Source organism: Carassius carassius, chromosome 35, assembly GCF_963082965.1.
Source record: "Carassius carassius chromosome 35, fCarCar2.1, whole genome shotgun sequence".
Taxonomy (NCBI): Eukaryota; Metazoa; Chordata; class Actinopteri; order Cypriniformes; family Cyprinidae; genus Carassius; species Carassius carassius.
This window is the reverse complement of record NC_081789.1, coordinates 15,022,098-15,094,186: the sequence shown is the minus strand read 5'-3', so window position 1 is coordinate 15,094,186 and position 72,089 is coordinate 15,022,098. Positions and strand designations below refer to the sequence as shown.

The following is a 72,089-nucleotide window of genomic DNA, read 5'->3' as shown; positions in this document are numbered from 1 at the left end:
CCTGTCTGATTGATAAGACTTTTGTTCAGAATAGAATTATGCAACTCAGGAATAACAGTACAAGACATTTCATGGCTAAGTGAGCGACATCGCTGATAGGAAGTTCTATCTTCACTGCAAAAATCTTGTATTAGCTGCAGTTAAAACCTAAATTAGGGGTCAGACTGGAGTCCTATACATTGATCACACTCCAACTGTGGCCAAATTTGATGATATTTGCATAGTCACAGTTTAAAATGAGAGTTTAACACCCTGCAGCTGGGGCAGTAGTCTATGTAGTAGTATGAGTGGTTTTAATGATTAAGTCATTAATTTAAAATGATGCTCTGAATAACTTGAGTTTGACTCAATTGATCTTTTCCAAAATGTCCTGTAATATCCTGCAAGCATACGGTTAAGATCCCTGACATTTTTCGACATATTGTCTGGTTGCAGTTATAGAAAATGGCTTAATTTGGGGATAGAGATACTTACCGGGGAAAACAAAATCATTTGAGCTGTTTTGTCCCCTCAATTCCCAGCTCCCTGAGCCCAAAATACCATAAAATAAGCTGAAGTCAAAAACTCTCACATTGCTAGCTTAGTATTTAACCAGAGATGATGCAAACAGGAGAGCTGCAGGTATACAGCTCATCAAAAATAGCATTGATTCCAACTAGATAGACCAGTAAATTATCATCAGCGATGAGGATGTTCAGTGTTGCTTAGTTACTGAATCACTGGGCCATGATGATGCTCTCTGTGCTGTTTCTCATGCATTTGTGATTGGTTTGCACCTGGAGACTAATGAAGGACTAATTCTGGATGTGATATGTGTTGTATGCCCAAATTGCCTTTACTTAATATCACAATGAAGGCTGTTGTTTGCAGGTTTTATACAGTAGGCAAGATTAACAGGGGTTAGCCGTCACATTTTACTCCAGAGAATATTTCTCAGATAGGTTTATTTTCAAAAGGCATGTTATTTTTTAGGTTCTCTTTCATATTTCCACTACTAATGTCCAGAAAAAAATACATTTTATTTTATTTAATTTTATATATAAAAAAAAATACTTTTCAGCAAAGATGCATTAAATTGATTAAAGGTGACAGTAAGGATTTTTACATTGTTATTATTTCAAAAAAATTACATTTACATTTAGTCATTTAGCAGACGCTTTTATCCAAAGCAACTTACAAATGTGGACAATGGAAGCAATCAAAAACAACAAGAGAGCAATGATAGACAAGTGCTATAACAAGTCTCAGTTAGCTTAAACGCAGTACAAGTAGCAAGGGCTTTTTAAATAATATAATAAATAAAAAGAAAACAGATAGAATAGAAAAAGAATAGAGCAAGCTAGTGTTAGAGGACTTTTTTATATAATTGTACAATAAATGAAAAGAAAATAGAATACAAAAAGATAAGAAAGATAGATTTTTTTTTTAGAATAGAAGTGTAAAATAGAAAATAGAATACAAAAAATAAGACAGATAGTTTTTTTTAGAATAGAATAGTGTAAAATAGAAAATAGAATACAAAAAGATAAGAAAGATAGTTAGATTATTATTATTTTTTTTTTTTGAATAGAATAGTGTAGAATAGTCAGTGCTAAAGTCAGAGGATCAAATAAAGATGGAAGAGATGTGTTTTAAGCCGATTCTTGAAGATGGCTAAGGACTCAGCTGCTCGGATTGAGTTGGGCAGGTCATTCCACCAGGAGGGAACATTTCATTTAAAAGTCCGTAAAAGTAACTTTGTGCTTCTTTGGGATGGCACAATCAAGCGACGTTCACTTACAGAATGCAAGCTTCTAGAGGGCACATAAGTCTGAAGTAATAAATTTAGGTAAATGGGTGCAGAGCCAGTGGTGGTTTTGTAGGCAAACATCAATACCTTGAATTTTATGCGAGCAGCTATTGGTAGCCAGTGCAAATTGATAAACAGAGGAGTGACGTGTATTCTTTTTGATTCATTAAAAATTAATCTTGCTGTCGCGTTTTGGATTAATTGTAAAGGTTTGATAAAACTGGCTGGAAGACCTGCCAAGAGAGCATTGCAATAGTCTAGCTTGGACAAAACAAGAGCTTGAACAAGGAGTTGTGCAGCATGTTCCAAAAGAAAGGGCCTGATCTTCTTGATGTTGAATAAAGCAAATCTGCAGGACCAGACAGTTTTAGCAATGTGGTCTGAGAAAGTCAGCTGATCATCAATCATAACTCCAAGGTTTCTGGCTGTTTTTGAAGGAGTTATGGTTGATGTGCCTAACTTGATGGTGAAATTGTGATGAAACGATGGGTAAATAAATGATGCTCTTTTGAACTTTCTATTTATCAAATAATCCAGAATGTATCATGGTATCCTAAATATATATATTATTGTAAAATATAAATACAATTTAAAATAACTGTTTTATATTTTAATATATTTTAAAATGTTATTCCTTGTGATGGAAATCTGATTTTTTTACCAAATAAATGCAAACTTGAGACTGGCAGCATATGAGACTTTTCAAAAAGATGTATTGGCATTTTATATGCTTTGCAGCAAAATTTAAAGAGAAAAACTATTATGAAATACAAAATAATTCCTGAAAGAGCTAAAATGTAAATAGTAACGTGGAAAAATATCTAATTATTTTTTGGCCAATTCCATTAATAAACTGTATTAAATATGAAAAAAAAAAGTGACCCAGACCTTAAGTACTGTCTCTTCTTCAGTACGTATATGATATTTATCTATAAAATAATAAATTACAGAGATGCACTGCTTCTGACAACTGGTTCCATCTCCTCTATTTATTTTGTTACCATTAGACTAGTTATGACTCAGATCAGCAGTCCTGATTTTTAAATTAATGTGATATTTACTTTCCTAAATCGTTCCATTTTTTTTTTTAAATCATCCTATTTATTTTGCATTTAGATTGACAAATGATTTCCATTATAGGCCTGGTTTGTAGACTGTGAATGTTCCCTGCTAGATGAAAAGAACTCATCTGTGCCATATAATTTTAAAGGATCTCTTCAGAGCTGTTGACACAGAAAAGTTTCAGTAGGTGCTTGCTAACAACTCAGAAGTACACCTGACATTTGACAGCTTCGCAATTCATGAGAAAAAAGTTCATCCCATTCATAAGTTGAATCAGCAGGGGTTCATCTCCTCTTTAGAAAATAGAAAAGAAAAGAAAATACTTCTGTTCTTTGGGCTTGTTTATCTTCACTGCCAAAGTTTGCCAATCAAGTTTTTTGCAGTAGTGTGCAAACCATTTTTATTCACATTAATGAGCTCATGGGTAATTTGAAGTACAACTGGTTGCTGTCCACCTGCCGTAGACCCAGACAAAGGTTAACTATCGTAGTTAATGAGACGAGTGGAAAAATCTGACAATGTTCTGCTCAATTCATCCCTGTGCCATGACTAAACACTTTTTAATGACCTCTGATCCAGCCATCTATTGTAAAAGTGCCATCTGGTGGACTGGAAAACACAACATATCTTGTCAATAATAGATGAGCAGCCAAATTAATTCTGGGGTTTAGCTGGATTTGAACGTTGTAAATTCTGCTTCTGAGATTATGTCTCACTGAGTCTTATAAGGGCTTTAAATCTAGTGTTTCAAATCTTGATTTTCGTGCAGCTCAGTCCGACATGATTAATTTATAATCAAAATATGACATTTATGATTTCACAAACTCTCCAGAATTGTCCAGCTATGTTCTGTGGTCAGTTTTAGGTCAATTTAGTGTGTCAAAAATGTCAGGAACAGACATGTTTTAGCTTGCACAAATCTTCACATTCTAACCTTCTGTCTGTGTGAGCATTGCTGCAGTCTTAGGCCCACTCCCAATGCTCTCATTGGTTGAGAGGCGTGATGACACCCATCTGAAACCAGTACTGATTAACATCCCACCCTCCTGTGACCCATGGTTTCTCTGTGTGTATCAAGAGGCATTGAGCAACACACTTTCATATTAATAAAAAAATGTGTTAATGCGTGATAAAATAATTGTCTGCATTAATCGATTAATGTGTTAACGTGATAATAACGCATTACCTTGCCCAGCCCTAGTATTGAAGTATGAAAATATTTTTCTTCATTATTATTATTATTAAAAATATTTGTAATTTTAATGATCATCATCATCAGGGTTTGAGGGTTATGCTTCTTACCACTGTGAGATTGCCTTATTATATGTGCCATTGTAAAAATGTTAAAAGGTCTGGACGCATCACTGCTTTGCTGTTGTTTATAAGTATGGCTCATGCGGCTGGTATACTATATTAGGGCTGCCTACTCTACATTTGCCTGTTAAGACAAGGAGACAGAAAGTGAGGAAGTTGGCTTTAAAGAAAGAGCAAGTGCTCAGTTAATGTCAGATATAAAGCGTGTGTGACGAAGACTGGCCTTTGTGTTGGTCTCAATGGAGCCTACTGTTTAATACAGGCCTGAGAGAGCTTGTGATCATCCAGCCAGCACAGGAGTGGTCTAATATGCGCCCACTCACCACTGTGGCATCAACACGGCTGCAATTATGAAAGCGGGTTGAATCAAACACTGGTGTGTGTTTTGCTTTACCTCATGCTGAGCGTTTGGCTTTACTGTCACGAGTGCTCATGCTCAGATGCAGAAGCGAAAATGGAAACACTGAGTCAAGTGAATGGTCCTCACAGCTGCAGTTCAAATGTCTTGTTTCAATAAGATGGAAATGTAATTGTGTTGCAGATGCATGAATGCCACTGATGATGATGTGGTGCAATAACCTTAACACCTAGATAGACATTTAGACGACAATTTTGTTTTTTTTAAATGACCATGCAATGAAAGTTATTGGTGTGCCAGTGCATTAACTTGCTTTATACTGATGACAGAAACACACTATTTAAAAAACATAAAAAAAAAAAAATTAACATTATTACTTCTCATGCATAACAAAAATGTAAACATGAGAACTTATGATTATAAAAACTATTTAAAGACTTTTTATATATATTTGTTGTTCACAAAATAATGTGTTGCAGGTCATTGATTAATGAAAATATAAAACAATCTTTTTGGTTATTGTTGATTTTTCTGAACCCTTCTTGAACAGAGTATCAGCAGATGCATCTGACTTTCCGGTGACTTTAGTTGGGCTGAACATATTTGGACCCCTTTATTTCCCTCATTTGGCAGCTGTTGACACATTTCATAGCCGTCACACTCCTGGGGTCTGTAGTAACACAGTAATTCCATAGTTATTCATTTTTTATTTTAAATGTTCACACAACAACTCTTTAAAAGCAACAACCTGAAGGATACAGTAGAAAACAATAGAGAAGGATTAAGATCTCACATCAAGGAAAAGCAGTTATAGTGTTTTCATTTTAGGTTTGGCAAAGTTAGAAAAGATTGTGGGCTATTTACACAAAGAGTGGGTATATGGCATATAAGTTTATATATAGATATATATATATATGATCATTTACAGCCTACAACCGCCAGGGGGGGGGGGGGCTGTCCGATGTTTTCCCGCCACTCCCGGTTGCTGAGCAATGCGCGTGAGTTTGATGTCAGCTGTCAGAGTGACTCAGTCGTTTTTTAGGATTGTAAATCTAGTAAAAGAAATGGACAAATACAAGCAGTGTGTGGTCAGTGCACAGTAAAAGTGTACAGCGTGTGCGCAGCTTTCATAATATGATACATACATTTGATAAACTTTTTTTTTTTAATTCTGCAATTTTGCGCCCCGTCCAAACACTCCCTGTTCCTGCTGAAGAGAAAAACAAGATGCTGTTATCCCTACGCTTCACTGTAAAAATGCTGCTTTTTGGAGTGTAAGATATTTTGGGCCTTTGCTTGATGTACGCTTTAGCAAAACACTCCAGTTGCTGAATTTTGTAGTACTTTAGCACAGCATACATATGTGGTAAATAACACTCAACACCATTGTGATATTGCTTACACAAAGACCTGTGCTTTACTATAAAGGATGCAGCTGCTTCAGAACTACTATCAGTCTGTTTGTTGGAGACCTTATAACGCTGCATTATGTTCCACCACTTTAAACCATTGAAGTGATTTTATTCTCTCGTTTTTTATTTTAAATTTTTGCATCTATCCAGGTGTAGCAGATAGTATGCTTCAAAACAAACTTCCAAGCTGTGAAATCCTTTAGAAAGCTGCTATTTTTTGCATGTTTCACAAAATTATACACTACTGTTCAAAAGTTTGGGGTCAGTAAGATGTTTTGAAAGAAGTCTCTTATGCTCACCCAGCTACATTTATTAGATACAGTAAAAAAAATATATATATAATAAATAAATAAATAAATAAGAAAAATTAATAATTTGAAATATTATTACAATTTAAAATATTTTAGCAAAGCTAAATTTTCAGTAGCCATTACATTCACAAATCATTCTAATATGCTGAAGAAATATTACTTATTTTTATCAATGTTAAAAACAGTTGTGCTGGGATATCATATAGGTATATTGATATATAAATAGATAATCTTTTTAAAATTAAATATTTAATTAGTTAGAAATTGCTTTTCACTCTTTGCGTTCTCAATAAGATTTTTAATCATTCTTATATCAATATACATGTCAAGTATCAATAAGCATATGGCATGTTATTTTATTTGTTTTAGTTGATTATTAGACTATTACATCCCCATTTAAAGGCAAATCTACTCTAAAGCGATGACTCATGTTGGTTCCTCAGAGGAACAGTTTTCTTCTGTGTGGTCCAAAAGAACTGCTGTAATGTCCAGCTTTACAAGTTTTGCTCTTTGGCGTTGGGAACATGCTACTGTAGCTGAATGAAGCATTGGCAAACAGTAATGATCAGTCAGAATTAATAATCAGCATGCATTTGTCATCCGTAATATACTTTGCATGTCTACATGATTCCTTACCAGTGTCTGTTGTTGAAAGTAGTAGAATCTAAAACAGACTCAAGAGACTAAGCTTCCATAAAATCCAGTTCTCATTTATTTGACGTTATGCATCAATGTAAATCTGATTGAAGTGCTTCACGGCCGAACACCTCTACTGTTGTTGTCCTTGACTCTGTTAAAGCTTAATGCTCAAGGAACATCCAAACATTCATTCACCCTTTTCACAGCTCAAGAACACTCCAAATCTTGTTGAATTGGTTAAAAAAGTCACATCTGGACATCACTCAAAACTCCTAACCAGAGAAAAAAAAAAAAAACCTAACCAGAAGTGACACACCTGAAATTGAGATGCTTTGAAACAATCCGTGTAACATTCCATTTAAAAACACAAAATTGTAATCCTTCACTGAGGAAGGACAGCGAGGCTCATCTAAGGGTGAACGGTGACTGTTTCACTGCCTGGCAGGAGCAATATTTAATCAGCCACACCTACCGCCTTATTAGCCTGATTTAAAAACACCCCACGTCGTTCCAAAAAACACCAGCACCCATTGAAAATTCTGCAAATTGGCGAATAATTAAATGAGTATGCGCTGGAACATTGTGTGTTAATGGATGGAGCTTTAAGGACACACTGAGAGTCTTGCATTCAGCAAGCTTGAATAAAAGAGCTGTTCCTGTGCTGCTGTGATAAGCCCAGACCTCCCTTATGGCCACGTGAATGTCTCAGCTTCTACTCCTACTCCAGTCTGAAACACATAGGTGAATTATTCGCAGAACAAGTGAGAACAGGGACAAATAAGCATTGGGTGAAGTTTAGTAAGTTTTTTGTTTGTTTGTTGGTTTTGTTTTTTTATAGAAAGAGAACTATGGGATTTAGGTGGCTGTGAGAAAGAAAAGGAACAGGGCCTTGACTTCCCTGGCATTCAGTGCTGGTGGAATGAACATTTTTTGCAGGTACACACCAGTAGCTTTATACTGCAGTAATGCTGAATCTGCAAAAATTTAACTACTTGCATTCTGAATTTGTGTGATATGGATATAAACATTTTTTATTGCATTTTCTTTACTGGATGCATGCAAGGACTAACTTGTGGCTTGAGCAGTGTAGTACTATTCACAATAAATCATTATGAGCCAGTTCTTTTAATAAATCAGTCGAAGACATGCTGAAACGGTCCAAATTAATCACTCACTTTATCTGACAGTGTTTCCTAGCCTTTTATATAAAGATATAGTTCCCCCCAAAATTACAATTCTGTAATTAATTTTTTACCCTCATGTGGTTTGAAACCAGTAAGAGCTTTGTTCAACTTCTGAACACAAATTAAGACATTTTTGATGAAATCCGAGAGTTTTCTGACCCTACATAGACATCAAGAGAACTACCACATTCAAGGCCCAGAAAGGTAGTAAGGACATCTTTAAAATAGTCCATGTGACATCAGTTTTTTGTGCACAGAGAAAACTAAAATAATGACTTTATTCAACAATTTCTTCTCTTCAGACAAACTGGAACATGTTGTGTGCATGTGTGCATGTGTGGCGCTGGCACAATCTAGTCATACCAACGCTGGTTGGTTATAAAGATAAAAGCAAAATTAAAACTGACTAGATTTGCAAAATAAATAAAACTGTAAAATAAATAAAACTGTAAAGCTTTTGCAAAATAAAGAAAACTATTTACTGCTGCCTCGTTTTCCCTTTCATGAACTTTGGATCACGTCACAATAAGCCGAAACCGAAATTTAATCTGTCAATGATTTAAGTGATATACATTTTGTATAGACCAATATAGGCTATTACTTTTTATGTAAACCTATAGTTTTTTTCCGTTTTCTCCGTTCACAAGTGCTGCAGGTTTTTTACACTATCCTCAGTTAAACTCTAATGCAATGCCATTGCGACTTACCTATGATGAATTTCCTGCTGAACGCGGGTATTTCACACTTTGGATGCATCAGCATCACATTTGCTAAATTCCTGATTGATTGACAGCAATTTCAAATATTAAATGGAATGGCCATTTAAAATTTTTGATTCTTTTCTGTAAAATTTGATTTCGTTTCTGGTTCTGGTTCCTATGTTCCTGTCAAAAATTTTGGTTTTCTTTTTCGTTCCTTGAACGGGTTCAGAACCCTGGTTGGCACATACATTGAGTGGAAAATCAGTCAAAGTAGCAGAGCCGGATTATCCATAAGGGCACTTGGGCCAGTGCCCAGGGGCACCAACCATTCACATCAACTAGGGGGGCACCACATGACACAAGCTTTAAAAATATTTTAATTAATAATAAATATTTTTATTATTAACTTGAAGTTCTTGAAAGACCATACATAACTCGTTTATGAACACTAACTTAACAACAATAATAATAATAAACTATAAATAAATAAAGATTACCAATCTGTCCCCAAATCATCCCCAACCTGTCAGAGTTGAGTTGGTCCACAAACAAGTACGCGCAAATTTGTCATTTTTTTAAGGGCTACATAAAATGAATCAAAATAGACAGACGTCAGTTGAGTGGTTTTGTAAAAAGAAAGTTAAAGAAAGACAAGGACGTTAGACGTTTAGCTACAATTCAAAATGTTCCAGGGATCGAAAGTTTTTTTTAAAACGAGTGAAGAATGAGCTCAGGACGACAATGTCACAGAAGCGATTGACTGCACTCTCCCTGTTTACCATTGAAGTTAAAGTTAAAACATTACCTACAGCTACAGCCGCGAGAGGGTGCTCTGTGCTGCTCAGTGCTCCTGTAATCTACCACTGAAAACATAGAGTGCCCTCTCGCGGCTGTAGACGGTAATGTTTTCTCTTGGTTCTTGGTTCAAAATAAATGCGACTTATAGTCCAGTGCGACTTATATATGTTTTTTTCCTTGTCATGACGTATTTTTGGACTGATGCAACTTATTGAGTTATAGTGCCCAGGGGCACCACACTTTCTTAATACGGCCCTGCCAAGTAGGCTACACTATCATTCAAAAGTTTGGGGTCAGTAAGATATTTTTATGTTTTTGCCATAAAACCTTTGACCCCAAATGCATTATAAATATGACTGGATATTTGTTTTTTGTTTGTTTGCAGTTAAATTTTACTATATATTATTTGGGTAGTTTTTGGAATTAATTTTTTTTAATTTGCATCAAGCTTTGTGACATCTTAACCCGCACAAAAAGCAAATTTTCAGGGTTTTCAGTTAGTTACTTTAGCCCTAATCATTAATTTCTGTTTTTTTTTTTCTAAAGAAGCAGGTGAAAGCATTTTCTTATGCAAAAAACAGCAAAAGCCAACATCCAAAACACAGCATACTTGTCAGCAGGAATTGTACGCCGGTATGCAAAGTAGTAAATGTTAGTTTTTTAATTGTACAAGGAGATATTTCACCAAAATGACGAACGGGAGCTGCCATGTTATCACCCACACTTTAAAACCAGCCACAGATTGTCTAATCACTGTCCACTGCAAAGTTCTAGAGATATTTCAGCTAAACATACCGTATTTTTTGGACTATAAGTCACACCTGAGTATAAGTCGCATCAGTCCAAAAATACGTCATGATGAGGAAAAAAACATATAAGTCGCACTGGACTATAAGTCGCATTTATTTAAAACCAAGAACCAATAGAAAACATCTACATCTACCGTCTACAGCCACGAGAGGGCGCTCTATGCTGCTCAGTGTAGACTACAGGAGCATAGAGCAGCATAGAGCGCCCTCTCGCGGCTGTAGACGGTAATGTTTTCTATTGGTTCATTTCTCTCGGTTCATGTCAAATTAATTTTGATAAGTCGCACCTGACTATAAGTCGCAAGACCAGCCAAACTATGAAAAAAAGTGTGACTTATAGTCGGAAAATATGGTAAGCTTGCCTCAAACTTGGGTTTGATTTTGAGTGATCACTCACTTTATCCCTCAGCTCAGCTATCACCCAAAATGTCCCCCTTTACCTGAAAAAATGCACTTCTCATCATTTTAGAGAGAAATGACTCTTTATTTTTGTCTCTTCCACTCAGATAAGTGGCTGTGTTACACGATGGGTGGGTGTCACAAGAGCATCAGAAAGGAAAGATGTTGGCTGGCTTTGAATTAACTCTTAGGCACCACACACTCTCCATTCCCCTACAGACGGTGCACTTTCACTCAGATTTTGTGACAAGAGTTGACTTGTATGATTGAATTGTTGTTTTCCTCATGTTTGGTGGTTTCCTCCTAAGTGTTTTTTGATGATACAGGTCACTACAGGAGTACACGAGACCTCTGAAGACTGGACACAGTACAGAATACAGAATCAGGCAATGCAATAAGTCATTTTTTGTCAGCGAAAGCTTTCCTTTTGTGAATTTCGTGGTGGTTTAATGTGGTTCAGGTTCAGATATTGGATAAAAAGGACCTTGACTGCAGACTTCAGAAGCAGAACTGTTGAAACTTACATTCGGCCTTGTTCTCTGGTCTGTTTTACAGGAAGCTACTGGAACGCAGCATCGTTTAACACGCCATCCTCATACCTACACTTCTCCACTTTCCAAGGAGAAACGAGTGCTGATATCGCATTTTACTCCAAGACCTCTGCTCCCTATGGCGTGTTCCTGGAAAACTTTGGAAAACCGGATTTTATCCGTCTGGAGATGAAATGTAAGAGCCTGGCTTATGTTATCTTTGTTTCTTCCTGTTTTTTATCCCTTTCTCTATGTCTGTCTGTCTTACTGCTCAATGAATCCTTTGGTTGTGCACTTACTGCTGTGAAGCGTGATATTTGAAAAGAGAAAGTGCTGAACAAGCATTATAGAAATTTTGCCTTGAATTATTTGCTCACCAATGGATCCTCTGCTCTGAATGGGTGCCGTCAAATTGAGAGTCCAAACAGCTGATAAAAACATCACAATAATCCACAAGAAATCCACACAACTCCTGTCCATCAGTGAATGTCTTGGAAAGTCAAAAGTTGTGCATTTGTAAGAAACAAAACATTAAAAAATTCATTGAAGAGTTTTAAAGGGTTCACCCAAAAATAAAAACTAGCCTGTGTTTACTCACTCTCGAGCCATTCTAGGTGTATATGACGTTTTTTTCTTTCAGACGAATCCAATTGGAGTTATATTAAAAATTGTCTTGGCTATTCCAAGCTTTATTATTGCAGTGGGTTGGTGTTTTCTCTTTAACAACCCAAAAGGCATTAAATAAAGCACATACATCCATTATAAAGCATGCCTCACACGGCTCCGGGGCATGAATAAAGGCCCCCTGTAGCGTTTTTGTAAGAACAATATCCATATTTCAAACGTAATAAACACTTTTCAATAACTTCTCCTTAATGTCGTAAACGGAAGCTGTTCTGGCAGATGACGTAAGACATCCTAGACGATTTGATAGTCTCATGAGTTTGTTTACAGGAGCAAAAGAAGCAAAGTTTCCTTACTTTAGCAAAGTCTCCTCTTGGTCTATATCAAAATCCTCCGGCATTTTTCTTTACAAATCCTCGCTTTGTGCTTCTTACTCATGAATGGCATTTGTTTTGTTCTCTCTCCGCGTTCATCACTAATCACACAACGCAGACATCCTATGTCAACCACCAGAACTGCTTCAGCGTATGACAGATACTGGAAGTGATAGAAAAAGTGTTTATTACGTTTGAAATATAGCTATTTTTCTTATAAAAATGCACGGATTCTAGAGCCCTGCACGGGCCTCAAATGTAGGCCCGAGCCCGGCCCTGGCCCGAGACGCTCAGGCCCTAGCCCGACCCGTGTCCGACAGCTCATCAGAATTATCAGCCCGAGTCCGACACGAGCCCGTGTTTTTATTTATTTATTTATTTATTTTATTACACAGCAGAAGCCTGCCCTATTTGCAACAATTAAAAAAGGGGTCAGTTTTGTGTTATGTTTCTTTTCATTTCTTTATCAAGTTAATTTAGAAAAATGTTTGGAGCATTTTTTTTAAATGAAGATTTACGTTAATCAGCCGAGCCGACAGCGAGTAGCCTAAAACATATTTAATCAATTAAGCCTCTCAAATTAACGCTAATACTTTACTTGGCTACAATAAAATCCATAGATATAAAACACTTCAAGCATATCACACAGACAGTTAGTTTAATATATGTTTATTTATTAAACCACAGTGAGTAAAATAAAAAAAAATTGAAATACTGAGGCAGGCTCGCAACAGCGCTTGCAAACGAAATGAGAAATAGCCTACAATCTAAACAAATTAAATTAATTAAAAACAAACTTGCAGGTTATCTTACCTCAAAAATGCACCACAGAACATGTCCATTCTTTTTTCCATTAGTTTCCAACAGTTAAACGAAAATAAAGTCCAGTCAAATGAAAAGTTAGAACAGTCTCTTACAGAGCATCGTGGAGAAAAAGAATAGCATCCAGAGTGGAAGGTTTTAACCCAGTCCTCCTCTCTTCCATCACTCTTCCCGCTGTGCTGAAGACACATTCGCTGCTGCTGCTGCTGGCGGGACACTAAACACAGAGCGAGCCAGTCTTGACAGTTGCGGTAGCAGGGTCTCGTGCTGTTTCCAACATAGCAGCACATCTCGTCCATCACCTTCCTTGTTGTGATTGAGGCGCATGTATTGCTGTACTTCATCGTCGTCATCCTCGTCCTGCTCCACAATGTTTTCAAACTCGGCCAGCGCTCTCTTCTTTCCTGCGTGGCCCGCAACAACATGTGCAGACACAGAAATGCTCGCCACTGCATGAATCATCATTTTATAATTATTAGTTGGCCAACTAGGCTATGATTAATACATTAATTTAGAGGCCTATAATAGCTACTACTACAATAAGTGGATATAAGTGAAGTATAATCGTGGGTCGCGCTGACGGAAAAGCGTGCGTGAGACTGTCTTGTCAGTATGTCAGTGTAATTATAACGGGTTGAATTATCAGATTATGAAAGTTATGAGGTTATGAAATGTCTATGTTTGTTTTTCTATCGTCGACATCAACTTCTCAACTTCTCATTTTTTTATTAATGTCTAAAAATATAAATAGTAGGAAAACCCAAAAAAGGCCCGAGGCCCGGCCCGCATGTGAGCTATAACGTGAAAATTGGCCCGAAGCCCGGCCCTAGGGGCATAAATAAGTCGGGGCCCGTCGGGCTCGGGCTGAAATGCAGGGCTTTAACGGATTCGCTACAGGAGGCTTTCATTCATTCCCCAGAGACGTGTGAGGCACGTTTTATTATGGATGCATGCACTTTATTTAACGTGTTTTGGACTGTTGAACAGAAACGCCCGCCCACTACAATGATAGTTACAATGATGACCATTTTTTATATAACTCCGATTGGATTCGTCTGAAAGAAGAAAGTCATATACACCTAGGATTGCTTAAGGGTGAATAAATAACAAGCTAATTTTCTTTTTTGGGTGAACTAACCCTTTAAGTTCAAATAAGTTCAAAATAAATTCAAAAGTTTGGCAAATACACGGGTAAAGTGTTAGATTTTGCCCTTTCACACTGCCAGTGATTACCCAGGATATGTGCGTGCTTTCATACACAACCCGTAAAGATCCCGTCACTACACGTGACATCAGGGCGTGATGTGTAATGTACGAGTCGAAAACGCTAGGCACGTTATACTTTCACTGAAGCTTGCAAACGATCTCGGCATCAGCGCGGAAAGTGAGGAACAAACTGATCTCTGCTTCATTACAGTTTGCACATATTTTTTCGTCGCGAACGTTGACGTTCACACAGCGCTCGTCCCGGGTTGAACCCGGCAATGTTACTAGGTCCCCGGCCCGGGTTCAATGCCGGAATCAATCCCGGGACGTGGTTGCTTTCACACAGAAGGCAACCCGGCAATGTTCCGGCAATATGCCGGGTCCGACGTGCAGTGTGAAAGGGGCTTAAATGATGGAATGACATATAAAAGTCTATTTGCAGCACTGATTACAATACATTCGCCACATATGTTCGGTTGATTGTTCTCTATTGAATACAAAAGGAAGCTTAAGAAAAAGAAAACACTGCCGACACTCTGCGTAATTGCTCATAAATGTCTATTTACTGACAATTTACAGCCTTTTTCTGCAAAATCAGAATCTCTTTCTTGCAGATTGAATTTTCACCCTATAAGCCGAGCTGGCTGCTCCTTCACACTGTTTACTTCACAATAGTCAATACAGAGCACAAAAATACACCACTGCTGATAAATCTTGTGGTGCATGTGGTGTTTTATGTTGCTGAAGTGGCTCACTGTTGCAGAAAGATTTTTCGCATTGTAATGTATTACTCAAATGTCTATGTAAATCTTTAAATGCTGTTGTTATGTGCTTCGTCTCTAATTTCTGCACCAGTCGATTGTTCTAGTCTAGGCCTGAATGAATCAACCTGGTGAAAATATCCTATTGTTAATCTATTATATTATATTATATTATATTATATTATATTAATTATTATATTATTTAAACTTGAGATTTTGAAATACTGTGGTATTCACAAATAGAAAATAAATATTATAAAATAAAAATATTATAATAGGTTATTGGTTGCCTGGTGATAGTGTAGTGCCTCATAGCTGTGTACAATGCGTGTCACTTATTAAAAGTTATATTAAAAATGTCTTTATGTGATGACTGTTTTTGAATACTGTGCTCTGGTAGCAGGAAATCGTTCCTTCAGTTTTTACATCCTCACACACACACACACACACAATCCTGAGCCAGGAGTGTGTTCTCCAGCTGTCTCCCCAGGCACTGGTGTATCTCTCAAGGGCTCTGAAGATGCACATGGAGGGAAGGAAAGCTGCTTAGTTGCTCAACTTGTCAAATTCACACGTCCTGCAGTCTCCCTGTCCTCATCTCAGGGACACGAGGGAACGCGAGGGTTATGGTGAGGCAGAGGAAGTCACATTCCCTGCTCTCTCATTTACACACATTCCTGAATCCATACATAACCCATTATTTTTACACCCTTCTGCTTTACCTTTCCTTTGGACTGGGAGAAGCAAATCTGGTTCTGTTCCCTCCATTCTTAAATAAAAACAGAAAAAAAGAAAAAAAAAGTTCAGGTGAGACTGTGCAGAGAGAACAGTGACTCGCTTAGTGCTTTCTCAGAGGCTGGTGACAGCAAAACATCAATCACTTGATGAAGGAGTGCAGGGAGAGAGACGGCTAGCCGGGCATTATGCATACAGCACATGTAAAAGTCTGCAGGCCTGTCCGTGGGGAAGACGGCACTGAGTGTTTGTGCTGCTCGCAGGGCACGGATGCATACAAAGTGGCCCTGAATGACCCTGGCATGATCGGAATATGGAGGAAACAGGAAAGCATTAGAGCTCATTACTCATTACGTTTTGCCCCAGCAGTGCCACGGCCCTCCAGAGAGCAGAAGGTTATTGGTATCGGAGATCACTGAGGGTCTCCACATAACAGATGTGCTGCTTTCCCATATTCAGCTCTCAATCAGGGGCTTTACTCAGCTAGAGACTGCGTATAAGTGAAGGCTGGTGTGTAGGAAAGAAAAATCACAAAATAAGAACACATAAATATTTAATTATTTTTCCTAGAAAACAGTGAGATTCAATGGAGACTTTTGCTCCTGCTTCTCAGATTGACAACCTGGGCAGTCCGCTATCAAAAGCCAGAATATTACTTATTAAATATGATTTCATGTGATTTAAATATATGAACTCAAACATTTCTTTTCAAATTTCTGAGACCAAATTACCTTACTTAGGCTACCTATTAGTTTTATAGCTTAATGCTTGTTAAAATCTTAAAGTCGTAATTGCATGTAAGTTATGCATATAGTTTTATGTATATTATATTATATTATATTATATTTATAAAAAAAAAAAACTTTTGCTCACCTAGACTGCATTTATTTGATTTAAAAATGCAGTAAAAACGGTTACATTGTGGAATATTATTGCAATTTATAATGTTAATGTTTTCTATTTGATTATATTATAAATATGTAAATTAAATGTAATTTATTGCTGTGATGACAAAGCTGATTGTTTACCAGCATTTACTCCAGTCTTCAGTGTCACATGATCCTTCAAAAAGAATTCTAATATGCTATTTGATGCTCAATAAATATTTGTATTATTATTAACGTTGAAAATAGTTGTGCTGCTTAATATTTTTGTAAGTTTTTTTCAGTATTACAGATTCGCGCAGCGACTTGAGCCACGTCTGACTCCAGAGGAGGAGATGGCGGGCGAGTTGAGACATGCGACGTGATCGTAGACCGCCCTGTCGGTTGATGTACGAAACAGCCGCAGTGTTGTCCGTGTGGACCAACACGTGCTTGTCCAGCAACAGCGGACGAAACCGTCGTAAAGCTAGATGCACTGCCAGCAACTCCAGACAGTTCATACGCCATGTTCATACGCCCACAGTAGACGCATGAATCATCCACGAGCGCAGCCTCAGCGTGTTGGACGCCCAGACACTGCAGACAACGCTCGTGACCGTCCACCGAAGACAGGAAACGACCGCATCCAGAAGGACACGGACACGAAACGGCATCTTGAAAAAGACGCGAATCGCCCGTGATTTGCTCTTTTAGAAAACTGTCTCTTTTAGCCGAAGCGCCCAGGGGAATCGCCGTCACAGGGACACCGCTGTACCGCGCCGTCACACCGACCAGGAACAGCTTCTTTAAAACAAAGATGAATGGCTTTGTAGTGACTGCTCTCATCGACTACTCGGCTCCGAAGCAAAAATCTAATGAGTGGATGCACCTGTCGCCCTATTTATACCCGTTGGCACGGAGAGTGGCTCAGGTGTGTTAATCCACTAGCCAATTTTCATTGGCGTTTTCTCTTAAATTCAGAGATGATTGGCCTCCCAAGTGAGACCCCATATGTCGTTCGACATAACTCGTAGTGACCGACAGATAGGGAAACAGATTTCATTACACCAAATACACAAAATAATGTTCTTTTTAGCAGCATCATATGACCCCTTTAAAGTTAAAAGTCTTTTTAAACATCTGTTTTATGCATTATTTATAGTGTTAATAATAAAGAATATTGTCTTTTTATCTCAAATATTTTAGTGATTGCTCTAAAATTATGTAATCATGTTTCATTAATTTGAATTATTTAACAAAACAATGTTTTTCATTCTGTGTGAATGTAGCTGTGTAAAACACATGCTGGTGACCTTGAAATTGTTCTAATGGTCTTGACCAGAAAGAGAACAGAATGAAGCAGTTAACGTCAAATTAAGTACAGAAAGTGTGTTAATTGTTGAATAAATTAAACACTTAATTATGGAAGCCTGTTCCCACCACTGAATAAAAAATTATAAAAGGTAATTGTGACTTTTTATCTCTTTTTATCTTTCACAAATGTTTTTTTTTTACAATTGTGTTTACAACTCTCAATTTTTTGTTGTTGTTACCTTCACAGAATAAAAATAAAAAATGTAATTCATAGTCAGTTTTTTCTCGCAATTGCGAATTTACGTCTCACAATACAACTTGTTGCTTCTCAGAACTGCAAGCGTCTGAATTTATATAAGTTTGTCTTGCAAATTTAAGAAAATAAATCACAGAATTGCAAGGAAAATTTTCATAATTGTGAGATAAACAGTCACAACTCTCAGTTTTGTTGTTGTTACCACCACAGAATAAAAAAAGTAAACAAAAATAAAGCGTATAAGCGTTAGTTCTGGCAGGTCACATGAGTCAAGCTTGCATCAGCTGAGAGTCAGCTGATGCGACACCTATCACAGCATTCCTATAAAAGCTCTATTCAGCATTATTCAGCAGCTTTTTTGCTTGCTCAGGAGCAAATTACCCTCCTCCATCCCCAACTTTCGCCACAGTCTGGAGTTTGCTTCCTGATATTCCTCATTGAAACAGACACCTTTTATCTTGAATAGTGTGTTTCACTTAAATATCATTAAGTACATTAATGATATCTGCGTTGTTCTGTTCTGTTTACCCTTGGGGGTATGACAGGGTGCATAGATGGGCAGGGAGTTTTTGCTCAGTACTATGGAGCCCCGCACATGACATTCAAGAAAAAAGAAATAAATTGTGCACACGATTTACTAATTCATTCCCTCATTGTCCTAAAACGTGCACACGATTTACTAATTCATTCCCTCGATGTCCTAAAAAATGTGCGCATGATTTACTAATTCGTTCCCTCGATGTACTAAAACGTGCACACGATTACTATTTCATTCCCTCATACTGCTAAATCCTGCGCACAATTTACTAATTCGTTCTCTTGATTTATAAATCGTGTACACGATTTAGCAAATTGAGGGAACAGATTAGTAAATCGTGCGGACAATTTATAAATTGAGGGAACGAAATAGCACAATTTATTTTTTTCCTGCATGCCATTTGCGGGGCTCCATACTAAACAAAACCATCCCACCAAACCAAACTGTATGCTAAGTGGCAGTCATTTTGACGATCGTGGTCCTGACAGAAATTTACTTGAGACTTTTAAGTCACAATTCTGCCTTTTTTCTCGCAAATTGCAAGTTTACGTCTCACAATACAGACTTTTCTTCTCAGAAGTACAAGTTTGAGATTGTGTGGATTCTGAGTTTATCTTGCAAATATAAGGGGAAATAAATCAAAGAATTGCAAGGACAAATGTCATTATTGTGAGATAAAATGTCACAACTCTCAATTTTGTTGTTGTTGTTGGTGCCACCACAGAATACCATTTTAAAATGTAATTGCAACTTTTATGTCACAATTCAATTTCTACCTTTTTTCTTTTTTCAATTGCGAGTTTACATCTCACGATACAGACTTTTCTTCTCAGAAGTGCAAGTTTATGAGTTATTTTCAATTCTGTTTTTCTTGCCAATCTAAGACAATACATGTATTAGAAATGTAAATAATGCAAGGAAAAATGTCACCAAAAAAGTGCACCGTATAGTTTCCTGCTTTTTTGTCCTTTGTCGATCACACCTATGTTACATGAATAACTGGGAGTTCACTCAAATTGAAAAATACTCACCCTCATGTCCTTTCAAATGTTTATGACTTTCTATAGAAGATATTTTGATAAATGTCTGTTGTTTATCCATGCGGTGAACGTCAGTGGGGACCCTGCATAGACAGCAATGCAACAGACACATTTAAACCCCAGAAATGTAGTAAGGGCATTGTTAAAAATTGTCCATGTGACATCAGTGGTTAAACCGTAATTTTATGAAGCTACGAGTCTCCACAACCATTCACAAGAGTACCTCGACGCATTATTGAACCTTTCAGTTGTGTTGCTGTCTATGGAGGGTCAGAAAGCTCTCGCATTTCATCAAAAATATTATAATTTGTGTTAAAAAGATAAACAAAGGTATTATGGGTTTGGAACAACATGAGGGCGAGTAATTAATGACAGAGCTTTCATTGTTGGGTGAACTATCGGTTTAGATAAAATTCTAGTTTATTGCATTATCATTTTATTCTGACATGCAGATACCAGAATACAATGCAAATTAGCATTCACCATCTGTATAAAAGTCATTTATGTGGTATCATGAAATGCACTGGGCCATAACTTCTATGTTGGTTTGGTAGATCTACTCTCAGCCGGTTTGGCGGGTGATCTAATATACCCATATAAACACAAACCCACTTTTTCACTGCCATGCTGTTTGGTTTGTTGATTTTGTTTAGTTTTCCTTGTGAATGCAAGAGCAACGGTCCACTGAATGCCCTCAGTTGTGGACAGCAGAGCGGTCCACACATAAACGAGCGCACACACAAGCGAAAACACTTCCCAAGTACAGTGGTGCACTGTTGATGCTCAGTGCTGGCTGGCCAAGTGCAGAAAATCCAATTATAGGGATCAGAGGGCTGAGAATGGTGGAGCAGCCCTAGTCCAAACTACACACCTGCCAAACCTGCCCTCTTCTTCTCTTTCTCTGTCTTTTGCTGTCTCTCGCTCACGAACAGTCTGTAACAGGATTGGGTCTGTGTTTATTAAGTCACTGGCTAGTTCTTTTAGTTAACGTTTCTGTTAAAGCATGTAGCATCTAGTGTTGTTTGAATCCTAGAGAGAGTTTGACTCCTAGCCCTAAGGTTGTGGGTTCTAGTCTCGGGCCGGCAATACCACAACTGAGGTGCCCTTGAGCAATGCACTGAACCCCCAACTGCTCCCCGGGCGCCGCAGCATAAATGGCTGCCCACTGCTCTGGGTGTGTGTTCACATGTGTGTGTTCACTGCTGTGTGTGTAAACTTTGGATGGGTTAAATGCAGAGCACGAATTTCTGAGTATGGGTCACCATACTTGACTGTATGTCACGACACTTTGTCACTTTATACTCGCTTTTGTTTTCTCTTTTTTTTTCATTACATCACTTTGTTTATGTTCAGTAATGTTGTTGCAATACACATTTCTTCAGCCTCAAACACTTTTATTTGCCAGGGGTTGATTTTTTTTTTTTTTTTTTACTGAAAAAAACTTTTTACTGTTTTATGAAGGTCATAATAATTTTTTTACAATGGCATCATCATTTTTGTAGCTTTTTCAATTTCAATCTTAGACTATGACTAAGAATAAGCCCATCATAAAAATAATAATAATAATAATGTTAATAATAACATAATCTAAACAAAGAGTGAGTTTTTTAATAAACTTTTTTAATATATATTTTGTGATAACTATTTAGATAAATTTAAGAAATACTATTTTCCCTCTTAATTAAATTTGCATTATGCTAAACATCTCTGCCCCGAATTAAGTTCAAGGTGTTATTTTGTCAAATTATATATATACATATATATATACACATAATCAAAACATAATTACAACAAAGGAGTTAATATAATTATTAGCTTTATTTTAAAATAAAAACATTTGTTTCCAATGTAACAATGTTTTTTAAGTTTAGTTTTGTTAAGTTTTGTTGTTTCATTCATTTCGATCATTTTCACATGGCTACAGGGCAAAAAATGCATGTGGTTGAAGATACTCCCTTATAGTATGCTTACTTGTGTTAGCATGTGTGATCGTAACTGAGCTTAAAATGGGCCACAGCTGCTGTTTTGATGGCAGTGGGCCTTTGCTCACAGACAGAGTTCAGAGTGCTGGCTGACCGTGTTGTAGATATCCTTCTCCAGTTCAGACTCTGAGATGAACAGGTGGCTCTGTGGATGCCAGTCGAACACCACCAATTCTTGAGACATCTGCATCAGAATGGAGCACAGTAAAACAGCACCCCCTACTGAGACCAGCAGGAACACCTGCCACTCCAGCCATAAGAAACCAGAAATCAGACCTACTTTTTATATTTTGGCATAAATGACAAATAAAACTAACTGCAGTTAGCTCACAATAGCAGATATTTGTAGGAAAAAGCTGACCGTAATGGCACAAATGATTTGTGTTTAGACAGTCCACTATGTGTGTGTGTCTCTGCAGCTGCCAGGTACTTGGTGTCATATCACAGCACTTCTCTTAGCTTCCTAAGATGATGACAATAGCAGTGGCCGACTATCACTGCAGGCTCACTGTACCACCAACACAAAGCAGATCCAATTTAGTTCTTGTCTTCAGCATCTGTGCAGCCATATAACCCCTGCCGAATGGAGCCGGTCGGCCCAGTGAATTTAGAAACATGCTTGACTAGAAGCCAGGTTTGTCCTTTTAAATTATTTCCCATCAGTGTCTAAAGGGCAGGCTTTTGTTTTTTCCTGGCTTTGTGCAGCACTTTTATTAGTGTGTAGCCTACAGTATGTGTCATATTGTTCATTGTAAATTCATATTTAACCCTCTGGTGATATAGTATTCATAAAAGCCCTCATTTTCATGTTGAATTCTACAGTTGTCAGTAAACTGAGTTAAACCTTAAAACACTCTGACCAATGATGGGACGGTTTGTGTGTGACTCATGTTAACCAATTTTGGTCTGTTTTGAAACCTTGGCTTCTGAAAATGAACCAAACCTATAAGAAATAAGGTTTTCTGCATCAATCAGCCAAAAAAAAAGTCATTTTTAAGTCAATTTTGTATACAAATCAAAAGATTTGGGTCAGTGTTTTTGAAAGAATCTCTTATGCTTACCAAGTAAAATACAGTAATATTGTGAAATATAATTAGAATTAAAAATTCTACATTGAAACATTTCTAATTTAATATATTTTAAAATATAATTTATTCCTGTGATGGCAAAGCTGAATTTTCAGCAGCCATTAGTCAAGTCTTCAGTGTCACGTGATCATTCTAATATACTGATTTGCTATAAAAAAAATTTTTAAAAAAGTTTTTTTAAATATATAGGTATTATCAATGCTGAAAAAGTGCAGTTTAATATTTTTGTGGAAACCTTTATGCATATTATCATTCTTTGATAAATAAATATGTCAAAAGAACCAACAATGTGAAAGTCTTAACTTGCAATGCTTGTTGTACATAAACATTTCAAAAGGTGTCTTGAAGTGTGACACCAGCTCGCTGTCTGAGCATCTAAAGCACTTATTTTAGGAAATGATCATGTGGCGTCATGAATAAATATGAGATAGTGGCTTATCACTGGATACACTATGCAGTCTTTAAGCACAATCGCACAACAGTGTTGGGTTGAGTGTGGATGATGGCACTGTTGCGGTGTCTCGGCTGATTCTAAATCAGGATTTATCAAGGGTTAAACCCCAAGAGGCCTGGCCCTCTGGGGCTGTGCATGACACACCACAGCAGTCATGGCTCAAACACACCTTTCCTCTCTTCACCGTTCTCCTGTCATAAGTACCATCTCCTCCCACAGGAGTACAGCTGTCAATCTTCACTGTTTATGGAGGAGAATATGCAACACTGACTCATTAAACGCTGTTGTGGCCTAAAATGAATTCAGCATGGTGAATAAACACTCTCCAACTCAGTTTAGAGCTGTTAAGAGGAATTTTAATGATGTGCTTTAGCGAAGCAGTCTGATGAGTTTGGTAATTCTGCATTTTAAATCACAATTTAGGATTGTTGCTCTGCAAAATAACTATTGAGTAAAACACTAATATATGAAAATTAATTTAATTAAACATGCTGAATGACCTGTGGTTTACATTTCAATAATTTTGCAGTCACGTAATCTTCAGTAACACATGGACAAAATAAAGAATGAATTACTTTATAATTAAAATAACTGTTAAAGGTAAGTACAGAAAATGTTTCACCATCAACTAGATGCTGATGCATAATAAAGAAATAGTTCACTCAAAATTTAAATTTGCTATAAAAGAAATTTACTCACCCTCAGACCATCCGAGATGTAGATGTGTTTGTTTCTTAACTTAAAAACATCACAATAATCCACACGACTCCAGTGCTTCAGTTCATATCTTGTGAAGTGAAAGGCTGTGTTTGCAAGAAACAAATCTGTCATCAAGGCATTTTAACTTTTAACTATTGCTTCAGGACAAAATCCTAAATTCATAATCCATTATGACGCTTCCTCAAGTGAAAAGTTCATCCCCTCTTGTCTTTTCACATCAAAATCCACCAACATGCAGTACTGGTTAGAACTTATAAACATTACTTGATCTGTGCACATTTCTCCTCAGAGAAGATACTTTTTTTTTACTGGAGAAAGCAGACTCAAAATATTTTAGCCAGAAGCAAATGTTTGAAGTTAAAAACATCTTGATGAATCTGATTATTGCAAACACACACACAACTGATGGAGTCATATGAAGAATTTTTTTTATGAATTTTGATGCTTTTATCAGCTCTTTGGACTCTCATTCCGACGCCACCCATTCACTGCAGAGGATTTATTGGTGATCAAGTGATGTAATGCTAAATTTCTGCATATCTGAAGAAACAACAGATTTGGATTAAATGTTCAGCAAATTTGAAATTTTGGCTAAGTCATTCTTTAAAACATACCCTGAGCAAATACTATGATCTTCTTCTGTTATATATATATATATATATATATATATAAAAAAGCTTAATTTTATTTATTTCATATTTTTTATATTTATATTTTTTCATGTAAAATTATTCAATTTGTTTGTTTGTTATACATGTTCTTATTCAGAAAAACAAGCAGCGAAAGTTTGAAATAATAGTTTTTGAGTGGTCTCTCTTTCTGTTTGCTTTCCTCCACAGCCCCCACGGTGGTGTCGTTTTCGTTCGATGTTGGAAACGGGCCGGTGGAACTGAACGTGCACTCTCCTACCCCCCTGAACGATGATCAGTGGCACCGGGTCAGTGCGGAGAGAAACACGAAAGAGGCCATTCTGCAACTAGACCAAAAATACAAGGAGGTCAGACCTGCACCTACACAAGGACACACACGCCTGGAGCTCTACAGCCAGCTTTATGTGGGTAAGAACCACATGTGCATCCACATATAGCGTATATATGGACTCATGTGGGTGAGGACTCAACACATTTGTCCATACGCCCACCCCTAGAGTTCTCAAGCCTGTTCATACTTTGTATGCATTCATAATGTTATTGATGGGCTGCACAACTCTGATCAAATCTTATCAAGTGAAATCAATTACTGATTACAATGAATGTAAAAATATATTTTTTCATTATCGTTCTCATAGAATTATTCTCTCTCTATCTTTTTCTCTAGCTGTTACTGCTGAGAAATCAGCAGTTCTCGCGCAAAGCGCTCTATGTGCTTGTGTCTGAAAGTGAAAATGTTTTTATAGTCTGCAGCCTAAATGCAGGTGTAGCTATTAAAACTTGCACTTAATGGTATGGAACCATGGGGAACTTGTTCGCCTCCATAGTAAGAAAAAGTCCACTGTAATGAAAAGGAAGTTGAAAATGGGTTTGACTGAATCTGACCAAAAAATGTCTCAGGCGCAGCAGGGAATGTGACTAATAATGGTGCCGTGTGTGCTATGCTAACATTACCAAAGGAATCTTTTTTATGGCTTTAAAAGTGCGAACAAGCCATGGCACTCATGAGGCAATTATCTGTTGAACAGAATTCATTAAGAAAGAGGAAGATAATGCACCCCTGTGGCTCTCTTGAGAGAGTTTTTGGAAAGCTTATCTAGCTTGTGTATTTAAAGATTGACGTCAAGAAAAATGTCCAGGTTTCCAAGAAGTTTATATTGATATAAAAATTCTTGATTGATTTTATAAAGCAGAAATCTCCAGAACAGGAAATATACATGTATATTATTGTTATTATTATTATTAATATTTGGTAATTGTATTAAATTACAAAATTAAATAGATTATTTATTTATCTATTTATTTATTTATGTAATATATTGTACAGCTTTTTATTTATTATTGATTAAAATACCAAACATACAATTTTATAATTATGATACTTTTTTAATTACCGTAATTTTATTATTTTCTTTTTTTTTTTATTAGACATTTTTCTATGAAATATCATGTGAAAAATAAATATAGATTTAGTTTTTCTCTAAATGAGCTAAAGGAAATTTATTCTTCAGCATAACAAAGCAGTACTCATCGATATTCACCTACCTATCATTTTAATGAAACAATTTTGATTTTTTTATGTGATTAAAGCTTTGATTTTTTTTATTTTATTATTATTATTTTTTATGGACATTGTGAACTGATTTGTGGAAATAAGTTAAACTTACCATCTGCATTTTATTCACTTTAAGTTTAAATTAGACACTATTAGAATATTTGATCTTGAAACTAGTCCAAAGAAATTTCACATCCTCAAAGTCTAGTGTGACTATCCCTTTAAAAACAAAATTCATTTTGTGGTGAACAGTAGTGACAGTATGTTGTATAGTGCAACCAGCAAAATTATGTATTAAAATTCAATATATTGCAAGCCATAACCCTCTCTAGGTCTCATTTGCATGTTGTCCATGCAGCAGATGAAAATTTCATTCTTATTGTCGACTTAGATCTGAAGAATGTTGGACTGGCATATCAATTTCATTATCATGCACACTAGGGTTAGGTGTAATGAGCACTGCAGTCCAAATGAATGTTAAAGGTTGTCTAATCCTTGTCCGTTGTTTCAGTAGAAATGTAAAATGTTGACATGACTGTTCGTGGAGAACAACTCTCGGTCTTTAGACCCTGACCCTCAATTGGAAAACTAAATGGTTTATATCCGCTGAGTGGGCTGGGGTGGACCTGTCAAACCTCCTCTCCTCTGTTTATGAATGCTCAGTTTTTAGACCATTTAGACCCATGCCATAATTTATTGATAAAGCAGATTGCCTTCTACTTCTGTTCACCCATGGATGCATGTGTCTATTTGAATTTGTTTTGCATTTATAGTGGCCTCTTTATATTTATTTATTTATTTATGAACATTTATTAGAGGATAAACCCCATGAGATGAATCATCTCGTTTTCATGGGGGTCCTCAGAATAGAACAGAACAGCAAAGCAGCAGAGAAGATGCAATCAAAAAAATTATACAATAATAATAATAATCTTAACACACTCTCTCATTCTCACCCAACATACAAACACACATACATATACACACACACACTCACAAGCTCTCACTTTACCTACCCAGTGTACATATATACACACATATCAATGCAACTGTAAGTCTGAGATGCTAGAAACATAGACAAGTATTCTGAAGATGTGTTAACAAAGCAGTTCGGAACAAAGAAAAAGACGTAAGCGAGCGAATAGATGCAGGAAGGCTGTTCCAGTCACGTGGGGCTCTACACAGAAAGCATATTTCCCAATTTCTCTCTTAACTCTAGGGACAGTAAAGAAGATCTGTTCGTTGTGACGAAGGCTATACTGTGAACTAAAAGGCACAAGATATTGTGATAAATAATATGGATATTGAAAGTAAATAATTTTAAAAATAAGCTAAAGCCAATGATATTGTCTTCTTGCTGAGGGTGCAAGCCAGGACAGCTGTTCATACATCACACAATGATGAGTCCTATAGGGGCAGCGAAGGACGAATCGGCACAGGCTGTTATATACCACATCAAGAGAATGTAGACGAGTGGCAGTAGTGTTAGCATATATAGTATCAGCATAGTCCAGAATAGGTAGCAGCAACTGAGAGACTATTCTTTTCCTAACCTGAAAGTTAAAGCAGTCTATCGATTGATATAATGCTTTAAGACGAAAGCTAAGCTTGTTATTAAGCGCATGTATATGAGCCTTGAATGAGAGATCAGTTTCTAGCCAAACACCAAGATATTTAAATTTTTCGGTAGGCTCTAGAGGAGAAGAATCCAGAAAATGCAAATTAAGATTATTTCTATCATTCTTCTGGAAAAGCATAGAGTAAGATTTTGATTTATTCAGCAGAAGTTTATTAAATGACAGCCACTGCTGTACAGAATCAAAATCATGTTGTAAAGAATAATTAATGTCAGAAATGTTTGGTTTAGAGCAGTAAATAATTGTATCATCTGCATAAAGATGAATATCACATCCTGAACAGCACAGTGGCAAGTCATTAATAAAAATTGAAAATAACAACCAAGCAAAGAACCCTGAGGTATTCCTTTATCTACCCCTATATAATTCGACTGACTGCCCCTGAAGGACACACACTGGCGACGGTGATGAAAATATGAGTTAAACCATAACAGAGATGAACGGGAAAGGCCAGTTGAATATAATTTATCCAGGAGCAGATAATGATCTACTAAGTCAAATGCTTTTGTGAGATCTAAAAAGATGGCACCAGTACACATATTATTATCAAAACTAGAAAAAATATCATTCGTAAATTTCAAGAGAGCAGTGGTAGTTGAGAAGTGTTTCCTGAAACCTGACTGGCATTGAGATAGTAAGTTGTTATGAGAGAGATAATTAGATAATTGATCGAAGATAATTTTCTCATAAATTTTCACAATACTATTAATTATTGAGATCGGTCTGTAATTGTTCATATTTTGAATGTCACCTCCTTTATGCAATGGAATGACTTTGGTACACTTCCATGCCAAAGGCACTTCATGGGTTAGAAATGACAAATTAAAGAGCGTAGCCAATGGAGAGGATAAGACATATGAAGAAAATTTTATAAACTTACCCTCAATGCCATCAGGGCCAGGTCCACTACTAGAGGATAGCGTGCTAATGGCCAGCTGGACGTCAGCTGAGCTAGCTTGTCGAAATGTGAAAGATCTATGGAAAGACTGAGAATTTACAGTCGGCTCAGAAAGAAAGGTAGATGACTGTACCTGCGGAGTTTGGGAGAAATGCAAACTAAATGCGTTGGAGATCGCTGCTGGATCATTAACAATTTCATTGTTGATTGTCATGTTGCTCATTGTACTATTAGACTTACCAAGTAGTGTTTTCATTTTTTTCCCAAATTGTTTAGGATTACTGAAGTCATTTGACAAGCTATTTCTGTAGTAGTTGGCTTTCGCATTTCTTGTTTGGGTGGTGCACATATTTCGTAGCCGTTTATATTCCTCCCAATCACCAGGAAGTTTAGTAGATTTATGTTTATTCCACGCCCTGTCCCTCTGCTTAAACAGACTGATAAGGTCCCCATTTACCCAAGGTAGATGATGACCTTTGACCTTAATAGTTGTCCATGGGGCATGCTTATCAATAACTTGCACAAATTCTGTATAAAAGAAATTCCAAGCAGCTTCCACGTCGGGAATAAGGCTAAGTCTATTCCAATTTATCCTACTCACATCATTTATAAATAAATCACTGTTAAATGATTTCATGTCACGGATCCTAATATATTTCGGAGGAAGATTTAATGAAGGATTAAATGCTTGCTCGTTTTTTATTGTCATTTGCTTCATCTCAAATAACAAGCAGACCTTTGATTTAACAACCACTTACATGTTTGCATTCGTTCATGGTATTAATATTCATATGTCTGTTTGCATGAATCTTTAATGTTTCTTTACTATCCACCATCATGTTGCTTTCTTTTGAAGCCTGGCCTTGATTAAGCATCAAGTTTTCTAATCATTACATGTTTTTCATTCATATTTAATTTTTTTTTTTTTTTTGGTGTTTTTGGAAAGCTTTCATTGCTTGCACATCTGGGTGATATTGGTTCTTCAAAGGGAAGCCAGCTTCATGGGCCTGTCAGGACAGTAGGTAACTTTTTTGTAAAATGTACGAAAACAAGCAATCTAGTTTAACATGGAACTTCTTGTCTTTCTGTGAAATTTTATCCAAGTGACCTTTTAATTCAATATAAGGCTATAAACATTTAGTGCACTGCAATGGTAAAAGCAGAAGAAAAAATATTCCACTGGGCAGGATGGTCTAATAAATGTAATATGCTAATTCATTACAGTTTCATTAGAGAGTAATTTCCGATTCAGGGCTCATCAGAGATGGAGGCAGTGAACTTCAGAAGGGTTTTAACAGCTCTTTCCTCACTCAAGCTTATTCATGCTGCTTCACTTTCAAAAGTTAAAACACATCCTGTGTTTATGAAAAAGTTTTGTGAAGTGGATTCTTCAGTGACAAACAAGGACATTAAAGGTGCCTGCTAAGTGGCATGAATCAAATTGGAACAATATTCGACGAGGAATAAATAGAAATGTTAATTAAAATGATCTTGTGTTTATCTCATGTTCGTCCTTGAAACATGAGATATTGTCTCTTTAATTTAAGTATTGTAAATAGCACAGCATATTTATGGTACATTTGATGATAAGAGCTCTGCTCTTAGGTTTATTAGCAAAGAATTCAGTGAGTTGTTTTGTATTATACCCAAGCAGGTCACCATCGCACACCATCGCACTGTTGATGTGAAGTTGAGTTTATAAAACTTTGAAAATGTGTTTTCTGATTTCTTTTTCTTTTGTAAACCATAGCCAAACTGCCATTATTACTTTATATATATATACAGTCGTGGCCAAAAGTTTTGAGAATTACATAAATATTGGAAATTGGAAAAGTTGCTGCTTAAGTTTTTATAATAGCAATTTGCATATACTCCAGAATGTTATGAAGAGTGATCAGATGAATTGCATAGTCCTACTCTGCCATGAAAATTAACTTAATCCCAAAAAAACCTTTCCACTGCATTTCATTGCTGTCATTAAAGGACCTGCTGAGATCATTTCAGTAATCGTCTTGTTAACTCAGGTGAGAATGTTGACGAGCACAAGGCTGGAGATCATTATGTCAGGCTGATTGGGTTAGAATGGCAGACTTGACATGTTAAAAGGAGGGTGATGCTTGAAATCATTGTTCTTCCATTGTTAACCATGGTGACCTGCAAAGAAACGCGTGCAGCCATCATTCCGTTGCATAAAAATGGCTTCACAGGCAAGGATATTGTGGCTACTAAGATTGCACCTAAATCAACAATTTATAGGATCATCAAGAACTTCAAGGAAAGAGGTTAAATTCTTGTAAAGAAGGCTTAAGGGCGTCCAAGAAAGTCCAGCAAGCGCCAGGATCGTCTCCTAAAGAGGATTCAGCTGCGGGATCGGAGTGCCACCAGTGCAGAGCTTGCTCAGGAATGGCAACGGGCAGGTGTGAGCGCATCTGCACACACAGTGAGGCGAAGACTTCTGGAAGATGGCCTGGGTGTCAAGAAGGGCAGCAAAGAAGCCACTTCTCTCCAAAAAAAAAACATCAGGGACAGATTGATCTTCTGCAGAAAGTATAGTGAATGGACTGCTGAGGACTGGGGCAAAGTCATATTCTCTGATGAAGCCTGTCGTAGATTTTTCTCAAATCTAACTAAGTCCTATCTCATCTGACCTAAATCTACTGGGGCCGTCTCCAATCGACGATCTCCCTGGGCCGTCTCCAATCGACGATCCCTAACGTCTCCAGTCGACGCTTAATAAACACCTGGGCCATCTCCAATCGACGATCCCTAACGTCTCCAGTCGATGCTTAATAAACACCTATTTATCTAAACTATCTCACCTGCTGCGCAGCAGAAAATGACAGACAGACTTCAGCAAATGTCCTTTGAGCTCTTTATTTACGGCCGGGAGAGTACTCGAGCAATTCTCAGAGAATCTCTCTCCAGAAAAAGAATACATCAGGTTTTATAGGACAAATCCAGACACATAAAAATAAACTCAGCATGACTAAAATCACTAACACAACGTCACCTTTTATCAATATGATTTTATGAATTTATAAAGCAAGCCCCTCCCTTCTTTACCCTCTGTTACTGGCATATGCAAAATCATCAAAAAAAACATTGTACAGGGTTAACAGTCAGTTGATTACTCAATATATATCATGACATAATGCAGGCTAAAAACGAAAGGTTAGTAAGACCTGTTCCGAAAAGAAGAAGTAGAATTTAGTTTGTTATTTTTGTTAGACCTAGACGAGGAAGTTAGGTGAGTGTTTGTCATAATGTTAGACTCAAAAGAGAAGTCAGGTTAAAAGTTTAACAAGTTGAATTAAGGTTAGAAGTTTAACACAGGTTAGATTCAGAAAAAATAGTTTACTATCTTATTTATTAAAAATCCACCACAAGCCCCTTTCCGATTGTTTGGGGCATCTGGAAAAAGGCTTGTCCGGAGAAGAAAAGGTGAGTGCTACCATCAGTCCTGTGTCATGCCAACAGTAAAGCATCCTGACACCATTCATGTGTGGGGTTTCTTCTCATCAAAGGGAGTGGGCTCACTCACAATTCTGCCCAAAAACACAGCCATGAATAAAGAATGGTACCAAAACACCCTCCAACAGCAACTTCTTCCAACAATCCAACAACAGTTTGGTGAAGAACAATGCATTTTCCAGCACGATGGAGGCAAAAGTGATAACTAAGTGGCTCAAGGACCAGAATGTTGAAATTTTGGGTCCATGGCCTGGAAACTCCCCAGATCTTAATCCCATTGAGAACTTGTGGTCAATCCTCAAGAGGCGGGTGGACAAACAAAAACCCACTAATTCTGACAAACTCCAAGAAGTGATTATGAAAGAATGGGTTGCTATCAGTCAGGATTTGGCCCAGAAGTTGATTGAGAGCATGCCCAGTCGAATTGCAGAGGTCCTGAAAAAGAAGGGCCAACACTGCAAATACTGACTCTTTGCATAAATGTCATGTAATTGTCAATAAAAGCCTTTGAAACGTATGAAGTGCTTGTAATTATATTTCAGTACATCACAGAAACAACTGAAAAAAAGATCTAAAAGCTGTTTAGTAGCAAACTTTTTGAAAACTAATATTTATGTAATTCTCAAAACTTTTGGCCACGACTGTATATATACTCCAATCCATTTAGTGTCTTTGATAAATTGATAAAGCTTTCCTCATTTGGCAGCTTGATACATTTTAGCAGGATTGTCCTTTTGGGTCTGTTTTTATTATTTACCGTTAGTAAATAATTAATGCATCCCGCCAGTACATTTACTATTAATCTAGCAAATGATTGTACGATTTCTGTTTAACTGGGCAGTTTCGTGTAATGAAAAGATGTCCAGACAAGACACTGAGCAATTGGCGATTGTTTATTTTCTCCTGGTAGTGGAGCTCTAATGATGTCTAATTTCTCTAAGGTCTATTGTATTGAATGGTTCATGCCATAATGAATAAAACCCACCAGAAGGTTCAACTATTGGCTGAGACTTAATGTTTCTAATTTAACCTTTTGTTTTCAAGCTAGTCTAAAATAGAAATGAAGGATTGAGTCATTTTGTTGTGCCATTTCTGCTTTTATTAAGCTTAATATTGACTAGTCTTGGTCTCCATTTCTCATCCAGGTGCAGCAGGAGGTCAGAGAGGATTTCTCGGATGCATCCGCTCTCTGAAGTTGAACGGTGTGACCCTTGACTTAGAAGAGAGGGCAAAAGTCACTCCTGGTGTTAAACCTGGCTGTTCGGGTCACTGCACCAGTTTTGGGATGAATTGCCGTAACGGCGGCAAGTGTGTGGAGAAACACAACGGCTATTCTTGTGACTGCTCCACCACTGCTTACGATGGGCCTTTCTGTTCAAAAGGTCAGTATGCATATGCAAATTATAAATTAATACTTTTAAAAGTTTTCTGTGAAGTTTATACACCTCAACCAGAGATATGACTTTGAACGATTTGTTTTTTAAACCTGTGACTGGCGGGAATCTCTGAGGGCAACTCTTGTACTTAAGCTCCGCCTCCCTCATTTGAATATAGTCATAGCATCACTGACGTGAGTAGGTCCCTTCTGTAGTTCGTGCTCTATGTCAAGACCTCCATCAAGCATCTCATGCTCTCTGTTTAAAAATGTTGACTCGCCGAGAGTCAGGGCCTCTGATGGTTGCCCTCAGCTTTCAACATCTCCTTCTGCTTGAAATATGCATGAACAACCACGTAATTGCAGGGTTTTAACTCACATTTCCATTTTACACATATTTACTTGTGCCGTCTAGGGTATTGCAGTCAGGATCGAATTCTCTCTGATTCTTTGCCTCTGGTTCAGTGCAGTTGCTCCCACAGGCTGCCTTACGTCTGTGGCTCAATACTACACAGCACCTTCCTCTCACCTCCAGGAAGAGGAATCTCTTTGGCCTTTCATTTGGATTCAGAGCTATGGATGTGGATTCTCACATCTATATGTTATTAAGTGCTATTTATTTCTCGATTTAAAGGGTTAGCTCACCAAAAAATGAGAATTTACTCACCCTCATTTCGCTCTAAACCATGCATGACTTTTCATTTTTGCAGAACATAAAAGAAGATATGAAGAAGAAGATGTCTCAGTTTTTTTTTTTTTTTTTGTTTTTTTTTTTACAATAGGAAGGCAGTCATACAGGTTTAGAATGGCCTGAGGGTGAGTAAATAATTACAGAATCTTTCTGGGGTGAACCCAAATGCAAAGCCATTAAGAAAATTACAAAATAACCTTTTTACTGAAAATTAGTTCTTTTTAAAAGATCTTGGCTGAATTAAAGGCAGGGTAGGTAAAAAAAAATTATAAAAAACTTTTTTTCCAAATTTGTTTAAACTTTATTTATATATCAATACATAATTAAAATGTAAGTACTCTGAAAAAGAAAGTATAAAAATCGAGTGACTGTAGACCTCTCACGACTGTTTTAAAGACAGCTCATTATTTCAATTCACTCCACCCCCTCCCTTCCAAAGCCTCTACTATGGCTCGCTAAGTAATGTTATGTTAGCTATATTACGCAGCTACGTGTGCTAATGACACATGCTTCATGAAAAAAACATGTATGATCAAAATACAAAAAGAAAGATTTACCTGTCCAGCAGAAATAAAGCCATCAAGGAGTCACTTTTCAGCCCCTTGAGTTCCCTCAGTTCTCGCCATCGCTGGAAAGCCACGCCGATTTTAACTCGCGTTTTATTTCTTTGTTTATCCAAAGACTTTTTGTTCATTGCCTTTTCTTGTACTGTTACTGTCTTCCTTTTTTTGCCTGGTTTGCCTTCACTAACTGCATAGGCTGGTACTGTGAATTTTGCTTGCTGTTTCTCTGCCATTGTTTTGGTATTCCTAGGATCCGTGCCTGTTGAATCAAACGTGCTGTTTCCTCAAATCAAACGTGCACGCGCAAGTGGGCAGGTCATGTGTGGCAAAAGGGTGGTTGCCATGGTTGCGAGAGAGTGACAGTCGCCTAAGCCAATCCTATGTTTCGTCCCGAAATGGAAATAATGAGCTGTGTTTAATACAGATTAAACGGTCTAGAGTCACTCGATTTTTATACTCTTTTTATCAGAGTACTTACATTTTAATTATGCATTGATATATATAGAAAGTTTAAACAAATTTGGAAGAAAGTTGTTTATACATGTATTACCTACCCTGCCTTTAAGACCAATAGAACATGTTTTACATATTTCAAATATCTTAATGCAAAAAAACAACAGATTTGACAAAAAAAAAGGATCACTTGCTTAAATGTAAAATCTTGAACTTAAACATTAAAAGGGATAGTTCACCCAAAAATGAAATTTCTGTCATCATTTACTCCCCCTCCACCTGTATGAGTTTCTTCCATTGAACTCTGAAGAGGATATTGTTAGAATGTTGGTAAACAAGCAGGTCATGGTAGACATTGACTTCCATAGTATTTTTTTTCCTATGGTTACCCCTAACTGTTTGGTTACCTGGTAACTGTTACCAACATTCTTCAAATTATCTTTGTTTGTGTTCAACAGAAGAAAGAAACCCATACAGACTTTACAGGTCTTTCATTGGGACTTTAAAGTAGTAGTAGTACAGTATATAAATGATCCATGTTGGTCCTCAGAACACATCACAGATGGGATTTTTGTTCTCAAGAACTGTAATTCCTTATATCCATACCATCCTTACCCTGCCTTTCATGCTCCCGCTATGTTGAAGCTTTTGCCCCAGTGGTACTAAAACATGGTGGTTCATTCTCAGTTGCCTTTGAATGGCATGTTGGAAAAGTAAAGATTGCTCAAGGGCTTCGCAGCAAATAATTAAACCAATCTATAGTCCCCTCACTGATTTCCTTCCTGCTCCTGATACAGCATTTGTACAAAGCACATTTGTACTTAGCGCTCTGCTCCCGGGGGTAAAACAGCTGAATGAGAGAATGCCATGAATAACAGGTAAACCCACCTCGTCCTCTGAGTACATGAGATATTCGGTGCGGGTGCACATTGTCATGTTTGTTCACTCTCTTTTACCCTTGTGTGTATTTACTTCATTACCCATGTTGATTCCCCATGGTTTTTCCTGTTCCACCCCATATGCAGCAAATCCTGTGTTGTTTATACTGCTTCTGTGTAAGACAAAGATGCACAATTGCACACATCCTAGCAGTCGGGTTAAACAATTAGTGTAAGAACTTTTGTTCTCCCCCTCAAGTAAAAAGGTAATAGGAAAGTATCCTCTTGGTTTAATAGATGTTGAAGAAGCCCTTCATGAATACAAAACATGCCGGTCATGTCGGTTTTCTTGCCCTTCTACCTCAGATGGCCAAGACAGACATCACTTACACATTCCCTGTGTGCATTTATTGAATGTTGGCCCTAATTTGCCGGAAGTATAATGTGTTCCTGGCTCAGCATCTTCTTCTTTTTTTTTTGGTCCTCAAACAGCATTCCTGTAAAAGAGTCACATTTTTGACTAGGTGTAACCAGCTACCTCACAATACAATTCCTAATGCAATACATGTCATAATTCATCTCATTACTTTTTCAGGCTAAGAAGCACTGGTTTCAGAGTTTAGACTTTTTTTAATTGAACACATACACTCTGATTGGGTGTTTAAATCTTTTCCAGATGTTGGTGGTTTCTTTGAGGCAGGAACACTGGTCAAGTATAATCTGGTACCTGAAGTGGTGGCTGCAGCTTCCAGCCTAGATGAGAAGAGCGTTATCCACAACCTTCCTGTCGAGACCAACATGACACATGAAGACCTTACCTTCAGCTTCAGCACCTCCACTTCTCCCAGCCTTCTAGTCTATGTCAGCTCGAAAACCCAGGATTACATGGCAGTGGTGCTCCGTCACAATGGTAGGATATTGGTCACTCTCAAAAAGAGGGTTTTATAGCAATTCCACAGAAGAACCATTTTGGATTCCCTAAATTAGCTTTCAGTGAACAGATCTTTTCTGTCCACTCTACTAACTCTAAGGAACTTTGCAACTTATGTGAACTAACTCTCATTCATTTGCAACTTTATGTCAACTAACTCTTATTAATTTGCAACTGCATGTTTACTAACTATGGTTAGGGTTAGTAGAATAATGTTGCGTACTTGTAAAGTCAGTAAAATGCCTGTAAGTCTGAACCAAACTCTATTTTTAACATCATATATGTTCAGATTAGCTTTTATTGTGCCGCCTCGCACATTATTGTTGCTTTCAGTATGAACAGACAAATTGCGAACCCATTGCATCACACCTGGTTAGTCTTTGTTCATCATTAATGCAGGATGCTGATGCAATATACACATCTGTGTGTGTCTGTAAGATCGTTCTGCAGCAGTTTTGAAACTGCACTGTAATAATAAAGGAAATTTATTGCAGCAGGCTGAATTGCTTTTTTAAGTGGAAGCGCAACAGTAAGAGCTAATTATATGACAAATGGCAGAGCGCAGACAATTACATCCCTGTTTGTTTGGCATTAGCACAGCACTGTGATCCAATTCTTTTTGAGTTTGGAAGTAAAACACATCTGGTGTTTAAAGAAAAAGACCCTCATTCCCCTCAGGGACAGGATTTCACATTGTACACAGTGACTCAGATGTACTGTTGTTTAATTTGTAGAGTGGCGTTTTCTCTAAACACCGTTTCATAAAACCCAAAGTGGGCATACAAGACTGGTGTTACTTATTCTTTGTGTTAAGCTGCCTAAACCCACATAAAATTTTACCCTGTAGCAGAGATGGGACCAAGTCACACATGTGCAAGTCTCAAGTAAGTCTCAAGTCTTAACCTTCAAGTCTCAAGTAAGTCCCAAGTATTTTTTTCTTGGGCAAGTCAAGTCAAGTCAAGTCACAAGTTATGTCAAGTCAAGTCAAGTCAAGTCCTGTAGTAAGTCAAGTCAAGTCCAAGTCAAGTCACCTTATTATTGTAATTTTACCTGCAGAATCTGATCTTAATAAAGTTAAAAGACAAGATATAAGTAACTGTCAGTAAATTAAAATAATTTGGATTTGCATTGTAAATACTCATGTTCAGTAAACATGGAATAAAACAAAATTGTAACTTCATAAAATTATTTTTTTCACTTCTGCCAACAGTGTTTGAAATGTTTTACATTTTCAACATTGAGTCCATAAAACAAATAACAGCTAAACATCCAACAGACTCCTCTCTGAACACCTCTCTCTCTTTCTCTCTCTCTCTGTAACACAACTGACATGACTTTCAGCCAAGTATGGTGACCCATACTCAGAATTTGTGCTCTGCATTTAACCCATCCAAAGTGCACACACACAGAGCAGTGAACACACACACACACACACTGTGAGCACACACCCAGAGCAGTGGGCAGCCATTTATGCTGCGGCGCCCGGGGAGCAGTTGGGGGTTCAATGCCTTGCTCAAGGGCTCCTCAGTCGTGGTATTGAAGGTGGAGAGAGAACTGTACATGCACTCCCCCCACCCACAATTCCTGCCGGCCCGGGACTCGAACTCACAACCTTTCGATTGGGAGTCCGACTCTCTAACCTTTAGGCCACGACTTCCCCTCAAACACAGTTTACATACAACATTAAACTTTCTTACATTTCTCCTCTCTCTCTCTCTCTCTCTCTCTCTCTCTAGTTCAAGTTCAAGTTGCTTTATTGGCATGACATTTGAGTTACAGTATTGCCAAAGCATTTAGATACAGAATAAAATATAAAATATGATTACAATAAAATACAATACGATCAAAATAGCAGCAGCAGATAATATTTCTAATATTAATAATAGTAATTATATACAATTAAGAATATAAAATAAAACAGTTGAATACAATAAATTATCCCTTTCGTATGGTGTGTATGGTGTATAAATATTTAGCAGCTATTGTGACTGCCGTCTCATTCTCTCCAAGTATATAGAGTAGTTTCTCTGAGTCATTTAGAGACAAGAATGAACGATTCAAAGCTTCAAACTGTGAGAAGAATGTTTCTCTTGTAGTGCTGTATTTGGGACAGACAAGAATGAAGTGTTTCTCATCCTCTGTTTGATTCAGCTCACAGTGTTTGCACAGTCTCTCTTCTCTCGGTAGCCAGGATCTTTTATGTCTACCAATCTCTATTTCCAAATCATGATCACTGAGTCGATATTTTGAAAGTATTTGTCTTTCTTTTAATGGCTTTAGTGATAAGTAATTTGCCAGTTTTGTGGTTCTGTTTAGGGCCGAATAACACTGGAGTTTGGTTTGGAGCTCAAATTCATTTTTTCATTTTTCATCTTAATTATACTTCAGATTTTTGTCAATTAGTTTCTGAATGTTGGGGTTGTGATTGGAGTCAGACTCAGTTTGGGTTTCCTTCATCAGGTAAAGCACGAGTGTGTTTCTCTCTCTCTCTCTCTCTCTCACACACACACACACACACACACACACACACACACAATCTCTATCTCAGAGTATATCCGTAAGTCATTACCTCTATTACAAGGTATTGCACTTGCAAAATATAAGATTCGAGAGAGTCTTGTTTGCAAGCTGAGCACGATGTGGCCTATCCCACCATTTATGCGCCACCGGTATGCGCGCTCATAATGGAAGCAACGCGGTCGCGATGCACACGCGGTGCGACGCGCTCGTTTTTTTCAATCGCGTCCGCATCGCATCGAGTTAAAAACATCTCAACTTTTCAGAGAGCCGCAAGGGCACCGCTGGTCATGTGACAAGAACCAATCAAGCAGCTTCATCCTTTCCCGTAACAACGTTGAAAGCTCAGCCAAGATGAAGGAACAGCTGATCATAGCTGTATATGGATTGTCATTTTTAAATAAATTTAGTAGCAGAGCTACTGCAAGCGATTTTTAGTGCTGCAAATCCATTTATCCTTTGCTTGTCATGGAGAGAGCGCGTCATGGTTGCTTAGCAACGGCAGACCCCTCAGGGGAGCAACTGCCCGAGCGCTTTGGAAACAAGGAGAAAGCGGCGCGCCTAGCGATTTCCACGCGTTTTTAGGCGCGAATTATTGACGACAAAAGCGATGACCCTCGGTACCCCTCAAGCTGAGATGTTGCTGTGATATGATATCTGATCTAAGTGGGCGTGGTGTGCGTAAGGTAGAGAGGGCATGACTGATGATAGTGTCCTGATCCAGTCATGACAACGCGATTCTCAGCCTGCGCTCCAGCTGAGTAATCAAATTTATTTTTAAAAATAATTTATATATTTTATATTCAAACTGAAAACATGATGTGATTAACACTCAAGTCATTCAAGTCATCCTGTCTCAAGTCAAGTCAAGTCCCGAGTCTTTAACTTCCAAGTCCGAGTCAAGTCTCAAGTATTTTATTTTTTGTCAAGTCAAGTCACAAGTCCTAAAAATAGCGACTCGAGTCGACTCGAGTCCAAGTCACCAAGTCACAAGTCCCCATGTCTGCCCTGTAGTCTCTGAGCAAATTTATCTTGCTGACCTGAGCGGTAACCCAAGTGAGGAAATGTTCTTCATGCAGCCTGTGCACTGTTGCACAGGAGAGTGCTGTGGAGGTGAGTGTTGTCAGGGTGCAGAACTGATGCACAACTCTCACTCACGCAGGCATTCTGCATCCAGGAAGACTGCAATGCGAGTAAGATCTGGATAAATGTAATCTTTCTGTCTCATCCTGTTTCACTCAGGTATGCTGCAGCTGCGGTACAATTTGGGTGGTCTCAGAGAACCCTTCAGTATTGATATTGACCAGAGAAACTTGGCCAACGGGCAGTCCCACACCGTCAACATCTCTCGGGTGGAGAGAGACATAGAAGTCCAGGTGGGAAACACATGAAACTGACCACTCTTACAATCAGTATCATACAATCAATATCATAGGTCAAATCATGTATCATCAAAAAATATAGAAGTTAGCATTTTTACTTCTAAAGCAGCATCTTGACTGAAATTAAACCTTATTAGGGACTGATTTCAAACACTCTACATGGGCAACTACTTTGATTGCGGGTTGTTATCTGTGCCATACAAATACTGTCACGTTCGGTGATACAGGAAAACAAGGAGAGATCCAATTGCAGGTATGATGTTTATTTGAGAGCAAATCCAAAGGGGTAAACAGTCCAGGCAGGGTCAAAACCAGAATATCCAACAAACAAGAAAACAGAACAGAACACACGGCAAGGGCAAGACTACGGATAGTATCAAACACTAGACAAGGACTCTGTGACACAGACTCAGACAGACCGGGTATAAATACACAGAAGAATGATGAGGGAACTGGAGACAGGTGGGGAACAATCAATTAACTCAAACAAGGAGGAAGGTGACCAAATAAGGGAACAGGAAGTGATAAGGTGACAGACACCGTGGAAAAGGAGGACACCTAGTGGAAACCCAGGGAACACAACCCAGACACTGTGACAAATACATTGTTATATGGAATGGCACAAAAAAAATCACAGTTAATTTCACAGTAAAGGCGGTCAGTACCAACTAGTTAATAAAAGAGCCAATTTTGTAATTAAATCAAATGATTTATAATATTATTATGTTTGTTGTTATAATAATATTATATTCATCATAAAATGTAATTATTTATAAGAGAATAAACTTTTATATAGTATTAGTTTTATATAGTACTTTAATAATCATCAAACAAATGTATATCTTATAAAATTACAGTGTACAGCTATTTGGTAAAAATGCTGATTTTGAATGAGGAAATATTCTGTTGACATTTTATTAATCTTTTAATTTAATTTAATTTTAATGTATTAATCGTTTTTTGATTTTTGTTTGATTTTATTGTTAATATATAATAGTAATAAATATTAATAATAACAATAATGTTTATTTTTAATTATTACATATATTGGATAAAAGTGCCCATTTTGAATTAGAAACTACATTATGGAAGAGTTTTTTTTTACACATTTTTTTTTTTTTTTTGGGATCAACTTTTTATTTATTTTTTACACATAACAAATAACATAACAACATCCATTCAGGATAAAACGCAAAAACAACAACAATGGACATATAATCAATTTACATATTCCAATAAGAAAAAACAATTATTCTTTTATGTAATCCAGTATTTAAAAAAAAAAAACAATGCCAAACATCAGTAGTAATAGGTTTGGCCCTATTAATCTGTGCCATTGTAGATTCACAGGCCACTACCCCAAGAAGACTATGGATGGAAGAGTATATTATTGATAATTTTCAACACAAAAAAATAAATAAATAAATCAAAATAATAAAATTATTTTCATTATAATAATATGAAAAAGATGTGTAAAGATATATGCATATATTATGTAAGAGTGCCCATTTTGAATTAGGAACTATAATTAAATTATTTCATGATAAATGATTTATAATACAATATGTATAATACATTTACAATAAAGTACCATATATGTTTAATTAAAATAAAATGTATTTAAATATGAAATCTTTGAAGCCCCATACCGCCATCGATGCATTTTGTTCCATGAAGGATATATGTAATGCTGCAATCAGTTTTAGTCAAAATTAAGTATTTTAAGATTTAGTAATGATGCCTAAAATTGATGCCTAGATAGGCAGCTTTCTTGATTTTGTAACTGAATGTATATCTCAAATATGCGGGTATGTGAGTGTGTCTGTTACCCAGGATGCACTGCATTAGTCTCACAGGCCCAACTGGATAATTGAAAGCCCATATTGATCTCTGAACTGAGACTCATGTTGAACTGTAGATTTTATTATGTTCTAAATGGCAGGAAACGCAGCACCTCGAACCTGAAATGATAAAGCAGTGATCAAGATCACAGAAGAAAGTGTGGTCATACCAAGTTGCATTTGAGGACAGATGAAAACTAACTACAGAAGGGTCAGGGACTTTTCAGTATCATGTCAAAGGCGTGTATTTGCTGGCCGGGACTCTCCTCGCCCCTCACCTTCGCTGTAAGACATGTCCCAAGGGAATAATATTTAATGACAGAGGTGCAAAGATCATGTCAGATATACTGTGACCTTGTCAGCAGAAAAGTCTATCTTTCTATCTTTCTTTCTTTCTTTCTTTCTTTCTTTCTTTCTGGTCAGTCTATGTCTTTGGCTCCTGCTTTGTTCCATGGTCCTAAATCAAATAATCAAATTCCCGCTGTCTGGACGGATGAGGAACAGCACAGATAAGCCCGTGGGCATGAGGCTTAAAGAAGGGCTATATCTCTTTTTAATTCTGCCTTATTTCATTTCTTGCTACACAAACCATAGCCCTTTTACCCTGTCTTTATAGCCCCTGGGAACCCCACTGACATTGCAGCAAATAGAAACCTAGAGCCATCCTTCAGACAATGATCTATGTGTATAAGGGGTTTAGGTCTGTGTGTGTGTGTGTGTGTGTGTGTGTGTGTGTGTGTGTGTGTGTGTGTGTGTGTGTGTGTGTCTGAGTGTGTGTTTATGACACTAGGGCAACTCTCCTTTATTTTCTTGTCTGTATAGCTGTGTTGAGTGTCCATCAGCACTACTCAGGCACATACTCACACACACACACACACACACACACTGCATGGCAATCAAGCAGGTACTTCTAAGGTAGATCACGTAGATGTGCAAATTAAAGGCAGGTTGCCTACAGATATGTTATATTTGTCCAAGCCTGATAGGTTCTGTTTAATGGGCTTCTTCGTAAATGGGTCACACTTAGCTTCCTCCCGCCCGAAAACGGGCGAAGCCTTAAAATTGTACTTTACTTTTTCCCAGGATAACCATTCAAATATATTTTTGTTCTATAATGTTTTCTGATTATTATTTAGAATTTTTAGATTTTTTTATGATACTTTGCATTAATTATATAATTTTTATGAGCTATTTTTTCCATTAGAATTAATATATCATTTTTTATTTTATATTTATTTTTAAAAAAAAATTCAATAAATGCAGCATTTCACATCAAAATAGAGTGCCAGCCTAAAAAAAAAATGTTCCAGGAGAAGAACTTCATCTAGTGGCTTTAAAAAATAGCCACTTTTGTGTAATGTCCTGTACCAGCCTGTAGGCTGTCTATAGCTTCCTATATATCCTATGTAGAAAGGCTATTTGATTCCTTTTGTTGTTTTAGACATGATTTCTCTATCTTATTCGTTTTTTTTATTTAGATATACATTTAGATATTCTAAAAGATGATTACTTTATTTTCTTAACAAAAATGTTTAGATAAGTATCAGGTTTTGCATTATGATTACAATCAAACTATAGCATTTGGTTAGAAAGGGAACACAATGTGTGTGTGTGTGTGTGTGTGTGTGTGTGTGTGTGTGTGTGTGTGTGTGTGTATGTGTGAGTGAATGTGTGTGTGTGTGTGTGTGTTGCATTTGAGCGAGAGTCTCTTTTTGTATTTTTTATTTATTTATTTTTGCATATTCTCAAAATTTGCTGTTGCAGTCTTACCAGTCTCTCTCTTTCTCTCTCTTTCTCTCTCTCTCTCTCTCTCTCTCTCTCTCTCTCTCTGTGTGTGTGTGTGTGTGTGTGTGTGCATTTGAGCAAGTTTTTTTTTTCATTTATTGATTTTATGTGGAATATTCTACAAATTTGCTGTTGCAGTCGCCAGTTTATCTGTGTATGTGTGTGTGTGTTTGTGTGCGTGGGTGTGTGTGTGTGTGTGTGGGGGGGGGGGTCTTATTTGCACTCTTGATGTTCTAGAGTGTCACCCCTTCATTGCTGTACACTTTTTTTCAGCACAGTTGCTGATCTGTAGCTTGTACCACCAAAAGTTTCTCTGAGTTTTCCTATTTTTTCGTATTTCCCATTCATTTCCTATGTCGCCCGTTTTCGGGCGGGAGGAAGCTAAGTGTGACTTTTTTTTTTACGACCCTTTAACATATCAGAATCATCTCCTTGATTTTTTTGTGTGTTCATATAGGTAATACAACAAAAGTCACCAAGTTTCATACCCATCCGATGAAGCAAAAAAATTAAACATTTAAAAACGTTCAAGTTTTCGCCCGTTTTCGGGCGAAGAAGCCCAGAGGGTAGACCAGCAGGTTTATTAGGGCTGTTAAATTAGCTTTTCTTTTCAAATTACAGATTATTAAATAAATGACAAATAACATTAACTTGCTTGACATTTAATACATGTCCACTTGTCCACTAAGCTTTTATGACAATAATAACAATAACAAAAACCAATTTTCAATATCAAAAGATTTTTTCAACATCATCATTTTTATTCATTAGTTTACAAGATTTAGATATTTGGGATATTTGGGGAATTTGGGGTTTGTAGGTTTTGTTGTGTTGTGTGTTTTGTTGTGTTGTATTTTTCTGGAAACGTTGCTACGTTTTTTTTTCCAGCATTCTTTGATGAATAGAATGTTACAAAGAACAGCATTTATTTAAAATAGAAAACTTTTGTAACATTATTAATGGTTTTACTGTTAATCCATATATATATATATATATATATATATATATATATATATAAAAAACGAAATTATTAAAGTTTTAAAATTAAAATAAAAACAGAAAATATAAAAAATATTGATAAAATTGTATTGCAATGACACTGCAGAATACTGCTATGAACATCATTTCAAGGCAGGGACATCTCATTAACATCTCATTAAGATGTTTTATAATGAATGACGATCTGCCGCTGGAATTTGTGATTTCTTTATGTTGATTGGTCATTGTGGTTTTTATCAGTCATGGAAAGTGGCCGTGGCAGTGTTCTCTCAGACATGACGCATTCTAATCTGTCGCTTCTCCACGGCACTCTATTCATTCTAGTGAAATTACAAAACAAAATCCAATTGCATCCCCACTACTGATATACATCTACTTATGCAGAGGTATAACAGATGCCGTTTTGGTTTATTGAAATCAAAAATTATATTAAAGGTTAGAGCCTGGAACTCCATAATATAAATGAATCGTCACAGGTTGATCAGCCACACTGATATTATTGCATATTATTGTTTACTTACAGTCCTAATTGTAATGATATTGTTTTTATTTCAGTTTAAAATTATATTAAAGATAATAAAAATAATTGTTCTATTACAGACCTGTGGATTTATTCATCAAAACAGTCAAAGATTGTGTTAAATTATTTTTGAATTATTGATTCCAGTTTTGCATTTTAGATTTCTGTGATGCAGGTTTTGCCCACCTGCGCTTTTTCCAGAAGAGTAAAGAGATTGCTGGGAAAGTAATATGATGAGAGACAGTAACATCAGTCCAGCTGACCTTTCCACACACCCACGCCTGTGATATTTCTTTTGAATGAAACATCACACCCCTGAATCAGACAGTAAAAGGTCAAAGCTTAACTAAGAGAACAACCATGTGGGAAAAGCAAAGAGATGTACTTGGATCTTCTAGAAGTTTTGGAAGATTTTTTTTAAACCCTAAGGCAAACAGCAGAGCACACTTTTATTTTGGGATGTATTATTAATTTAGATTAATGAATACTTTTGGGGTTCCACCATCAGATCAACTTTCTATCAAAGTAATGTGGTGGACCTTGCACTTTTTTTTATTATTGCATTAAGCCCCTTTTTCACTATAACTGACCAGCAACAGTCCAGAAATCATTCACTTCCACTGGAGAACACTAGGAGCTGTGTATTTGGGGGGAGGGGGTAGTATAGCCCCAGTCTTAGAGGCCGGGGCAGGGGCTGGGGCCACGTCCTCAGAGGCTGCACTGCCATGGCCTCCTGAACTGTCGGATCCGCCATAGCCTCCTGAGTTCCCCAATGGTTTGATACGGTTTGATTTTTCTTATTTATTAATCTTCTTAGTTGTTGTTGTTCATTTGGTTGATATTTGAGTAACAGGATGTCATAACCTATCAGCAGCAATTTTGATTTGGAATGTTTCAATATCATAAAAAAAAAAAAATTCACATTTCCAAAACTAATTTCTTAGAACGACTCATATCTGTTAACTCCCACTCTCTTTTCTATCATTCTGTTATTTTTTCATTTATCTCCATTTTCAATATCTCTCTGTTTGTAACTCTAAGTTATTCTCTCAGTGGGGTTGCGGCTATAACTCAGCTTGTGCAGTCAGAGCAGCAGACGCCCCAGGGGGATCTGGCTGTCGCCTCCCAGGCCGAGTGCCCCTTCTCTGGGTGGCCGCAGTGCAGGCAGGGCCCTGTCAGATAGGAGGCTCGTTGGATGGAGATGAATTATAGGCCCACAGCAGGGCTCATTAGCACTAGCCGAGTCAGAATGGGGCCGCAGCACCACAAGGGACAGTCCCTCTCTCCGTCTCATCCCGCCATCCCTGCTGCCCATTAGTTTCAGATGTAAACAGGTTGAAAGCAATTTAATTTGGTCACATTATCCCATCGACGAATGGCAACACACCCTCCTCCATTAGCAGCGGCAGAAACACAAGCCCACGAGGTCTTCTGAGAGTGGCCAATGTAATTGGATAAGGTCTGGAGACTGCCGGCAGCATTGAGGGAGGGCTTCCCCTGCTTGATTTACACAGCACAAATGCACCTGGGAGGCGTCTGAATAAACATACTTGCATTTATCAATCCGCCACATCAGTGGAACAAATTAGAGCTGAAATATGTCAGACAAACGCTATTGTGTTGGAGTCTCCGTTTCTTTCTTTAAGGCTAATTTGTATTCACGGCAGTGCACAGCGATGAGAGCACCACTTTCACAACACAGAGGAGTCTGAGAGAGCTGCCATATCTTCAAGCACAAAAAAGTAATTTAACGGAAATAATTCTTTTTAATACCGAGGCTGAGATGCCTCATGCTAATTAGAAGTGCCAGTGAATCAGCAGAAACAGGGTAATTAAAGCTGTCACCGAATGTGTGTGTGCATTTGTGTGTGGTTGCATTCAACTGCTGCTGCCTTACCCCATATCAGCATGATCTTTGGACTGAAAAATAAGAAGAATATTTTTTCAATTAGGCCTGTATCAAGACAGGGTTATCATTAACTAGATCTAATACTATCATAATTATTTTATTAATTGAAATAAAGCTGAAATAAAATATAAATATTCCCCTAAGAACTTGAAATGATAACTAGAAAAGAACTGAAAATAAATAACTAAATATGAACTCAAACTGAAACAGAAGTAACATTAAACATGACAAATTGACAAAGTAATTTCAATGAAAACCGACAATATACATAATATTAGAATATTAATAAAAACTATAATGTATGTAAATAATACTAATTATTATACTTCAAATAAAGCTACTTTGTTTAACAAATGTAAATGCATAAATGAAAGTGAATATATATATATAAACACACAAATATGAATCTAATGCTGGTCGAACCCTGAACTTTTTAAACTCTACAGGTACACCTGGAAACAAATGTTTAAAATGTATATTAATAATAATAAAATTACCTATATTGTGCAGTTTATTGTACTATATATTCAAAATAAGTAAAAGTAAATTGTCTAAAATTAGTTTTATTAAATTAAATTATAATTATTATTTATTAAATAATATTATAATGGTTATTAAATACTTAAAAAAAATAGTAGTAGTAAAATACAGTACAACGTATATTTTAATTAATTGTTATAATACTTTGTTATATAATGATGTTTTAGATCAGTTATATATAGTACATTATATAAAATGTATACATTTTGTGAATATGTAACCAATCAAAAAACCCTCTTTTTAAGAGGTAACAGTGATTTGTAAATGGTGTGGCGCTTGTATGTTCAGTGATGTAATATTTAACCAGTAGATGGCACCATTGCTCACTATAGAGAAATATGCATGGGCATGAGCATTTTGCACTTGACCACCAGCAACAGACATTTGTATATAATTTAACTTCTGTGTCTTTCTGTTTTCTTTTCTTACTACCTGTCTTTCTTTTAGCTGGATCATTATCCTCCCGTCAGCTACACCCTCCCAGAAGCATCAGACACACAGTTCACCCTGGTCAAGTCACTCTTCCTGGGTAAAGTCTTTGGTAAGTGCTCTCTGTTCCTTTGCAAACTCCCCCGGGCTTGGATTAACCTGTAACCTCAAATGATTTTTGTTTCACTTTATTAACAACAAATTGCATTTGTGAGTTTGATTGTAAGACATGAGCATAGGTTGACGATTACATAGTATCCACAGAATATTTTGGTAACACTTTACTTAAAGCCTTTATGTATAATGCATTATAAAAGTAGTGTCTATTTCTGATCTTTTATCCTTTGAGAGTTGAAAACTCAAAACCTTAGAAAGTTTAAAAGGAAATGTGCTATTGTGAGTTGGTGCAAAGTGCAGACAGAAATTAGTATTAAAAAACTGTATTGCCTCAGTTGAGCCACTAGGTGGTACTAATAGATCATTTTGTGGGACTATGATTTTGGTGCATATTCTGTATGGCATAATATTAATAATTTATAATTTACTATTAAATCTTTATATGCTTGGTTATGCTGAATGCTTGTTCACATTACAACAATTTATGCATATACATATTACAACTTATTACACAGAATTAGTAGGAATTAGTAGAATTATTTGATTCCTTCTTTCGCAGCACAATACTGTGTAATTCACATAGGAAGTATTTGAGGAAAATTTTATATACCTTGCATTGTGAACTCTGGGGGCACAGAAAGTCAATATAGTTTCTTTCTGCCAGTCCACAGTGTTCTTGAATGCCCTCTAAAGATGTCAGTGTCTTTAAGACAGTGTCTTAAAGGTCTCTCACCTGGAAGCATGTAACAGACATACACGTTCTTCAATGAATAAAGATAAGGCACCAACCAGAGCCAATTAAGCTCAATTCAGCGCTGTCTGCTGACACGCCAAAAACACCTGCCACACAGACACTCAAAGCCTGGCGGCATGATCCACCTGCATGTTAATTTTTAGCAAAAATCATGGACAGTGGAGAGCAAAAACTCTTTCATCTCTCAGCCGAATCTGGTGTACTGGTCCATCAGAAAACTTTTAATCTTCTTCCTGTCTGCAGGCACATAATCTCAGTCGTGTCTATCAGAATGTGCTGTCTTCCTGTTCCAACAGTCTCTGGAGCCTCTGCATCAATTCATGCTGAAACGGTCATTTATGGATGGAGACCCCTTTCACATCAATAAGTCACACTCTTTCAGCATGTTCTGCTTAAGGCAATGTCCATGGTTGACCTGCAAGCTGTTTGTCATGGAATATTTACCGTAACATATTTTGGTGGAACAGCTGTGGTCCCATAATGCCGTTGACATGTGGCTAGAGCTCTGTGTTATTCAAAAGAATACATATATACTTATACGTGTGTGTGTGTGTGTGTGTGTGTGTGTGTGTGTGTGTGTGTGTGTGTGTGTGTGTGTAGACTAAATAATGTAAGTTTGTATCCTTACTTTTGAACCATGTATATGTGATACAGAGAAATTTATTCAAATTTAATTCAAATAAAGAATCTTAAAACATAGCAATTATGGAAGCTTAACTTTTGGAACATCCTTCATGGTGTGAAAACCTATAATGCTTTAAAATGCTGCAAATGACGTCAAGTCACATTTCATATCAAACCCTGAGATGAATTTAGATTATGTCAAACACTGTAAATTAAATGTTCATTCTAAAGAAAGCATGTGGGAGTTTCTGGGCAATGAGTAAGTTGATGATCTGACAACCTCAATCTGTCATGCCTACATGCTCAGAATGAATCAAGACAGGTTGTTATAGAAAACAAGAACCCCTGACATGGAGACCTGAAAAGAAGTGAAAGTTAGTATGTGAACTCCATGAGCGCTGTGACAGGAAACACTGACTGCTGACATCCTCCAGTTGTTCAGGTGATTGTTTTCTGTGTAGGCTGATGCAGGATAACACTGCAGGGATTCATGAATGGTGCAGAAGCACATTTAAGTATCCAGATTTAAGTTCCTCTCAGATCCTGTACAGTATTCATGAATCAGGCTAATTGGACATTGAGCTGAGTGTGCTATCTGTGTCTCCAGACCATACTTACATTTCGGGGAATCAGAGCAATAAGACTGGAAGAGGAGAAAAAAAAACATTTGAAAATAGCTGAAAGCATAAAGCATTTGTGATTGTATTGTTGTCTTTAGGTACTTTATATGTGTCAGGGTGATGCAGTGGATAGTATTGTTTTTCTTATTCGAATTTGTAATAATTAGGGCTGTCAATGCCTCCTGTATTCATATGTATTTATGATTAATCAGGTTGTTGTTGTTTTTTTGTTTGTTTGTTTTAGTATTTAATAAATTTAGGTAATTTAATGCCCTAAATTGTGAAGACATTTATAATGTTACAAAAGATTTCTGTTTCAAATATCCAGTATGTATAGATGCACATACACAGAGACACACACAAAACAGCTGATAGATTTTTAGAATGCCTTAAATTACTAACATGTTTGACAGTTATCACTGAAATTACACCACATCATTCATTTTGTACGGTCATATTCAATCAATTCAGCATATTTAATTAATCATATGCTTAAATGCGTTGATTTTGACAAACCCAATAATAAAATAAGTTTGTTTAGGACAGAGAGTGGTTTAAGGGAAAAGTGCAGTATGTAGTGCTTTGTTCATTTGATATGCTGTTAGCAAAGATGTTGATGATACAGCAGCCTGAGCTTTTGAGAAACCACATGCGGTCTCCATCTCTCATTTCTCCTCTCCATCTCTCCTTTGATGCCAGACTTTTAGTCTTATCGGTGGCACTAGGAGACTGATTTGATCAATACTGAATCTTGCTATATCAAGGTCGTCTGCAAGAGGATGGTTTTGAGAAAAACATTAATAGTTTGCATTTTATATGAAATATTTTTTATATTTATTGTGTCTTGCCAAAGCAAACATTTTTTTATTATTATTGTCCATACAGGTTCAGTGGTTTATTCTGAACACCTTAAAACAAGTGTTTGACCTCACAGCTATGAATGATACCTTGAAGGAAATATTTTCTTTATAGGAACAGAAGAAATTTACATTTACTTGCTTACCAACTGATCCTCTGCAGTAAATGGGTGCCGTCAGAATAAGAGTCCAAACAGATGATAAAAACATTGTGAAGTTGAAATCTGTGTTTTTGTAAGAAACAAGGTGTTTAAACTTTAAACTGTTAATTCTGGACAAAATAAGGCTAAGTCCATAACAAGTCCATAATCCATAATAATGCTTCCTCCAGTGAAAAGCCATTCCCTGTTGTCCTCTCACATCAGAATCCACAGACTTTTTTGTTTGCAAGTGTTCTAGCTTTTTTTGCTATTAAGCGGTGCTTGATCTGTGCATATCTCTCCTGATTCAGACGAGGTGATTTTTCTCTAGAGCATACCTTAATATGGATATATGTATTTTAGCAGCAGTTTAAAGTTAATGGTGAATTTGTTTATTACAAACACAGATTTTCACTTTACAAGACATTATTTATCAACAGGATTATTTGGACTCTCATTTTGATGGCACCCACTGCGGATGATCCACTGGTGAGCGAGTGATGTAATGCTAAATTTCTCATTTATATCTTGGATGGCCTGAGGGTGAATAAATCTTCAGCAAATTTTCATTTTTGAATGAACTATTCCTTTAAATCATGTTGTTTGCTGAGAAGATGTGGGATATTACCTTTCTAAACAGTTAGACTTACAGTATTTAACTTAGCAGATAATAAAAACAGCCAACAAAATCCCATCGATTTACATTAAGAGGTGTTTGGTCTAGTGTCTAATTATAGTAGAGAAGGCGCTCTCAACTCCCAAGTTTTATATGGGTGCGAGTAATAAAGAAGTTAACCAAAGGTAAAAAAAAAAACGCACTCACAAGATATCCTTTCATAAATTTATTCGTACCATGTCTTACACAGACGCGTTTCGGCCTAAGCCATCATCAGTGTGTACCATGAAACACAAAAAAGGATATTTAAAAAAAAAAAAAAAAGACATCACAGGTGAACCCCATTCCTCAAATCATCAGCACCATCAGTTGCATCAAGTTACGAACATTATAAACCCTCCGCTTTTTGCTTATAAGAGGTCGCAAAATTTGAGGGATATATTGGTTAGAGCTGATTCTTACACTCCGCCTACTAATTGGCTCACAGCTCTTGAGCCGGGCAATTTCCCTTGTAGGAGTTGCGTGAATTGTAACATGATGATTGTGGGTAATTCTTTTTCACATCCAAGGACTGGCAAGATATTCTCTGTGAGAGGGAGAATTACCGTGTTGTGTACTTACTCAAATGCCCATGTGGGCTTTGTTATGTTGGTAAAACAAAAAAAGAATAAGATTACACGAACACAAAAGTAACATACACAATCATGATATTAAGTCACCCGTGGCCAGACATTTTAATGAATTTGGGCATGATATTTGTACTTTGATATTTTTAGATATTGAGTTAGTCAAAGCTCTTCAACAGAGAGGTGATAGGGAGCGCTATCTTCTTCAACGAGAGGCCTTTTGGATTTACACACTACAAACAGTATACCCCATTGGTTTAAATGAAGAATTACCTTTAAATTGTTTTTTGTGAAGCCATTTGGGTTGCAATCAATCCTTTTTTCTTTTTTTTTTTCTTCTTTTTGATAATTGTTCGATAATTGTTCATAAGGGTCACATGTGAGCATTATCTATGGCCTTTTTGTGTTATTTCTTGTGTGCTTCCATAATGTTCGTAACTTGATGCACCTGATGGTGCTGATGATTTGAGGAATGGGGTTCACCTGTGATGTCTTTTCTTTTTAAATATCCTTTTTTGTGTTTTACGGTACACACTGATGATGGCTTAGGCCGAAACGCATCTGTGTAAGACATGGTAAGAATAAATTTATGAAAGGATATCTTGAGAGTGCAGTTTTTCTTCTTTTATCTTTGGTCTAGTGTCTACACATAATTTCATTTAATTTGTCTGTCAGAGAATCAAGCATCACTTTGTATCCCCAGATATCCCAGAGCATAACACACTGTTACTGACAACCATCACATCATCATCACATCATTATGTGAATTTACAGTAATTGGCGATGAGATAAAGCTAATTAAATGACCATGTGCTTTATTGCCCCTGGAGGCCGCATCAGACATTAGTATTCAGCATTCCATCACAGGCTCCTCCTCCATCTGAGCCGCATTGCTGTTAGGATCTTAATTCTGTACCGATAAGGCAGTGCAGTTCACCAACCCCACCCCGCTATCAGAATTCAGCCTCCGTCCCGGTGTCCTCTCAAAGCCGGCTTTGTCCTGGATGAGTGGAGAGGCTTTTCATCAGAGGTTTCTGAGTGGGCAGAAGGGCTGATGCGGCTGCTCTTTGTTCTCTGTGGGTGGTGCTGCACCAGTGCTGCCTTATGACACTCAGATCCTCTGGACTATTGCTTCTCAAGTAGGGGGCCTCAGCAAGATGGACTAAAATAATTTTAAATAAAACAAAACAAGGTTTAAAACAAGCTATAGCAACAAAGAATCAAGATTGAAGCTGAAATCATTTTACTTATTTTAATTTGTTATGTTAAAAATTGCCTTTTTAAATTATTTATTTTATGTATATGTTCATATTGAATGTCATTTATTTAATATATATATATATATAGTAACAATATACAAACTCCATATTCATGGGAAGGGAGGCGGCGGGAACCGGCGGACATTCAAATGAAACTTTAATAACAAAACACAAAACAGCGCGACAGCCCCTCACGAGATGGAAGGATGAGGAGCGACAGAGACGATAGAGGAAGAAAAAAAAAATTGTTCCGGTTCCCAGACGCACTGCCGCTCGGCCCTCCACCAGCTGGGTGAACTCCTCTGCGGTGCCTGGCGGTGGCACTGCACAGCCCTCGGTGGATGGCACGACACTCCTCCACCGCCCGGTGGACGGCGACGGCTCCTCCGCTTTCGGGCAGCCGGCAGGAGTCCCCCCCCCTCACCGACGACTGCCGCGCACAAACAAAAACCAAACACAAAATAAAGCCCAGGCCTGGTTCTCTCTCATCCTTCATTGTCGTCGCTCCTCTTTTGTATCCTTCCGATCTCCTCCGTGGGACTCGAGACCGGTGTGTCGAGCAGGTGTCACTCATTTCCAATCACTCCACCAGCCTCGCTCCGTTCCCATGGCTCTCGGCCCCGCCGCACTCGTCACATATATACATATGTGCCTTTCAGCAAAAACCTTTTATTGTGTTGAGAACACAGTGATCAAAATTAGAGAACATTAAGCACGGTAGCACGAAAGAAGATTGCAACCAAAATTTTGTAGGGTTACTGCTGTCAGAAATTAGTAGGAAGTGTATGGAAGGCCCTGCTTTGATTGACTTCAGCACATCTTAGCCCGCAGGACATCACTAGTTTCTCATACTGTGCTAGTGTGATGTTGGTACAATCTTCTTTCAATCTCTTCCATAGTTCGGTGACTGTAGTCAGTTTCTTAGCCATAATTTTGTTGCCAAGGATTTTCCAGAGATTTTCAGTCTGGTTTAGATCAGTACTCTGGCCCGGTCATTTCATTATTTCAGTGTTCTGTGACATTGAGGCATTGTCCTGTATGAAAATTGCTGACTGATTGGGTGATAAATGCAAGGAAGGAACTGCGTGTTGCCACAATAGGTACTGATAAACATTTGCAATCACTCTGCCACGTAGCTATGTTAGAGGCCCAACTTCTGCTGCACAAAACGTCCCCCAAATTATCCTCTGTCCACACAACTTGCTCCTCAACATTGGTGAGCTTAGCCTTTTTATTACGTGCTGAGACAAATCCTTACCCCAGCACTGAACTAGTGAGCAATTCCCGCTGAAGTGTTGAACCGATTCCCTATTCAGAGTCTCCACATCATCCTGTCTTCTCATGCATTTGTCTTATGTGAACGACCAGCCGTTTTGGAGGATTCTAATTTTGATCTGCACTATATATACTGTATATATAATTTTCTAAGCTTAATAATTGTTTATCTTAATTTATCAGGGGGGAAATGCCTATTTCCAAGTTTTTAAAAATGAATTTTTATTTTTTTATTTAAAAGGGTCATGAAATGCCTATTAAAATGTTATATTATGTTTCTCATGGTTTATGTTTATAATTTATGAAGGTCCAATATTTGTGATGACAAAATTACAATTTTGGCTTATATGTATGAAATTCACAAACTGAAAAAAAAAACTCTTCAATTAAGTTGATAGTCTCAATAATTGTTTGAGACATGTGAGTCTTGATGCATCAAAAAATTTAATTCCTTTACAGATATGTCTCACCACAGTAAGATTCAACAAAGAATATTCAGAGAAAAAAAAAGAATACATTTTTATAGCGAATGTAGGACGCCTTTGAAGTATGTTCCACAATTTTGGCAGGCTCCCACTGCAGGATAATGAAGGGAAAAGGGTTGAAGGAGAAAGGGGAAACTACAGGGAGAAAATGACTCAAATGTGATACATTCAATTTGGCAATTTTGCATGTTTTGAATCTCATTCAGCCCATCCCATCGGGGAAAAATTACTTATTTACTATAACTAGCTGTTGTACATAGATGAGTTAAAATCCCTGATAATCCCAGTGGTTTTTGAAGAGGTCGCCTCGTATTAAATGAGTTTGCAGTGATTCAGCAGGTTTGTGCAGGTTGTTTTCAAAGTGAGCATAGCAGGTGGGAGGTAGATGCCTGGTTATCTTTCTCAAAGAAACCATATATCTTTGAAATCCTTTTGTCAAGCATTATTGAAGGTTATGTGCTTCCATGCCCTCGCTGTTTCCTTAATGCAACAAAATCAGATTCTGCCATGTTTATGTTGTTTTTCTCCTGGCAGTTTTTCAGTGCTTTCTGTGCAAATCTGCAGGCACCTCAAAGGGATGCAAATACTTCAAAAGATTTGATCTCTAGCAGTTGATTTATTGTTTTAGAGCATTGTTTGTGAAGATGATTTTTATTATTGCAGTTCCCAACAACATATAAACTGAATTTCTTTAGGCCTCTTCAGATGAGACTAGTTTTTCCTGAAGAGGGTAAATTTATATTGCAGATTTACTTTGTGATTCTAATAATTTGCAAATTTAACTTAACTGAATCTGTTTTCTCAGATTCTATTAATATACATCAGACTTCTGGGAAACCTAATCTAATATAAAATTAATTATAATATATATATATATATATATATATATATATATATATATATATATATATATATATATATATATATATATATATATATATATATATATATATCCGTGCGTGAGGTGCTGATCAGTCATGGGCTCTCTGTAGGGGAACAATGAAGAATAGCATTAGCATCCAATCTTCTGAAGTGATCACTCACTCGTGTGTCGGTGGCGGCGGCTTTTTTACCCGCCGCTTGATTGTCGGCGGCCATGACCAGTCAGCCTGTGACGAGGTTCCCAGGTGTTCCTCGTGTGTTTCCAGGGCGACGCTGATGAGGCTTTGGGACACGCGTCACACTCCCCTCCCAAGCGTTGTCCTGGTCCTCTTGTACAATGGGGAGATCGGGGGTGGGTGGGGAGTGTGCCCTGACAGACTTATGAAAGCTGGCCAAATCCTGGAGAGCCCATCGGCGTTGGCGTTGGCTGTCCCGGCCCAATGTTGTACGCTGAAGTGGATGTCCTGGAGCGCTAGGAACCAACGAGTTACCCGGGCGTTGGTATCTTTCGCCCGGGCCATCCACTGTAGGGGGGCATGGTCAGTAATCAGGGTAAACTTTCTTCCCAAAAGATAATACCTCAGCTCCAGGACAGGACTGCCCACTTGACGGCCAACGCCTCCCTCTCCACGGTAGCATAGCGTCGTTCCACGGGGGTCAGCTTTTGGCTGATGTAGATCACTGGATGTTCCTCGCCGTCCTGTACCTGGGATAGGACGGCTCCCAATCCAGTGTCCGAGGCGTCCGTCTGTAACAGAAAGGGGCAGTTAAAGTCTGGGGCCCGTAGGACAGGCTCCGACATGAGCGCAGCCTTGATCCGTCAAAATGCATCCTCCTCTGCGGGGACCCAGGGTGGCTTCTCCGGCTGCCCCTTTCTGGTCAAGTCTTTCAGGGGGGCTGCCAAGGAGGAGAAGTTAGGGATAAAACAGTGGTAATACCCTGCCAACCCCAGAAAAGCCCGTACCTGCGTCTTGGAGGTAGGACATGGCGCGGAGAGGATAGCTGTCACCTTCTTCTCCTGAGGTTTAATCAGGCCACGTCCCACCTGAAACCCCAGATATTTGGCCTCGGTACGGGCGAGGTGACACTTCCAGGTGTTGGCAGTAAGTCCAGCCTTCAAAGATCTCCCAGCACCATCTGGAGATGTTCGAGATGGTCCTCCCACTGCTCGGAGTGGACAGGTAGAAGGCTGCGTAGGCTTGATGGGGCCGCAGAAGGATTTCCATCATGCGCTGGAAGGTCGCCGGAGCCCAATGCAAGCCGAACGGGAGGGTCAGGTATTGCCAGTGACGCTTGGGGTGGAGAAGGCGGTCTTGGGCTTGGCCTCCTCAGAGAGTCCAATTTGCCCATAACCCTTGGTTAGGTCAAGGGTGGAAATATACCGGGCCCTCCCGAGCCGGTCAAGGAGTTCGTCCACCCTGGGTATTGGATAGCCGTCGAACTCCGAGATCTTGTTTAGGCGGCGGTAATCATTGCAGAACCGGATGGTGCCATCTGGCTTCGGAACCAAGACGATGGAGCTGGACCAGGGGCTCCGGGACGGTTCAATTACCCCTAACATCAGCATCTCCTTGACTTCCTCCTCGATGGCATGTCACAGAGCCTCCGGGACACGATAGGGCCGCTGCCTTATGATGAGCCCTGGTGGTGTTCGGATGTCGTGTTGCATGACGTAGGTCCGCTCAGGGAGGGGGGAGAACACATCAGAGATCTGACCAACCAGGTGCTGCAGCTCCGTCTTCTGGGCTGCCAACAGTTGGGGCTCCATGTCAACAACCTCGGGAGAGGAGGTGGCGAGGGTGGAGAGTTGGGCCCTGGACCCAATCCACTTCTTCAACAAGTTAATGTGGTACAGTTGGCTTTCCCGTCTTCGCTCGGGCTGACGCACCCTGTAGGTGACCGGGCCCACCTTCTCGGTCACGGTGTACGGCCCCTGCCAGGTAGCCAAGAATTTGCAGGCCGCATTGGGTCCAGGACCAGGATGTGATCTCCTGGGTGGAACTCCCGTGGCTGGGCCGCCCGGTTGTAGTTGCGTTTTTGGGCCTTCTGCACTTGACTGAGATGTTCCCGGACTAAGGGCATCACTCTGTCGATCCTCTTCCGCATCAGACGGATATGCTCGATCGACGACCGGTGGCCAGCTGGCTTCTGCTCCCACACCTCTCTTGCGACATCCAAGAGGCTACGGGGCTGTTGCCCGAACAGGAGCTCAAAGGGGGTGAAACCCGTGGAAGCTTGCTGGACCTCTCAGATGCCAAAGAGGACGTAGGGCAGCATTTGGTCCCAATCACGTCTGTCTTCAGCTGCCACATGTCTGAGCATTTGTTTGAGGGTCTGATTAAAACGTTCAACCAAGCCATTCGTCCTGGGGGTGGTAGACCATGGTCCGGAGTTGTTTTACCTTGAGGCGCTGGCAGAGGTCCGCCATCAGCCGGGACATGAAGGGGGTTCCCTGGTTGGTCAGAATCTCAGCTGGGATGCCGACTCGGCTGCAGAGGAGGAACAGCTCTTGGGCAATGGCCTTGGTGGTGGACTAACACAGGGGAATAGCCTCAGGGTACCGGGTGGCATAATCGACGATCACCAGGATGTGCTCGTGTCCCCTGGCGGACTTTGGCAGTGGCCCCACTAGATCCATCCCGATCCGCTCGAAGGGCACCTCAATGATGGGCAGCGGAATTAGTGGACTGGGGGGAGGTGTCCGTGGCGACGTTCGTTGACAGGTCGGGCACGCCTGGCAGAACCGCTTCACCTCGGCGTCCAGGCCGAGCCAGTGGAAGCGATCACGGATCCGTTGGATGGTGTTCTGGGTCCCGAGGTGGCTGGCCATGGGATGTGAGTGGGCCAATTCCACCACCGTCTCTGTCTTCGTCCGTGGTATCACTAACAAGGTTTTTTCCTCCCCCCTCCGTGATGTGACACAGTAGAGTAGCCTTTCCTGACGATGAAGTGTGGGACCGGGTGGGGACCTGGCTGGACCTCTTTCCCCTCAATGACCCGTACTTGAGCCCAACAGTGCTTCAGCCGATCGTCCTCGTGCTGGGCCTTGCTGAAGTTGCCCCCTCCGGACACCTGCTGGACACATATGTACTGTGTATATTTATATGTATAAATAATTACATGTATATATTTAAGAAATATTTTAATTATTTATAAATTTAAATATAATATATATTACATTATATTTCTTAAATACATACCTGTATGTGTGTATATTTGTATGTACAGTACATACAAATTTACACAGTACACACACATATTATGTAAACACACATTTTTATTTTAATGTATTTATAGTTTATACCTCTTTTTTTATTAATTTTCATCTTGAAACTTTTTTTTTCCACCATGAAATAAAAAAAAATAGTAATTGTGACTTTTTATCTTTTTTCTCACAATTGCAAGTTTCTCACAGTTTATACTTTTCTCAATTGTGTGTTCATATCTCACAATTCTGCTTTTTATATTTGGAGGGAAAAATTGTGAAATTTAACCTGAGAGTTGCATGAAAGATTTTCTAGATTGTCAAATAGCATGAAAAGGTTGCAAGTCCCTTTTTATTTTATTTTTTTATCCTGTGGCAGAAACAAGCTTCTATAATAATTATCGGTATAGTCACAAATGACCTTTATTAAACAAGTCTGACTTGTTTTGTTTTTGTTTCGAGAACGAATTCCATTCAATAAGAGCTTTCCTTTTATTTTCAATTTTCTAATTGTTTTCTTCTTAACTCTTGCTGTTTCTTCAGTTGATTAAAACCACCAAAAGCAGAATCACCTCTGCAGTGTTCTGCCCTAAAGCCTTCATAGCATTAAACAGGCTCAGTAAAGAGATTTCATTCCTAATTAAATTACTCCAACCGATCTCCTATTCATCAGTCCAGGTGTGTGTGAAGAGATTTATGCCATCCTTGCATCAGTCTGAACGGCCTCATCACCCATGATTCCCTTAGTGAGATGATTCATCATCCTGCACATATGTGCTTCGGTTGGGGTTTAACTGGATGTAACTCTGGCTTTGAATTCAAGATCTCCCACCTCAAGATAAAGATTCAGACTACAAATATAGCATACAAAGCAGCTTGAATTACATTTTTAACATAAGAATTCATGTGCTGCATTAACAAAAAACAAAAGCTTCACATTTCTCCTTTTAAAGTGTGAACCAGATTATAAATCCAATATCACTGTAATGAAAAAATGATTCCATTGAATCTGTTTTGACACCGTCATTAAGTACCAATTATGAGAAGCCCCCTAAGTGTGTAGTTTGCAGACACAAGCAATATTTAGTGTATTTTTCTACTTTTTGTCTTTGGATCAAATCTGTCGCAAACTGTTTATTACAATTACCACAGACAATAAAGTTTAAACTTGTCCTTTAATTTAAAAAATACAATTAGAGACTCTAACAATGGAAATTTACCAGCCCAGTTTTAGTGAAAGTATAATAAAATGTATTTTAATCAAATGTATGTTATGCTTGCATTTACATAATACATTAAATATAGTGCTGTCAAACGATTAATCGCATCCAAAATAAAAAGTTTTTGTTTACATAATGTACAGTGCCATGAAAAGTTTTTTTTCCCCCTTCTGTTTTTTATTTTATTTTATTTTATTTATTTGAATGTGGTAATTAACATTTTTATTTTAAAACCTTTATTTAAATATGGCAACATAATATTGCGCTCTACAATATTTCTATGAATAAATCTCTGACAGAGACTATCAGCCAATCACTGTGTGTATAGTTAGTAAGTATGCTGACGTCATCCATAGAAAGGTCATCCCCACCCTTCCTCTTAGCTTAAGACTTCTGTCTATGCCTTAGTAAAAGTTTGTCTCAGCAGCTTTGTGAATAGGTTTTAAGAAAAAACTCTTAGCTAAAAACTTTTACTGCTATTTAGGAGAACTCTTAGTAAGATAAAATGTTTTGTGAATATGGGCCCAGATTCTCCAAAACTGTTCACTAAGTTTATGATTAAATTTCATATTTGAAATCACCAAAGAAATCTGACAACAACTGTGTCATAAATGTTATTAATTTTGCTCAAATAGTGTTATAAAAAGCTTATTTTTCAGGCTAGATCAGCCAGTCCACATGCGCAGTCCTTAGCGCACATCTCAGAGCGCTGACTGTTTCTATAGCAACTGGGACTTCTAATGGCAGCTGCAGTGACACGCTGACTTTACCGATTAGCTCTTTCATTCAGAAGGCGGGGCTTCCTGCGATTGAGCGGCCACATTGAGCATTGCATTTTTTTCCCATTCAAAACTATACAAATGACACTTATTGGGTATTCTATAGTCTCAATCTAGACATTGACTTGGCCACTCCAAAAAAAAATAAAAATAGAAAAAACTGGAAAAATCTTCTCACGTCACTGTTTGTGTGTGTACCGTGTAAATTTATTAAGTATATATATATATATATATATATATATATATATATATACACGCACACATACAGTATATATTTTGAAAATATATAAACAACATATTTATCTGAAATATTTACATGCATGTGTGTATATTTATATATACATAATATACACAGTACACACATATATTATGTAAACAAATCTTAATTTAGATGGGATTAATCGCGATTAATCATTTGACAGCACTAATTAAATATTAATATAATATCTTGAAAATATTATTTAAATAATGTAGATTACAAACAGACAATCATTTTATTATTTAAAAAAAATACATTTTATTAAATAAATAAACACTTTCCCCGTTTTGAAATAAAATCTAATTTTTTTTTTTTTTTTTTTTTTGCATATTTGTCATACTTAAAAGACTGAGATCATCCAAAACATTTTATTAGAACACAAACATAACCAGTAAATACAAAATGCAGTTTTTTAATTATTATTTTATTTATTAAGGGTAAAAAGGTGTCCAAACCTGCCTGGCACTACCTGAAAAAGTAATTGCCCCCAAATCTAATAACCGGTTGTGCCACCCTTGGCAGCAACAACTGCAATCAAACATTTGCGATATCTGGCACTGAGTCTTTCACATCACTGTGGAGTAATTTTGGACCAACCTTCTTTGCAGAATTGTTTTAATTCAGACACATTGGAGGGGTTTTGAGCATGAATGGACTGTTTAAGCTCATGCCACAGCATCTCAATCAAAGTCCCTTTAAGGCAAGTCATGTCACTCGGCGGCCATCTTTGAAACGCTTCTCGGGCATGCAAGTGCAACTCCTATCTCTTTGATCAGGGCCCAGGAGGAGTAGTTAAGAGGACTTCTAAGTCACTAAGACCAAATCTGAATTATCCTAAAATGGCTGTTGCCAGCAATCTACCTCGGAATATAAACATTTTTGAAAAAAAAATTCTAATTGGTTTGGTTTGGAGGTTATCCCAACTCCAAATGTTTGATTAATATATGTTCTTGCGTCAAGTTTGGTTTTCTTTTATGTTTGCATGTCTTACTATTAGTCATGATTTTTCTGCTAATTAAAAGGCTGTTTATATGCATATTACCAAAATTGTATTTGTCGCAGGAAAAAATTAAATACAATTCCACATGAAGTGGCGAAATCACTGTCCAGGATGAACAAATCTTTGACGACTGGTCTATGGTAATATAGTACATTGGGAAGTACATCCATGTGCTCACCTAACATTCATCGACCTTTATGTAGTAACTTTACATGGCAGCTAATTCTAATGTTAGTCTAGAAAAAAGTGTGCATGTTTGTGCGGAGTGTGGAAGCTGAACAGCACGCTTGTAAAATACTTCGTCATTTTTGGTCATACAGATAAGAGTAATGCATCTTTTGTATCTGTAAAGACTCCGTATATAAAGCAGAATAGAACGGACATGAACGCATGATGTCAAGAAAACAAAATTATATTCTATTACACTGAACAGACTTGCTTAGCTTCTCTGAAAGTCATCCCGATGCAGTCCGCCTGGTCTCCATCAAAGCCTCGTTGAACAGATGGATGATGTCATTGGCTATTCTGTGCTCATTGCACGGCTCTGGGTGCAGTCATCATCCAGCGTGGAGGGGGCTCCAGATCCAAACGACAGAGGAATCCAGTTTCCAGGTGTTGCTGCAGCAGGATATCAATGAGTACAGAACAGGAGAGGGTCTGCAGTCTATGATCACCCAGCCCCTGCTGCAGACGTACACACACACCCACACAGGCATCCGCAGCATGGAGAGGAGCATACATTGACAGAAAACAAGGCTGGCATTTTGGAAGAGGAAAGTGAGAAACCGCTGATAACAAACGCTTGTCAGGCAGGTAATGTTTGCTTTCTGCGGCATTGAGGGGTTTCCAGGGTGAAGGATGCCATACATGTGTTTAGTGTGTCTGGATCTTCCACTGATCACCCACAGTAGACATTTGTATTCCTGTTCCTAATATTGAATTAGAATCAGAATGTATTGTAGCATTGTTTTGGTTATTGATTTGTTAAGCAGATTGTCTGCATTGCTGGAATACGTGTGTGGTGCAGGTAGTATAAGGTGGTGTTTGCACTTTCCAAGGGTGGCTGATGGAAGAATATGTAGAAACACTGAGGTCTGAATTCACAAAATTTATTTGTCTTTTTTGTGCAATATATTTCAGTACAAAAACCTGCATCTTATGTGTGTGTGTGTGTGTGTGTGTATACATATACATATACATTTTTATCTCTCTTTCAGACTATATATATAAATACATTCAACATTTCCATTACAGGAATAATTTTCCTTTTAAAATATGTCCTGTTTTCCTGTATTTTTTATCTAATAAATGCAGCATAAATAAATATATATATATGCTGCATTTATTAGATTCTGGAGTTCTGGAGAATTCACACTTGAACACTAGGGCACCTTTACTATTTCAATTATGGATTGCACTTTATACACCTAATGCAGATAACATTATTGCGCATCATTATTGGCTAATCAGTGACCGTTTGAATTTTATCAGGTATCTTGCCTAAAGTCGAATGATGCTGTACAGTCCCAGTAAAGTCGTCAGATTGCAATAGTCTGCTACACAAAGAGGGAATTTCTTTGTGCAAATTGTTGTGGGCATGTTTGCAGTATAACTTGATTTGCATAATTCATTTAGTGAATATAGCTGTGTGTTTCCTGAGCAACCTGCCTTGCTGCGGGTATTTCTGAGGTTGCTCTCTGATCCTGTTGTCACGTGATGTTGGACAGGTGTTGTTCTGTTTCAGTCTGTTAGCACATGGTGCATCACTGAAGATTGGCCTCTAAGCAGTATAAAAAGATGACATAAAATGAGGAGAAATTAAATGTTAGGCCATCGTGATATGTGTTGACAGTGTCATTATAATTCACATTATCAATTTTCTTTTGGTCCAGCATCTCCCACCTCCTTTTCTCTCACACTCCTGCTACACTGGCTTCCATTTGTTACCATGGCAACCTTTTCATCCCACCCCTTCTCTCCATCTCCCAACCCATCCATTAAAAGTCTTCAATCCCTCATTTGCCCCCTCTTTCCCTGTCTCTCCCCCGCAGTAATAGCCCCTACCAGGATAGCAGTGTTTACTTTAATGTCTCTAAATAATTCATAGCGTTTCTCAGCGGCTCATAGACAAAAGACCTGTTAAAATAATTGTATGGGTATTCAAATAGCAGTTTTACTTGCACTGCATAATTCTACATATCTCTTCTCAGCGTGAAATGTTTTTAATGTGATATACTGTATTGTTTTGACTGCAGTAAGGAACATGGCTTATAGAAGGCAGTATCAGTTGCTTCTGGAGAGTTTTACAGACTTATCAAGTGCGTATCTTGTCTCTGTTTTCTACACCGAACTGCGTTATACAACAGGAATAAACGTTTACAGCAGGTGGCTACAAGTGTGGGTGCATTGCACTACAAGTTGGTGCTGTCAAGAAAATTCATGTTTTTCTGATTTAACAAGTTTTATGCTATAAATGCATGCCAGTTTTTGATATAGCTATATCTATCTATCTATCCATCTATCTATCTATCTATCTATCTATCTATCTATCTATCTATCTATCTATCTATCTATCTATCTATCTATCTATCTATCTATCTATCCATCTATCTATATCTATATATACACTCATCTAAAGGATTATTAGGAACACCATACTAATACTGTGTTATATACTGTGATATATATATATATATATATATATATATATATATATACATGTATGCAGGGCCGACGCAAGGGGGTGTGAAGCCCTCTTTGAAGTTGACAAACGAGGCCCTCAGCATTTTTTTGTGCGTGAGGGGGGTTGCTATACTAACAAACGCAACTTTAACACGATTGTGATCGATTGTGATGCCGTGCTCACTGACATGTTTGCGCACTAATCATGGTCATCGCACACGCTCATAAGAATTGTAAGATCTACTGCATAATAATAATATTAATAATAAAGCAACTAAATAAGTAAATAATAATGTTAAAGTTAAAATAAGTTCAAGGTTTGTAGTTATTTATGAAGAGTTAAGATGTAAAAGCCTCTAAGTAAGCCTCTAATCTAAAATTTTCTTCTAAAATGGTTATTTTCTCAGGCTCCTATGTTTATGTTCGGTTATTTTACTTTAATGGGAAAGAAAATAAACTATTCATTGCCATTAAAGTGAAATTACTGAATCTACACATAGGAGCCTGAGAAAAAAATGCTCATTTTAGAAGAAAATTTCAAATGGCATTAAAGGCTTTTGCATCTGAACTCTTCATATGAAGTTGTAATCAATTTACACTATTTGAAAATATTTTTTTTATACTTTTTTTATTATTATTTTTTTCTAAATATATACTTTTATTCGTATGTCTAGTCGAAAACGCAAATGTCTCTTGTCATGTTTATTTATGATGTAGATGAATCATGATCACATATTTTCAATTCAAAATGGCAAAATTTCATCAAAAGTTGAGTAGTCATAAAGCAGTTTTATAATACCGTACTATATACATCTTTTCACAAACTTTTGTTGCATTGTGACAGTGACAGTAAGACCCACCTTCTTTGATTTGATTGGCCATCTTGATCATTTTGACATTTAATGAGCACTGTTGGACAATTGAGGCAGACCAGCCTAAAAGTTTAACTTTTAAAACTTTGTCATCCTAACAACAAACAGCTTTACTCATTATTATACAGAGTCTTATACTGTCTGTCAGCTGTGACTATTTTAGTCTTTCAAAGGACAAAATAGATGGAAAAACAGTAATAAATATTAGATATAAACGACATAAAATTGCAGGCCAGGAGCGAGGCGCAAGGCCCTGTGCTTTCGCACCCTTGGAACAGCCCTTGCAACAGTACTGGATGTATGTGTATATGTGTGTGTGTGTATTGATAGATATATTGTTTATATATTTCTATAAAATAAATATAAAATAATATAAATATAACAATTGAAAATATGTATATTTCAATTGTTTTATATTACTAGAATAAAATATACATACACATATATATATATATATGAATTTGCATTTGAAGAAAAAGTAAGGTTGAAACTAAATAAATTTTCTATGTCAAAATTTATTATTATTATTATTATTATTATTATTCTTTTCACTGAGCTTCACTGTTTCTTTATATTTCTAAAACATATATTTAGCATATATTTACAATGTATTTTGACCACAAATATATAACTAAAATTGCAGCTCTGGATCCCTTTGTTTACCAGTCTTATTTTATCATACACTGTGCACAAGCACACTGAAATAATGAGGTGTAGAAATGCTGGGTGGGGGAGACGCCGCCACCACTTTCAGGTCACACCATCCACCCTTTCTTCATATCAGCCAGATCTTAACCTTGAATCTAATTAACCTGAATCTTATTGCTCTGCACCACACTAAAAGCCCCATATGCCCTCCAAGATCAACAGGACACAGACCGCCAGCTGTAATTGTCTACTTTTATTTATCAGTCAATCACAGGGAGAGAAACAACAGGATGTGTGTGTTTAGAGAAGCAGGCAATGATAAACTTTTAGTGGGAATTGTGAAAATCAATGTTTGTTTGTTCCCATAACTATGACTCGAGCTAAAGTTTGCAGCGTTGAGGAACAAAGAAACTGTATTAATTCCTCCTCCCTCTTAATGTTGGATGAAAGCAGAACTGTGGCTGCTTGCAGTATAAAATATTTCATCAAGGGGGTAAAAACCATGTAATGAAAGTCCAGTTTGCACAAAACAAGGGGTAATGAAAGTGCAAATACTGCAGCGTGTCTCTAATAATCAGAGCATCATGAAGAGCGAGAGGGAAATCTCCAGAGCTTTCCAACTGAATTTGCAGCAGCAACAATCAGTCAATTCTCATTAATATTCCAGCCACGTTTCACGCCTCTGAGGAACCAATACACAGCAGAACGTGTTATATTTCATACAACAAACATGAACTGAAGCTTTCATGCGTTTTCCAGTCAGGTGTACTGCATTAGTTACGTTCTTTTAAATCATTGATAATATTTGCGTTTTAAAGTAGATTTTGGATGTGAATGTGACAAGAATGATAATCATTTGATTTGCTATGCTTTGGTGTCATTTTTCATACAAGTGACATGATGCACTCAAATGACTGTAATTTCATATTCTAGTAATTTAAAGCAAAGGCAACAATAGAATTTAATGAGATCATTCACATCAGATATGTAACATCTCTACAGCTCTGTTGTTTCTTATTACCCTAGTCGTTTCACATTGACAAAAAGATCACTGAAACTGAAATTCAAGATCAGATTTTGATAGGCATGATGAATAAAAAAATCATCATCCCTATGAAGACAGCTTGCATTGTTTTTTATCTATTGTTCTCACTGTGTGTTTTTCATGTGTGTGTTTTTTACCGTAGAGATATATTACCCCTTAGCTACATCTGATTCAAATTTTATGCTAATTAACAGTGAGCGGTGGTTTCAGTCATTACAGTGCTTCACTCGCACTGACTCTTATTCTGCCTGAAAGAATTAAAAGACCGAGTTGAAGGTGGAGCGATACGACCAATCAGATGAAAGCAGCGTTTCAGCTCCGCCCACAAGTACGAATGAAATATTGAAGCCATAAACCGAAATGATCAAAACGTACACGGGCCAACTGTCTTGTCCATGTTCTCTCACTTGAATCCTCTAATTGAGATTTGAGTCTCTTGACCTTCTGCAAGCCCCGCCTTGTTCACGCAGTGATTGACATGGCGGGAGGGGCGGAGTGGATCGGCTCGGAATGCATTTTCAATGTGCACATTGAATTTTGCTACATTCATTGCGGGACATTGGATGAAAATGCAATCATAAGTGTCTTGACTGTGAGTGTTAATGCATTTAAGAAAAATAGCATTTAAATGATAATTTTGCCACAGTTTTTACTTGAACATGTTATACATATCTAATCATTTCTGTAATACATATTCATTTTAATTTTGCAACTTATAAAGCGTTACAATTATTCATTTTACAGTATTAAAACTGGTGTATGAAATGGCAAATGAAAATTATGTAATTTAATTTTCATTTTCATTTTGCACCAAACGTTCCACAAATGTATTGGAAAATGTAAATGTAAATACAGAAATGCATTGTCATTTTACACATTGCATTGTCATTTTGCATATTACATCCCAAATTGAATATTGCTACCCATATGCTTCCATATATCTGATGGATGTACATTATACATGAACATGCATTGATCTTATCCTTTTATTTCAGTGAAATGGAACAAATTTCCGGAACAAGGCCTGGATCAGTTTTCTGCAGTTATCTTGTATTTCAGGCTGTCTGACATTTCAAACATCTAGATGCTGATTATTCTCTCACTCTTAGTCTAACTTTAGATACATATCTGTATCTCTTCTTCTTGCAGAAACCGGCTACATTGATCCAGTGATTATTGAAAAATACAACACCTCCGGGTTTGTGGGTTGCCTGTCCAGAGTGCAGTTCAACAGCATTGCTCCTCTGAAAGCTGCTCTCAGGTCCCGTGATTCTGTTCCTGTCTCTCACCAGGGTAAACTGGTGGAATCCAACTGCGGAGCTTCACCCCTCACGATCCCACACATGTCTGCTGCAACCGACCCGTGGAACCTAGACGCTGGTCAGCACGTCTAAACAACTTCAAGAGGTCTTGAAGTACCCAAAGTGCACTGACATTTCCGAGTGGTATAAAAGACATTTAATTTTCAATGCTAGTTTATTGATTGCATCGTTGCATTGCATTGCATTGACCTGACCAATGAGATCTAGCCGCTGTAAACCACTTTATAGAAACCCACCTAAATGTGCATCTTAACTGTTTTGCTTTCAGTCTGATTTAAACGTGAAAAATAGATACAGGACCAAAATTCTAAAAAGGTCGATGGCCAGTTAGTGGACAAAATGACTTCTGTAATGGAGTGGATGCCGAGTTGCCATATCCTTCATATTAAATATATTATTACATGATTTCTTGTTTGACTATTAATCAAGTTATGGCAAGAGTGAAATGTGTAACCTTATGTGCGCTTATGAGATATTAAAGAATCCTGCTTTATGCTGTACTTCTATTCTCTAAGATGATGACTTCATAGTGTGTGAGTAACAAACCATACTGATAAAATTCTAGCTAGGACTAGGCAGCCTTGAAGTTCTGATAAGTTCTCTGTGTATGTGTGTTAGTATCTGTCTGTACAGGGAGAAGCTCAGACAGTCCCAGCACAAACGATCAACTGCCAATGTCCAGCGTATCAGATATACGTCTTTGGAGAGTTTATCTAGGTTTTGGAACCAATCAGAATTTTTTTGACTTATGCATTGACGCAATTAGTATCCTCTGTCAGGGTATAACTGTTGTTGATTTTGAATTGTATGGGGGGCGGCTTACGAACTCCGTCAAGAGTACTGAAGCTGACTTCTGCTGATGAAACTGCGAACTATTTTCTTCAAGTAAAATTATTATTATTAATTGAACTCATCTGACTCCTGGTCTTCATTGCGACATATCTGGTCCTTGGGTTTTAACTGTAATACCCCAACAGTTAATGGTGGAGGATGCGGGCAATCGTTCTTTAGTGACATCCCTGATAAATCATCAAACCAAGGTAGGAAAGATTTTATATTTAATATTATTGGTTAGGGACTGTCTGTAAGAGGAGGGGGTCAAGAGAAGGAGGAACGATAGACTCACTCAGACGTGAAGGGGTAGACACCAGCTCCGGGGTGGAGTAGGTAAATTGGTGTCAAGGTACACCTGTAAATGAAGTAACCTTGTGAGTAAAAGGGGTACAAGTGCACATCGGTAGGTCTTTGGATAAGATATTTAGAGATGTGTACAGTTACAGGGGGTAAAAGTGCACACCTATGGGTCTTAGAGAGAGACATGAATTTTTCATAGGTGTGCACAGTCCAGGGGAGGACAAAAACACATTCTTAACAGGCATGTGAACCCGTAAAGGGCAGTGCTGGGTTTAGCACCGAGAGCCAAGGGACACGTAGGGCCGTAAATAGGCAGTGCTGGGTCAAGCACAGAGAGCCGAAAAGCACGAGAGACCGTAAAGGGCTGTGCTGGGTTAACCATAGATAGCCAAGGCAAGTGCATTTACGGCCGGGTAAGCCAAAGTAGGGGTATGGGAAATCCCGAGAAGAATGTAAGATGCTAGACGGGGGTTCTAGTCGTAACTCGCTCTTCCAACTCTCGACCACCCACCTTTACAGACGGGGGCGCCCTGAGCTTAGAAATAGGTCAGGTCAGTGGTT

At 37.7% G+C, this 72,089-nt stretch overlaps 1 protein-coding gene across 1 annotated transcript; it reads left to right on the top strand.

Moving 5' to 3' along the window:
- The first annotated feature begins 24,253 nt into the window (after nucleotides 1-24,253).
- Nucleotides 24,254-70,466, top strand: LOC132115624 (contactin-associated protein-like 2). The gene is made up of 7 exons (XM_059524040.1): nucleotides 24,254-24,326; nucleotides 24,923-25,141; nucleotides 33,440-33,676; nucleotides 36,931-37,164; nucleotides 40,945-41,078; nucleotides 49,126-49,219; nucleotides 70,222-70,466. The coding sequence occupies exons 1-7, from the start codon at nucleotides 24,254-24,256 to the stop codon at nucleotides 70,464-70,466; spliced, it is 1,236 nt and encodes a 411-aa protein (XP_059380023.1).
- Nucleotides 70,467-72,089: the final 1,623 nt, after the last annotated feature.

Excerpts from the sequence above, each read along its gene's own strand:
- LOC132115624 (XM_059524040.1), top strand. The coding sequence starts at position 24,254 with ATGACGCTTCCTCAAGTGAAAAGTTCATCCCCTCTTGTCTTTTCACAT. Across the intron at positions 37,165-40,944 it reads AGTGGTGCTCCGTCACAATG|GTATGCTGCAGCTGCGGTAC; the intron begins GTAGGATATTGG and ends TGTTTCACTCAG. Across the intron at positions 49,220-70,221 it reads CTTCCTGGGTAAAGTCTTTG|AAACCGGCTACATTGATCCA; the intron begins GTAAGTGCTCTC and ends TTCTTCTTGCAG.